General features: G+C 33.8%; 5 protein-coding genes and 1 long non-coding RNA gene across 8 annotated transcripts; 5 read left to right on the forward strand and 1 right to left on the reverse strand.

Annotated features, from left to right (window-relative positions):
- The first annotated feature begins 10,823 nt into the window (after positions 1 to 10,823).
- On the forward strand, positions 10,824 to 11,360 carry LOC137829047 (uncharacterized). The gene has a single exon (XM_068635842.1). It carries the CDS (start codon positions 10,824 to 10,826, stop codon positions 11,358 to 11,360), a length of 537 nt encoding a protein of 178 aa, XP_068491943.1.
- Positions 11,361 to 20,202: 8,842 nt separating this feature from the next.
- LOC137828210 (uncharacterized) lies at positions 20,203 to 22,956 on the forward strand. The gene is made up of 3 exons (XR_011083837.1): positions 20,203 to 21,108; positions 21,499 to 21,558; positions 22,728 to 22,956. It is a non-coding gene; the product is annotated as an uncharacterized lncRNA (long non-coding RNA).
- Positions 22,957 to 27,811: 4,855 nt separating this feature from the next.
- LOC137827926 (pleiotropic drug resistance protein 2-like) lies at positions 27,812 to 43,460 on the forward strand. 3 transcript variants are annotated; one of them, XM_068634301.1, is made up of 20 exons: positions 27,812 to 28,415; positions 28,580 to 28,700; positions 35,044 to 35,132; positions 35,695 to 35,779; positions 36,557 to 36,847; positions 36,934 to 37,024; positions 37,134 to 38,034; positions 38,422 to 38,582; positions 38,723 to 38,826; positions 38,904 to 39,069; positions 39,144 to 39,224; positions 39,669 to 39,811; positions 39,982 to 40,314; positions 40,431 to 40,721; positions 40,811 to 40,894; positions 40,968 to 41,101; positions 41,212 to 41,439; positions 41,833 to 42,004; positions 42,327 to 42,581; positions 42,940 to 43,460. In XM_068634301.1, the coding sequence occupies exons 1-20, from the start codon at positions 28,006 to 28,008 to the stop codon at positions 43,207 to 43,209; spliced, it is 4,410 nt and encodes a 1,469-aa protein (XP_068490402.1). In that variant the 5' UTR covers positions 27,812 to 28,005; the 3' UTR covers positions 43,210 to 43,460. The 3 variants fall into 3 exon arrangements, with proteins under 3 accessions (XP_068490402.1, XP_068490401.1, XP_068490404.1); XM_068634300.1 differs by having other exon boundaries at positions 27,820 to 28,415; positions 39,663 to 39,811; XM_068634303.1 differs by having other exon boundaries at positions 27,820 to 28,415; positions 39,684 to 39,811.
- A 2,995-nt stretch (positions 43,461 to 46,455) lies between these two features.
- Positions 46,456 to 47,712, forward strand: LOC137829048 (uncharacterized). Its single transcript, XM_068635843.1, has one exon. It carries the CDS (start codon positions 46,456 to 46,458, stop codon positions 47,710 to 47,712), a length of 1,257 nt encoding a protein of 418 aa, XP_068491944.1.
- A 716-nt stretch (positions 47,713 to 48,428) lies between these two features.
- Positions 48,429 to 48,842, forward strand: LOC137829050 (uncharacterized). Its single transcript, XM_068635844.1, has one exon. It carries the CDS (start codon positions 48,429 to 48,431, stop codon positions 48,840 to 48,842), a length of 414 nt encoding a protein of 137 aa, XP_068491945.1.
- A 7,439-nt stretch (positions 48,843 to 56,281) lies between these two features.
- LOC137827759 (uncharacterized) lies at positions 56,282 to 61,757 on the reverse strand. The gene is made up of 3 exons (XM_068634065.1): positions 59,039 to 61,757; positions 57,447 to 57,757; positions 56,282 to 56,899 (listed from the first exon to the last, which is right to left on the reverse strand). The coding sequence occupies exons 1-3, from the start codon at positions 61,291 to 61,293 to the stop codon at positions 56,532 to 56,534; spliced, it is 2,934 nt and encodes a 977-aa protein (XP_068490166.1). The 5' UTR covers positions 61,294 to 61,757; the 3' UTR covers positions 56,282 to 56,531.
- Between the last annotated feature and the right edge of the window lie 10,332 nt (positions 61,758 to 72,089).

The raw sequence follows: 72,089 nt of genomic DNA on the forward strand, positions 1-72,089 counted from the left end.
GGCCTATTTCACTTTTTAACCAAGTTGAGCAGTGGTGTCGAAATTTTATTTGGACTGGTGGTATTTTGAAAAAGGCATAGTCACCGTGAATTGGGACACGATTTGTTCTCCTCTTGAGAATGGAGGTTTGACGATTATTAATCTTCGTCATGAAAATAATGCATATTTTCTTTAAGCTTGCTTGAAACTTTGCTTATAGCAATAGGCGTTGGTCTTTTCTACTGAAAGTCAGGGTTCTGAAATCAAAATATGAGTTTAGAATGGTTTATATATCTTCATCTTTTTGGCCTGGAATTAAGTAGTTTTATTCTACTATACTTGATTATACTTCTTGGAATATTGGTACATGTACTTTTATTAATTTCTGGAATGATAAATGGTATTCTACTACTTCTTTAGCAAATATTGTAGGGTTATCTGATGGTGCTAGCATTCTGGATACAATCTCTCAATTTTGGGCAAGTTGTGATTGGAATATTCCCTTGTCTTTACCGTAGATGCCTCATTTTTTTAATCATATCATGGTTAGGGAGGAGCAGGATATTCCTAATTGGATTCTAGATGAGTCTGGTCGTTTCACTCTTAAATCGGCTAGGAATTTTTTCTTGGAACCAGGAGTTCCCTGTGGTTGGGGTAAATTCATTTGGTCTTCATCTATTCCGCCTTCCAAAACTCTAGTACTTTGGAAAGATTTTCATGAGCGTCTTCCTACAGATCAACATATTCAAAATAAAGGTTTGCATATATGTTCTATGTGTACGCTTTGTGAAAAGCATGAAGAATCTATTCAACATTTATTTTTTGAATGTTCTAATGCTTTGCATATTTGGAGTTGTGTTCGGCAAATTTTTCTTACTTCTCAGTTCCCTAATAAGGATGATCCTCTTTCTTTTATTAAGAGTGATGGTAGTCCGTTGGTTAAATTGATTAAGCTTGTTGTGATAACTTTTTCTATTTGGATGATATGGCGTATGGGGAATTATGCTAGATTTCAGGATAAGATTGAGGTTTCTAGGGATACTTCGTTAATTAAATATTTAACTTGTCTAGGGGGGAATTTGTCTAAAGCTTCAATGAAGAATGCTCTGTTGGATTTCAACGTGATTCAGTTTTTTGGTATTAATACTCGTAGTGGTAAATTTCTTTGTCATATTCCAGTTAGATGGGAGTTTCCTTCACCAGACTAAGTTAAAATTAACACTGATGGGGTGCTAGGGGGTATTCTGGTCTTGCTACTTGTGGAGGTATTTTCCATGGGAATATGGGGGAGTTTATTGGTGCTTTCTCTGTGTTTCTTGAAGTTTTATGGAGTTATACATGTTGTGGAGGAAGCTCAAAAGATGTGGCTTACTAATGTTTGGCTTGAATGTGATTCTGCATTGGTTTGTCTTGCCTTGGTCTGTGGATGCTTCGTAATTGATGGAATACTTGTCTTAATTACTGTTCAAAATCAGGTTTAGGGTTACTAATGTTTTTCGTGAAGGAAATATGTGTGCTAATAAGTTGGCTAATTTAGGATTTATTCATAGAGAATCATTTCATTTGTATAATAGGTTTTCATCTAGTCCGTCCTTAGAATTCTTTATGAATATGTATAGTCTACCTATGTATTGTTTTTGTTAACATATGAGTTTTGGTCTAGTCTTTCCATATTTTTGTTTGTATTTTTTTAATAATATTTTTTTAATGATATTTTTTTCATATGATGACAAATGATTGTTGTTACTTGAGATGTTAGCCTAACTAAGATGACAAGTTTCATAATGATGTCTAACATGAAAGTTTTTATAGAAAATAAAAAAATATGATTTCTTTGAATATTTCTTTTTATTTACATCAAGGATTCTTTTCCCTTACTGGTAGCAAGAGGTAAATTTCCTTTGAGACATATAAATATCGAAATAAATTATTTCTTACAATCTGTGAATAATTTTTTGACAACGAATCATTTAAGTTTCAAAACTTCAAATATTTTATATACTCTTTTTTTTTTCCAAATAAACTTAAATGTGAATGTTTGATTTTAGTTTCTTAAAAGAAAATGTTTTCACTTTTTAAAAAGTTGAAGTTGAAGTTTTTGTCTTTATTATGTAGGATGTGACATTGGCTAACTACTTATGTTTAATAATAGATACAATAAACATCTCATATAATACTTGCTATTATTTCTGGTATAATATCAAACATATGATATCTCCAAAGAAAAATATATCTTTAAAATAAATGCTACATTTTATCTTAAAAATAAATTTAAAAACTCAAATTAATTAATCCATTTTACTTAGTTGTTAATACAGTTATTTTCATACAAATTAATTTAAATAAGACGATAGTATACTGCATTGAAAAATAATTAGGTTTATTATCAACAGGGTAATCAAAATCAATCAATGATATAATTATTCAACATTCTAAGATTTGTTTGGGTGAACGACGTAAAGTAGAATAAATATGTATTTGGATTGAGGAGGGAATATGTGGAGATTTGAGAGAAAGGATGTGTGAGAATTTGAGATGAAAGTTTAAAGATAGTAGAAGTGTTTGAATTGTGGTATGCTAGAGGAGATGTGTAAGGAAAGTTTATGAGAATTTGTGAGTGATGGATGATTGTGAGAGAATTTTAATTTTTTTTGAAATATGTAAAATGTTACTTTACAAATTTATACTTACCTATTAAAAAAAATAATGAAATGATTTATTTTTGTTTAAAAATAAACATCTTTAACATATTTAGTAAATTTAAAAATTAAATTTAGAAAATAAATATATATTAAATATAAATATATAATTTAAAAATTATAATTAGAAAAAAAATGTATTCAACACATTACATCAAAACAGAACTTCAAGTAATTTCTTAAAATATTAAACATATACTATAAAATTAAAAAATAAATTATAAAATAAATGAGATCTCCTATAAATAAAAAATATTTTTTTTATTATTAAAAACCATATAAAAATGAAAATAAAAAATATTACAACAACAAAAATAAACCATAATTAACAATAGAAAATAAAACATTCTTATTAAATAAATTATAACTCATAAACATAATAACTATACACAAAAATATATTAATATAAACACAACAATAAATTAAATAAAAACAAAAATTCAATTAATTTCTTAAAATTTTAAACATATACTATAAAATTGAAAAAAAAAATCACACAGCAGCCTAAATGCAAATCACTTTTTTATTGTAAATAGTACATTCACACAAAATAAAACAGACCCTAAAAGTAATAAAAAAAAGTGAAAAGTGAGATTAAAATTGAGGGACGAAAATTAAGAAAAACGTTAGTAGTTAATTTGATTTATGTGAATAAATTTGGTTGTATATTAATATATTTAGTTAATAATTTATAAAATAAGTTTTTAAAATTAATTTAATGTAAAGAAATTTAAAAATGTAAATTAGAGTTAAAATAAATTTCAAATTAAGATAAAATATTATTATAAAACCTTAATAAATAAATAAAATTCTATTTCAGAATAAAATTATATTAAAATAAATCACAAAAATGTTAATTAATTTTATTTTATTTATTATTTTAAAATATATTTTAGTTATTAATTATTTAATATAAAATTTATATCTATATATAAGAAGATTCTCCTCGTAGCCCATTTTTTTTGGTGTACACATTTATTTTTTCATTTTATCCTTATATCAATATTTTATTTTATTGTTTTTAGAAATATATAATAAGAGGTTTTTTGTCATTTTAGTGTTATCTTGGACATTCCTATCATTTTCTTTTTTTTGGTATTCACTCTCAATTTTTCAATTCTATAATTTGAATACCAAATGTAACTTTCTTAACAACTTTTCACTTTTCTCTCTATCAAAAACTTCTCACTTCTCTCCTTCTCTTAATTGCCCTTAATCAGATACAATATTAATATGTCTGAAACCTCACCCCTTCTCTCACGTCCTTTTCTCTTAGAGACACATGCATTCTCACTTTTTTTCTTTTCTATTTTATGTAGATACTTACGTAATCTCATCCTCATTTTTTTTTTCTATTTTTTCTTGTTTTGTTCCAATTGTTTCATCTTCTTTACATGCATTGCATTTTTGTATATAGGATGTTTTTGTAGATAGGATTTTGTATATAGTTTTTTTTATTGGTTTGCAGTTGTCGTCATCAAAAGCATGAAGTTTGATCCGTTGGTTGAATTAAGATCTCTTCGTCTAACGCACTCTCTTCTGCACCTCACCTCACTCACTCTATTTCCCCCACTCTTAAATGAGTAAGTTTCTCTATTCACATGGTGTCTATAGCTTATTTCTTCACTATTTTTCCCCTAAATCTTTTTTCTTTTCTTGTTTTATTAAAGATTCAAATGTTTTTTTTTTATCAAGAGCATTAAAATAATTTATTTTTTTTTGTAAACATTAACTACTTTTTTATCTTCCAAGATAATTTTTTTAAGTCTTCAAAGATAATTTTTTAAGCCTTTAAAACTAAAAAGGGATAAATGTTTTATTAAGCTTATTTCCATGTTTCTGTTTTGTTCTCAAGCTACTTAGATATGAAGGTGTAGAAATCATTAATCCAGATGGTAAATAAGATCCAGAGGAGGAAGCATAAAGATGAAGATGGAAACAAGAGTATTTATTTATTTATTTATTTCCATTGACTCTTTTATGTAAAGGAAAAAGATAGTTATTCGAAGATGATGCAATCATATATTTGTATATGTTCATATGTAATATTATTAGTGACACTAAAATGAATTTAGTTTTAATAAATCTTATTAAATATATAATAGATACATATAACCTCTTTTATTCAACTTTTAATATTAAACATAATTATATATAAATAATAAAATAAAAAATACGGATACACAAGCGTAAGAGAATCTATATTTTCGCAAGTATATATATAAACTAAGTTAGTATTTCGAATACGTCAAGTTAAAAAGTAAAAGATTTCGTAGATTTCAAAGGATTTATTGAATTTTGTTTACTCAAATTTTCTATTTCACACACTTTCTTTTAAGAGAACACGAATTAGTTTGATTTAGATTCAGAATCAAACATAAAAACCGATTATTTAATTTAATTTAATTTTAATTAAATAATATTTTATAATTCATTTTTGGATTCGATCTTTTAATTTTATAACCATAAAATTATTATTTTATAAAAATTTTAAAATAAAAGCATAGTATGTTTTTTTCTATTATTTTCCATATAAGAAATGTTTTAACTTTTTTCTCTTCCCCTCATAAAACATGAAACTTTATTATTTTTTACTTTTTGCACATATTTTAATTTTTAGTCGCTAGCAATAAAATATTGACTATTACGTAAAATATAATAAAAATATTATTATTATTATTATTATTATTATTAGCAAAATTATATTTACATACTTTTATATTATGTAACTTATTTTAACTTTTATATTATTTATAATAGTTATTACACTATGTGGATATATACTTCAATAACCATTACAAAAAAATCATTAAATAGTAACTAATTTTAGACACAAAAAATAATTAGTTCTTATATTGACTAAATTAGATAATATTTTAGAGACAAAAATTTATTGATTTCTAAATTAGTTTCTATTATTGATAAATAGTTTCTAATTAGCTACCAAGATTTTTGTTACCAAATCTAGAATCTAAATAGTAATTTATAGCGTGAGAAATCATTAACAATAGTTAAAAAAATATCTAAAACCTTGCATAGAAATGATAGAACATGGTCCCTAAATGTCCATATGAAGCAATTCAAAAATTTAGTAGCAAAAGTACTTAAAGCAAAAGGAAGTTTCTTTTGTCTTGCACGATGGCAAGTATCACAGACATGCAATTTTTCAGCAGTAATGTGGGGATATTGAGTTCTCAAAACATTTAGTCTTTCATCAGATATATGTCTCATTCTATAGTGCCATAGATTCATGTCCTTAACAATACAAATGAAAAAGGAACACTATGAGGTGTGGTATTATTTCTAAAACTAGAATATTCAAAAATGTATAATCCAACTTTAATATCAACTAAACCAATCCTCTTTTTGGTTTGACTGTCTTGTATAGGATAACGAGCATAGGAAAAAAAAATCAAATTGCAGTTCAGAGTAAGAATCAATTTTGAAGCAGATACGAGATTGAAAGCAAATTGTGGGACATATAAGACATTAGTAAGATGCAGTTTGTTATTGAAGATAATGGTTCCAGGAATATTAGAAAAGGCATGTATGCCATTTGGTAGGATAAGCCGAATAGGTTTAATGATTTTTTATGAGGTAAATTCAGATAAGGAGTTGCAGACATGATCAATGACCCATGTGTCTATAAGCCAACAGTTTTTAGCATTATGTAATTTATTTAAAGCATAAATGTTACCAATGGGAGGCTGGGCAACTGTTTTGTGTGAGGGATCCACAGTGAAGGTTCCCACTTGATTCACTTGCGCTTGGTTGGCAACAGAACCATTGTTGTTTTTCTTGAGAATTTCAGACAGGGCCTGATATTGCTACATAGTGAGGCAAAAATCACCAGTTTCCTATTCTTTCTTGCCATGCTCAGAAAAAAACATCATCAGATATCACAACATTGGTAACACTAGTTTTACCACTGTAAAATTTGTATCTAGGGGGTAACCATGCTTTTTGTAGCAGGTATCAACAATGTGACATGTTCTGTTACAGTGGGTGCATAGTTTCTTTCCAAATTTATGAGTTTTCTTTTCTTCATTAGGAAAACAATTTTTTTGCGAAAGTAAGCATTTTCAGTATGACCATTCTTACCACAAAAAGAGCAAACAATAGGGATATTGCGATTAGAACTAACATTATTCACACTGGTAATCAAAAAATTACTAGACAGTTGGCTCTACTGTTGAGCCACAAGGGAAAAGATCTTTGTTATGGGAGGTATGGGTTTCCATAAGAAAAACATGGGACCTTATATTGTGATATTGATCATCCAAACCATGTAAGAACTGCATAGTCTGATCCTCATATTTTCTTTGATTAATAATAGAGGAAACAAAAGACGAACACTTAGTCGCATAGACACATACAATATTAGGTTAAAGTTTTCCAATTCATCCCAAATGATTATGAGTTCAGTGAAACGTTCAGTAACATATAAATCCCCTTGTTTCAAAGAGGCAACTTCCAATTGAAGGTCATAAATTCTAGATAAATCCCCTTGTGAAAACCTAATTTTCAAATCATTCCATATACCCAAAGCAATGTCCATCCAGATAATACTCTATCTAATATGAGTAGATACAGAATGAACTAACCACAATGCCACTATATTGTTGCATCTTTTCTAAGCAGAGTGTATTGGATGATCCTCGTCTAGACAGGGATGCGAACCCAGGATGAATTCCACCTTGTTCTTCGCACTCAAGGTTGTCATCACATACCTACTCCAAGAGTGATAGTTGGTGGAGTCCAATACTAACGAGACTAAAGGCGCGACTAGGTTTTCGTTGGGGTGTTGATAAAGAAAGCTAGCTTGTTGATTTGATTGACTAGATAGAACATGTTGCGTCGCGCATTCTTCGACTGTGACTGAAAAGGAGAGGAATAAACACAAGATTAATATCAAGAACATAAGAGATCAAAGAGAAACATACCAAGATTCAGAGTGCGCAACAGATCACTCACTATGTTTCCCCCACTCTCAAATGAGTAAGTTTCTCAATTTCTTTTTCATAAGTCACTAACTGTAAACCTAACACATTTTGTTTTCTACTTTTCAGATATCCACATGACATCATTGCTTATTTCTTCACTATTTTTCCCCTAAATCCTTTTTTTTATTAAAGACTCAAATGTTCCTTTTTTTTTCTTATCAAGAACACTAAAATGATAGTTTTATAAACATAAACCATTCAACACATATTTTCTATCTTCAAAGTTAATTCTTTTAAGCCTTTAAAACTTTAAAGAGATAAATGTTTTATTAAACTTATTTACATGTTTCTATTTTGTTCCCAGAATTTTTGGATACGAAGGTGTAGAAGTAATTAATCTAAAGGGGTAAAGAAGGGCAAGAGAATGAAGCACAAGAGAAAGATGGAGACAAGAGTGTTTATTTATTTATTCCCTTTAACTCTTTTATGTGAAGGAAATAGATGGTTACTAAAGATGATGCTACAATCATATATTTGTATAGTATTTGTTGGGATGTTATATTAATCGAGGCACTAAAGTTATTAAAATATTCTTTCTCATTTATATATTTAATTTATGAATTTAGTTTTAATAAAATATATTATTTATTTATAAATCTTATTAAATATATAATAAATACATATAACTTCTTTTATTTCATTTTTAATATTAAATATAATTATATAAATAATAAAATAAAAATACGAATACAGAAACATTCTTACATAGGTGTTTCTCCTAGTATATATTAAAAGACATTACATTTATTTTATTTTGTTAATTATTTTAATATTTTTATTTTAATTAATCCTTTTATTATAATATAATATAATTGTAAGTATCTAATTATTATTTGTTTATATTTTTTGAATTCTTTATTATGTTATAATTAAAGTTAAATATGTTATTATATTTTATTTAAAATTAATCTATTTAGTAGTTTTGTTATTCTAATATTGGTATTTGGTATGTGTAAACAAATTTCTTTGTTATTTACAGTGAAAATATTTTAATCTCATTTTTTGTATTTTGTTTGCACCATGGGATATGAAACTTATTTAAGTCAATAATATTTGAATATTTTATATTTTATTTTTATTTTTATGTTGTAATTAAAATTTTGTATTTTCGATATGTATTTTAATGTAATAAAAGAATTTTAATTTCTATAGCAATAATTGTATTTTTACTTTTTAAAATATAAGGTATTTGACCATTGTTGAATAAGTATATATTTATAGCATTAAGTTTGGTCTGCATTAAATATAGTTTGAACAGTTTTGACGTTAACCGAATTCGATGATAGTTATTGGACTTTTGTACTGATTTTTTTTTTATTCGCAATAAATTTTGACATTATCTCCAGACCTGCCTACCAAATAAATGCACACAGTGACATGACACTTTAAAATACAAAAATAAATAAAGTTGTTGCAACTATAAACAACTATTAGTCAACGTTTATTATTTACTTTCAGTGATAAGGATTTTTATTTCTTTTCAAAGAAATATTAACTTTGACCTACATAAATGAAAATGTTTTCTAGGATAATTTAGTCTCCTTCTAATAAATTATTACTCAGCTTAATTCAAACTATTTAATATTAAATATTAAGATTTCAAGTTTCATTCGATAATATTTTTCAAATTCAAATTCATTACATATATAGGTTGAGAGCTAACCAAGATATAGAAGTATTAAATGTTTTGCATTTAATGAGTTACGTATGAATTTAGAACTTCATAATATATTTAATGTTTTATACTTGCATAGTTGAAAACATATGTAATTATGTATATAGATAAAATATTATCATTAAAAAAAATGAAATTTATGTGTTGAAAATAAAATATTAACAAAAAAATATGTTAGAAAAACTCGTCTCATTTTTAACCCCGTCTTAAGAATTATTTTAAAATTATTTAAAACATGTATAATTTAGTTACTAACTATTTTAAGTAAATTAACAGTGTTGAATAATAGTATAGTTGTGAAAAGGTTGGCATGGTAAATCGGAAAAAAAATAAAAAAAAAGGAAAATTAGAGAGTTATTAATGCAAAGGGGAAGGGTTGGTGAAGGTTATTTTTTAAAACAGAAAGTTTGAAGTGTCAGTCATAAACAATGAATGCAGTGGACAATAAATCTGGTGTAGTTCTATTCTTCTAGCGAAGGCCATTTTGTTTCTGATGTTTTCATTTCTCATTTAATTTGTATTGACGTCTCAACATGTCTCTTTCTCAATTTCGTCACCTTTCTCCAACTTCCCTTTTTTTTTTCTTTTTCTTTTGATAAAACATCATATAAATTAATATGTGTAACGTGCGGCGTTATTTAATATAATTATCTAAGCATGCATGTAAATATATATACACACATTTATTTTAGTGTAATATTATCGATCAACAAAATCAAATATAAATTTTAAAAAATAAAAGAAAACCTCTAAGATGTCCATAAGTGTTATTAGGACTTATTATGTAATCATAAGATCTCTAAACATGGGTTGTATAAGGTATTGGTATAGTCCGAAAGGTCAAATCCATGTCTTGGTTCATGTGATTGGACGACCGATAAAGTCCACATTCAGGTGGGTTGACCGACACTCTCTGTCCATTAACATTCAAATCAAGGTCAGTAAAACTAAATCATGATTATGAATTAGGTAATACACCTCTAAATACGATCAACTTCACTAATTCGGCCAAATAAGGTAAGTCCATTAAAATAATATAAATAGCACATATTCCAATAAACAAAGTATGTCATTAATTACTGTATACCTCCGAGTGCTGAACGCCCTTTGCTGACTTGAGCGTCAGAGTGCCTTCTGTAGATACCCCCCCCCCTTCGGTATTCTCCTCAGAAACTGAGCGATCATGCGACCGAGACCTAAAGAAAGAGCTATAGGAAGACTGAAGGAGTAGGCTGCAGTGCGAGCTAACCAATCGATAGGAGGAAGGAAGACGAAGTCATTCAATAGTTCTCTAGGTCCCATCTCCCTAGCAGGAACAATTGGTGTCCACCATGGGGCCGAGAGAAACTAGCTGAAGAATGAAAGTAGATGGTATCAACCTAAAGCATGGGAAGGATGAGTGAAGCTGATCAGAACGCGCTGTTGCTATCTCTGCAAAGAGAGAGATGGCTGAAATGAAGAGAAGGAATGAAGAGTCTCTACACCTCGGACGATGCAGTGATGTGCCGAGTATTTCCTACATCTCTGAAGGGAGGGCCCCTCAGTTGGTTCACCAAGCTCCCACCCAACTCCATAGATAGCTTTGCCACACTTATGTCAAAGTTCGAAACTCAGTTTGCCACAAACAGACCGCATCACCTGACCTTCATCGCCTTGGTGGGCATCCGCCAAGAGAAGGGAGAATCGCTAAGAACCTTCGTTGATAGGTTCAGCAAAGTGGCAATGAGCATCCAGAATCTCAGCCCAAACGTTGTCATGCATCATATGCTGACGCTCCTGCGATCGGGACAGTTTGCTGATAATTTATGTATGCAGTCGGCTGCTAGCCTTGACAAACTTAGGAAGAGAGCAGCTAAGTTCATGCAGCTGGAAGAGCTCAGGGAGTTTCGCAACCAGGCTCGAGCCGGGGCTAGTGGTGAGAAAGGCAAGGACAAGAAGGATCGCCAAGGCCGATCGGCCAGCATGGCGATAGATGCAGAGATAACCAGGGAAGCCGGTTCTTAAGGTATACCCCCCTGACGGTCGAAAGGGGAAGAATCTTGGATGAGACACTCAGTGCCGAGATGATTCCTCCTCCCAGGAAGGCAGCCAACTCAAGCAACGCCGACCAAAGAAAGCAGTGTCGGTATCACTAGAACAATGAGCATTCCACTGAGGAATGCCAAGCTTTGAAAGTTGGGTAAATGTCGATTCGTCAAGGGTGGCCGAGATACGAGGCATTCCCCTCGCAGGGACAAGCTCCAAGAACCAGGGACGACCGAGATCGCCGGGACGACCGAGATCGCCGGGACGAGCAACGATCCAGGAGAGACGACCCTCCACGAAGGTACGATCCCCCTCTAGAGACCGAGAGAAGGGGAAACCGAGAGGTTATTAACACAATACCCTGTGGGTTCGCCGACAGAGGAAGTAAAAACAACGCCCAGAAGAAGCACCTTCGGGTAGTGCACCAGGTGAATGCGGTGACATTCCGACTGAGGATGCCACCCATCACCTTTACAAATGATGATTTCAAGGGCGTGGATTATCAGCAAGACGACTCGATGGTGATATCTGTCGATATAGACAAATTCACCATCAGGAAGACGTTGGTGGATCAAGGAAGCTTAGTAGACATCCTCTACTGGAAAACCTTCAAGGCCATGAGGATACTTGAGACCGAGATGGTGTCGTATGAAGACCATGTGGTCGGCTTCTCGGGCGAGAGGGTGGGAACCAAGGGCTACATCAAGCTCTACACCACCTTTGGTGAGGAGAAGAGCTGCAAGACGATCATGATTTGGTATTTGGTGATCGGCGCAAATAACTCTTACAACATCCTCCTCGGACGACCGTCCATCAATCGGTTGATGACGATCGTATCAACACCCCACTTGGCGATGAAGTTCCCTTCGCCATCAGGGGACATCCTCACTGTCCACGTCGACCAAAAATAAGCAAGGGAATGCTATGCTAAAAGCTTCAGAGTGGAGCCTCTAAGGAACGACCACTCTTCGAAGCGAAAGTCCTCTCGAAGAAACTGCTCGCCCCGAGAGGCCCAGCCGATGCCGGTGGAACCCACGGTCTCTTTCGTAGACCTCGACCCCTGAACGACCAAGGATAGGTTGGAGACCAGAGAAAAGTTACGACGAGTACCCCTCCTAGATGAGGAGCACAGTACTTGTGCTCGCCCCCTACTTAAGTGCATCACTAGAGAGCAGGCCGAGTATGTGATAACTGTCTAATTTCAGTAATATTTCATATTAAAATGTAGGCACTTATGAGGATTTATTGCTAATTTACATATAAAATAATCCCTAATTTATGAATTTATACATTTTTACATTTTTTATGAGCTTTATTTGAATAAGAGCATTTTATTCCCAAATTTGGTGTTAATTGCAGATTTTTAGGGAGGATTGAAGTTTTGGAGTAAAGGAGAATAATTTGAGCTAAAAAGAGAAAGTTGGAAGGTCCCAGAATGAAAAAAGATGCAAAGAAAGATTGGACTTTTTTTATGTTTTATCACTTAGCCCATTAGCGCGACACAGGAAGCGACCTAACCCTAGAAACTAGGATAAATAGGGGGTTAGAGGCTCAACCTTAGAGTGTCAGAGGAAAACACCATAGAGTGAATTGTAACCCAATTAGAAGAATGAAAGGTGCTAGAAGTATGCATGGCTAATTCTACCTTTTGGGATTAGGAGTAATCTGCTCAAACTCTTATGTATTGTGGCGATATCTTATATATTAATATTCAGTTCTTGATTGATTATTGGTATTGTTGTTTTACTTTTAACTTTCCGTGACAAATTGAGAATCTTCAATCTGACCGGGAGGTATTTTTAGGGTTCAGACCTAAACAACAATACTTAACATATTTGAGTGCTAAGGATAAACTTGAAATGTTAATTGCCATTAACGTCTGAGTGTGATTCTAAGTTGTTTTTTATAAATATGCGAGGGATTGATATAAATGAATTTTCTACGGGCATCAAATTCAATCAAAGAACTCAATATTAACATGATAATCAAAATACATGAGAGTGGGAAAGATGAAACTTAATCCCTATTTTTTCAATTGAAGCAACTAATTCTTTGTTTGTTTTTGTATTGATCAGTGCCAACACAATCACTTCAAAACTCTTTTTATTGTTTTGTTGTTATATTTAGAAAATATTGTACTCGATAATTCATTGTTCCTTGTGGGATCGATATCCGTCCTTAGGGACAATTATTACTTTTGACAAACTCGGTGCACTTGCCGTAAAAATTTATCAAGTTTTTGGCGCCATTGTCGGGGAACAAGTTTGATTTGTTGAGTATAGTTTCCTAAATATTGTGAATATTTTAATTTTGTGTTTATATTTGTTACTGTTTTTATTTTGTTTTAAACAGATTTTTTTTTATTTGATTTGATTTGATTTTAATTTGTAGATTTACTGTTATTATTTTAATTCTTATTTTGAACGTGATTCTGAACAACATTTCATGTGAGAAGAGTCTCTCTTTATATAGAAAATAGCTTCTAATAACTTTTCAAAAATCAGTTAAAAAGTTGTTATAAAAAGAAAAGGTTAAATCAAAACTAAACAGATTGTCTTTCTGAAAATACTTCCAGCTCATCTTAACAGAAGAAACGGTCTGCAACAAACTGTTTGGTGCCCTAACAGAATTTTGAAAACATTTCAACGGTTTAGAAATAAATCTATTGTTTTACAAATCAACAGATTTATTTTTGTGCAGTAACTTGATTTTGAGAAAACTCAAAGTACTTTTTAGGAAAACATTGAATCACTTCTTGTGCTTGATTTTACCACTTTGATTAGGCATATAGGGTAGGTCATGAAGCAAAAGACAACTTTAAAATCACTTTAACCTATATACAAGATTACCTAATTACACATTACAACCTTCAAAGAAAACTTGCTATTTTCTACATCAAAACACACACTAAGGCTTGGCAGAGAAGAAACTTCATCCATCTACAACAAGATGCACCCCCGCAAACAACCACGAGAGAGACACCATACAGTCTGACGTATGGAACCGAGGCAATGATCCTGATCGAGGTAGGTGAACCTACCATCCGAAGGCAAATGTTCGACCTTACCCTTAATGAAGAAAGCTTGTCGGTCAACCTCGATTTGGTAAACAAACTTCGTGACAAGAGCAAAATTCGGGAGGCAGCATGCAAGCTTTGAGCAACAAGACGCTACAATACCAAAGTCCGACCGAGGAGCTTCCTGAAGGGAGACCTCGTCTGGAGGATGTAAAGCGATGCGAGAAGAAGTGAAGGGAAGTTCTCGTCCAACTGGAAAGGACCCTTTCGAGTCCGAGAAGTTGCAGCTGGGGGAGGATACCACTTAAAGTGACTTTCGAACAAAATTATACCGAGGACTTGGAATGCCACGCACCTCAAATTTTATTATAGCTAACGAAATAAAAGTTACACACTCTTTCCTCACCTAACTGTTTTTTCCTAAGAAGAATTTTCAGTCAGAAAGATTTTAATGAGACAGTTTCCTATTGACATTGACTTTTGGTACTTTATGGTCCAAAAGGTAAATTTCTTTTCACTAAGAAATTTAAAATAAAACTAAAGCTCACAAAATTGTTGATGTTAATAAGAACACTACAAATCATGACTTCTTTTTCCTGAAAGAGACTTGCAAGAAATAATGAACCTAGTAATACATTTATTTATTTTTTAATTTATTTGGTATTTTTGGTTATTGATACCATTATTTGTTTAAAGTATGTACTCGAGCAAGGACATATTTCTTACTGTACTGTTGATGATACATTTATAACATGATAAATTTAGAAAGCGGCACTTTCTTTTTATAACTAAGGTATCGTGTGTACTTCTGTAATGTCTAAAATATACAACTAATTATTCTAGTTGATAATACAATATGTATATAATCATGTGCTTCTATATATTTATATATATAAAGGTAAGCTAATATAATAATCAACAATTTTAATGGAAATACTAATTTATACTTACATAAAATATATTAATATAATTAAGAGTAAATAATGGGTTCTAACATAATAAATATTGACATATTATGTAGTATTAAACATATAGTTCATTACAGAAAGCAAATATCACATTATATAGAATAATCTTTATAAACATAACTCCTACTTTATACATAAATCACCACAAATTACGCAATTTGAGCAAAAATCATCTAAAAAAAAGTCTCTCTCAAAGTTTAGAGAAAAACGTAAAATCTTTAAAATAAATTACTAAATAACTAAAATTTAATTTTGTATTCATTAAACACAACTTAGAATTTTGACCTTTGTTTTATATTAAAATCATTCATAAACTACTAGAAAATTATTAAATAGAAAGAAATTTTAGAGACAAAAAATAATTAGTTGTTATATTGACTAAATTATATATTATTTCATAGACTAAAAAAAATATTGCTCTCTAAATTAATTTTTATTATTGATAAATAGTTTTTAAATTACTATATAATTAACTACCAAGGTTTTAACTACCAACTTTAAAATTTCAATCGGTAGTTAATTAAATATCAATTTAAAAACTATTTAAATACCAATAATTTTTTTCTCTAAAAAAAATATCTAATTTAATTAATATAGTAACTAATTGTTTTTTTATCTAAAATATTTTATATTGTTTTTTTTAGTAGTGATATTAATCATAAACATGAGTCTTAGAGTTTTCAAAATTTTGACCTTTGACTTTATTAAAATCATCCACATTAAACATAAACATTGACTCTTAGAGTTTTCACTTTTGTGTGTACACATTTTTATTTGAAAAAAAATATAAATTTGAAAATTAAAATGTAGTTTTAAGAATAAAAATGGAGTATAAATATACACTGATATGATGGTTTCAACTTCTTTTTCATTAAAAAATAATTAGGACATTATTAAACCGGATGTAATTCAAGCTGTCAAATACTTTCAAATACATTCCTATATCCCTACAGGGTATAAATACTTTCAAATACATTCCTATATCCCTACAGGGTATAATGCATCCTTTGTAACCCTTGTGCCAAAGAAAAATCATGTGGAGTTGAATGACTTTAGGCTAATATCCTTGGTTGGTAGAATCTATAAGATAATTTCTAAGATTTTGGCTAATAGGATGAAAAAAAATTATTACCAAAGCTTATTGACCATACATAATATGTGTTATTAAGTGTTAGTGGCATGATGGATAGTATTGTGGTAGTTAATGAAGTGGTAGAGGGGTTGAAGAGATCTAAGAAAAGAGGGATTATAGTGAAAGTAGATTTTGAAAAAAGTCTATGTGATGCAATCCTAGCTTGCATTACTATGAGTCTTTTGTTTTGTATTTTTGGGGTGCGAAATTTGGTGGGATTGGGTGGCTAAAATAAGTGAAAGAAACCATGAAGTATTGGTGTATGGAGAATGATAATGAAGTTTAAGAGAGGTGAGATCAACTCCTAAGAAGTTCTAAGCTAGACACAAAACTAGTGCTAACAAAGAGTGAGCAAAGAAGACAAGATGTGCACAAATTTGGGCAACAATTATTTAATCAATTATAAGCTCATTTACAAGGGGGCTAGCACTTGTATTTATAGTGTTATAGGCAGCCAATGTGCAAGCTTTAACCCTAAAAATTGTCTACTCATAGAAGAACAAACGATTCTCTTTAATTGGAGCAAATCCTCTTCGTTTCCATGAAGACAAATGGCCTTTTGGAATTGGTGGTAATCCTCTCCATTAAGGGGATGACATGTGGACCTTCATGCCTTCCTTGCCACTCCATGCTTTCTATTAACACTCTAGTAATTTATTTGTGCACCCTAGTGATGACTATTTTACAGCAAGTGTACCGTGTTAGAAGTAATAATTTGTCCCTAAGGAAGGATATTGAACCCACAAGAATAGGTTGAATTATCAATTACATGATTCACTAAATAGAAAACAAAATAATAAAGTTTTGTTGGGAGTTTGTTAAGATTGCAAGAATTGTAAAGAAAACAAGTCTAAGAGTTTGTTGGTTTAATTGGGAAAATTGGGGTTGGGGATCATCCTTCTTACTTTTTTTTTTTGTATTTTGAAAAGCATAGTAATATTCTATCATTTGATTGATGTTGATGCCCATATAAAATTCATTTATATCGATTCCTCGCATATAAAATTATTAAGAGAGTCTCCTAAATATCGATTCCTCGTATATTTATAAAATCTCTTTAGCATTACGATTAGATAATTATAGCAATTAACATTTCAAATATATTCCTAGCATTCAAATATGTTAAGCATTATTGGGTCAAAAACTTAGATATACTTTTCGGTCAAATCTAAGATCATGATAAACAAGCATTACAAATAAAATGACAATATCAATCATCAATCAAAAACATGATATTATATTTAAATATCACCTCGATGCATAAGATTTTGAACATATTATTCTCAATGCCAAAGGATAGAATTAGTCATTCATGTTGGCCATTACAAGCATAGAAAGCAAGAAAAGAAGATTCAGGGTGTTTCTCCTTGACAGCTGCCTCCTCTAGGGTTTTCTATCACCTCCTATTCTCCCAATGAATGTCTAAGGTTGTGCCTCATGCCTCATATTTAACCTAGTTAAGCTTGGGCTAAGTGACTTCCCGCTTGGGCATGAGTGTTCCAACTTTCCTTTTTTATCTTGTATATTCTTCTTTTCCCTTTTCATCTCCATCTTTCCCTAAAATTCTGAAATTAACACAAATTTATGAATAAATCATTCTTATTCATATTATAACCACAAAATATGTAAAAAAAGTTTAAATAATAAATTAGGGGTTATATTATAGTTATTTTATTAATTAATATTCATAAGTGTATGTATTTTAATATGAAATATTACTTAAATATGACATTTATGACCTAAATGGTCTAAAATTGCATTGGGTCCAAGGATGTCCAATATTGTAACTCTAGCTAGACTCTTTCTTTTTCTATTTACACCCTACTCTAATTGGCCTATGAAAATTGGCCCAGAACATGGTCCAAGAAAATGGCCCAAATACAAGCCCAAAGTAAAGCATATACTACTCTATACAATGTTTATAAAACTAGAGAAAAAATGTAAGAGCAGACAAAAATTAAAAATGAGACTCAATATGCAAGCCCGAGGACGAAGAATGGCTAGATATAAAGGACATGGAAAGGTTCAATAGGGCGCTTCTAGCAAAATGGATGTGGAAACTAGTGGTGGAAAAGTCGAGAGTCTGGAAAGATGTGATCCTTTCTAAATATGTTAAAAGGGATAACAATGGGAGAACATTAAAGAGTAATGCACAATCACGGTGGTGGAGGGATCTGTGTATTTTGTGCGAAGAAGGAAGTATGCAAAGTTGGTTTCATAATCAAATGATATGGAAAGTTGGGAAGTGAAATGCTACTCTGTTTTGGGAAGATAAATGATTAGGTAATACTCCCTTGTACCAAAAGTATCCAAGGCGGTTGTATTCAATCTCAAATTATAAGAAGAGATCTATACAATAGGTGAGTAGAAGGATTGACTCAAAGTGGGCCTGAAACTTATTGTGGAGAAGGAACTTTTAAAAGTGGGAATGTGAACAGCTTACACAGCTACATCTAGCCCTGGAAGAGGTTATAATACAACAGGAGGTCCAGGATAAGGTTGCCACTACAAAAAAGCTTGTAAGTTGTGGCGGTTTTAATATGGCAGTTATTAAAAACCGCCACAATTATCCGTATAATACGACATTTTAATAACTGTCACAATTATCCTTCAAAATATGTCATTTAGAAACGCCACAAATTTCCTTTTATTCCCTCCATCATATTTACTTTATTTCCCTCTCATAAAATTTCATTTCCCACACTTACTCAAAATTTTAATTTTCCAAAATCCTATTCTCTCGTTCCATCCTCCAAAAGTTTCCAACCCTCTCTTCTTCTCCTAGCTCTGTTAAACCTCGCCTCTCTCGCAAGTACACACCCTCCAAAGAGAATGACCCTCCCTCCTCCGATCCCAATCTCGTCGTCCCTTCCCCCGCTAAGTTCAAGAGCCCCTTGCCCCCGAGACCACCCTCTTCCAACACTCTGAAGCGCAAGCTCGCCACCGCCGCCGATGCCCTAACCGAAAATTCACTTCATGCGCCCTCCGATTCCGTTAAGGTTGGTTTCTCCTATTAGGGTTTTCGATTTATCAGTTTCCAAAGCCTTCTATCTAACTCTGATTTCTCTCTTCTTGCCTTTGTCGCAGGTTATTGTGAGGATGAGGCCGCTCTTCCTCGACAAGGACGAAGGAGATCCCACTGTTCAGAAGGTTTCCAATGATTTATTGTCCATCAATGGCCACAAATTCACCTTCGATTTCGTTGCTTACCAGCGGCGTGTGGACTGCGTGTTACGTGAGATACCATTGGAGCCATACGACGTTGTTGTTTCTTCAGTAGGTGAGTTTCTTGAGAGAAAGATGAAAAGAAGGGAGATGGTTATGCACATTGCCACGCACACCAGGTGTTTGGTCTTGTTTGTGGTTGCGGTTGTGCTGCACGCATGTACCAAAGTGCTTGCTGCAGTTTATGGACCCAAAGCTGGAACCAAGAAGAATGAAAATCCTGAAAAAGCATTCGTTGAAATTATTTGGAAGCCGAAGACTGGACAAATTGGTTGGAACAATGCTAAACTCTGCTCTTTCTTTTCATTTTAAAATAAAAAAAAATAATATATGTTTTCCATGGTTTAGGAAAAGTGGAGGAGTATGAGATGATATTGAAGAAGACTTTGGAAAGCATTTGCATTCAACCGATATATCCCAACACCACAACTATAGTTTTGTTCAGGCAAGTTTTGTTACATGTTTTGGATTCAAATAACTATGTTTTTTATTCTTATTTGGTAAGAACTATGTTGTTCTGCAGTTCTTTTGTGTGAATGTTCTCAGTTAAAATTGGAATTTTATTTTCTTGCCTTCTCATATTTATTGTCGTTGGTGATTTCTTTGTAAGTATATTATGACATATGTTATTTGTAGTTTACTGATAACTTAACTCTTTACTCATTGATTCTACTACAGGTTGTTCAGGATGATGATGTTGTATCCTACTTAAATGTTCAGTTTTTATATGATTGATATGGTAATTGTTTCTTTATGGTATGTTTGGGTGGAGGGGGAGGAGTTAAAATAGGGGTGACGAATTTGAATGGGTTGTTTTGTATGAGATAGAAATAGGCAGGAGAAAATTAAAAGGTGAATCTGTCTCACAAATACTTCTTCGCTCTATTTTTTTTTTTACCTTAGTGTGTATCTCTCTCCTGGTTTCTTCTTCGTTTCTCTTCAACCAAATAATTTTTTTTTTCTTTATTTCTCAACTTTTTTTTTTCAATTATCGTTTTTATTTTTATTCACTTTATTTCTACACCAAACAAACCCTTAAGGTTATGATGTTGGGTACTCTTACTGCAACCTCCCTTTTAAATTGGGGCATTTTTCACTTTATAATTTGATTCACTGTGACATGTATTCCCTTAGGATTTTAGTCTGATGGTGAAAGTACAATGCAACTTGTGTTTCAATTTTAACCTTGTTAAATGGGTAATGTTGGTCTATTATTTTACTTGACCTTGTTATAGTCTCTTCAAAATTGGTGGAAAATACTATAATAGGTTTTCTAAATAATTGGTTTGTGTGTGGTCCAATGCCTTATCATTTTCTTCCCTTTTCAGACTATTTCAGATTTGTGTTGGAAGCTAGCTCAACTCCAAGATACATACATTTTACAAGGTATTTTCTCAACTCTCAACTATTTGGAAGAAATTCAATTTTATAAATATGTCATAATGTGTTGGGATATGCTGGTTAGAATTTTGTGTATATTTTCCAATTTTAGATTGGTTCTCCAAGTTTCTGTTCTTAGTCATAGCTAACTTTTAAATTGGGTTGCAGTTTATTGTCTTCTCTTCTGATAATGTTTATAATATAAGGATAATCGGTTGTTATTTTCTCAATGATGCTTCTAGGCATGAATGATCCACAACAGAATATCAATTTGTTAAACTTTTCTTTCATATATTTGATAAAAATACTTTATATATTTTATCGTCCTAAGACAACTTGTTCTCACATGGAATTCGGTGTCCATATTGTGTGGTTTTGGATGATCTTTCTTTGCAGGAAGAATTTCAATTGGCAATCTTCAAAAACAAGAAAAAGGATAACATTTTTGCAACTCGGGTACTATACACATCCTACTTATACTGCTTTTGCTCTCTTGATAGTAATAAGTATGCAAGCATTTGTGAATGACTATAGATTGTCCAAAAGAAATTTTCATTGTAATCTTTGGATCAACAATTTGCAATAAAAGTAGGGTATTGAAGAAATTTTCTATTTTGGTGAACCATTTGTTGTCCACTATAAAGTTGTCCACTATCCTCGTGAATGATATGATGTGTGCCCGGCAGTTTTTTTGCTTTTAAAACATTGGAACATTCTTTACGTGAGTTGTCTTGCTAAATACATTTTATTCCCTATTTGCTTAATGCAGTTATGAGATGAATGATCACATGGTTATTGATTTAAAACTTTTTCTCGGTTACACGAGTATTATCTTTTAATACATATGATGTGAAGGGATGAGTTGCTATTGAAGTATGAAATAGTTGTGAACTAGGATAAGGATAGTTAGTTCAGTGGCCATTTTCTTAAATAGCATATGAATTTAGATTGGGTTATAAAATAAAATTTACGAAGCACAAGTGCAATATTAGGAACTTTTCTCCTTGAACAGTTAAAGGTATCAACTAATATTTTGTGAATTCATTATGGTCGATTGCAATTCAAGTGTTGGTTTATCCTTTACAATATAAAATTTCTATGCTGTTATGTTTTTCATTATCTATATAATTAACATTCATTTTGGTCCTCTAAAAATATGAGGTTAGATTGGTTCTCCAAAGATTGTTGCTTTGATGATAATTAATGGCATTGGTTTTCCTTCAAAAAAACAATTTGATGATAAAATGTGAAATTTTAAAACCAATTTGATCATGTTACTGATTTGATGTATTTATAAATTGAGGACCAGTGTTGTGTTGGTATCACCTTTGAAAGACCAATATTGTCATTTAAATTAAATTTACACGTATCATGCAACTTAGTCTACGGGTGATGGTGGGACCAGTCTGATTTCTTGTCTGTCTCATAACACAAACTGTTTCTTGAATGACACATTTTATGGCATGCATTGGTTTTTTATTTAGTCTGGAAATAAGATGCACACCTCTCTTGCGACTAGTTTTATTTGAAATTTTTTTGGTTGTTGAATGCCAACCCTAGTTAGTATCTATCCCATTTTTTCGTGTGTATTGCCGCTAAGTTGACAACCCTTATGGTATCTGCAGGAGTTGATAATCACCATTTCATCGGCAGTCATACTCCATCACGAAACCAGAATATATCACCAAGCTCAAGTGGAGGTAGTAAGACAAATTAGGATTGGAAATTTACTTGTAATATATTTAGAAAGTTAAACAATTTATATTTTGACAATTTAATTTACTAGTTGTTTGGATTAGTTTAACATTATAAATTTTGTTTTCTCAATCAATGAATGAAGTCATCTTTTGATTATTATATTTATCAATTTTAATTATATTATGAAACATAAATGTGTAGTGAAATTTAATTATAATATCAAATTAATTAATATTATAAAATCAAATTATAAAATAGAATTAAATAAATTATTATAAATGTTAAAAATAAAATTAAAGTTTAATTATAATATGAAATTAAATAATATTATGAAATCAAATTATAAAATAGAATTAAATAAATTATTATAAATATTAAAAATAAAATTAAATATTTAATATTCGAATTATGACAATTATAAAGTGTATTATAAATGCCATACTATATTGTATTAAGTGGCGGTTAAAACTGCCATTATTTACGTTAGAATTGGTTTACCCAGTTTTAAAATTATGACATTTATAACTGACGCCAATTACACGTTTAAAATCGCCACTTTATACAATGCATAATATGGCGTCTGCTACAACGGTTCTCAATTGACCGTCACATTAAACTTTGTGGCGGCAAGAATTCTGGCGGTACGCGGTACCGCCACAGACGTATAATGCAGCGGTTAAAAACGCCAGTTTTTGCGAAAATAACCGCCGCTTTATACACGTTTTTTTGTAGTGTACCTGGTTAGCTGAAGTGGGAGGAATTTACTCTGTGAAATCAACTTATGATATTTTACAAAAAGTGAATCCTTAAGTGTGTTGTCTAGCTATGGAAACCTTATGGGCAATAAAAGCCCCAACAAATGCCCTAACCTTAGCTTGGAAAATCAATAAAGGGAAAGCACCAATAAGAATGAATCTTTTGAGAAGAGGTATTATTCTCACATTATATTTGTGTTCGTTGTGTTATCAGGTCAAGGAATCAAATCTTCACCTTTTTCTAGAATGTGAGGTAACTTACCATATGTGGCAATTGTGTCTAAATGGGCGGGGATACAATTTGTATATCATAAGGACCTTAAACAACATTTGATGCAGTTTAATACTGTCAGTAATAAAGTGTGGAAAGGCGTCTGGGTTGCGGTATTATGGAGTATCTAGAGTCAAAGGAATAATGCAGTGTTCAGGGAGGGGGAGGTGGATTCTGAAGAAATATTTAATTTAGCACAACAGGCTTAGTCTTGGATGAGGAGGAAAATTAAATCCTTTAATTTTTTTATTCTGATTGGATATTATACTCTCTAAGTGATGATATTAAGGTAGTGGTATTAACTTGGTTATTTAGTGGAGTCATCTGTAGTATTTTCTCAAAATCAATTATCCTTTATTGCAACTATATTAGTTTTAGTAACTTAAGAATATATATTTTATTGCAAGAGTCAGATTTTTCATGAACATTCTTCACAACTTTATTGCAGTAGTATTTTCTTACACAGCAAACAATACAGGTGTAAGGTGTTTTTAAACAATCATTAAGAAAAGTAAAAATATAAGACAGAAAAGTAGAGTATTTCTCTAACATCACGTGATTAGTGTAATTTATCATCTTACTTTTTAATTTGAGAAAAAAAAAACTTAACTTTAATTAGAAGATACTTTGGTGTCACGTGAGTAGGAGTTATTCATCTTATTTACCTAACAGGATTGAACAGATTGTACGTGGGACATGCATAATAATAAAAGCCAGTAAGAATCACTTTCTCTAGAAGTAGCGTGAGAGCTCAACCCTTAACCTTAATTTCTTTATACTAATTAATACTAAGAAACGTGACAATTGTTGGATTACAACCGTAACCAGTTTTTTCAGAACGAAATCACGGTACATCACTTTTCACTCATTTTTGTTTATTATCATAAATTTGTTTAACACATTTTAGTTAAGGATACTTTCTTAAAATGTAGAAACTAGTCACGTATAAGATTTCAGGACCACTTGTTTTAGCTTTGTATGGACAAACTGGGGAAGTTTCGTTGAAAAGTCTTCCCAAAAATTATCAGACAGGTGAGGATTATATTTATATGACATCATTTTAATTAAAAATATATTATTTAAAGCTATCTAATAATTACTCGCATAAAAACAAGAGAAGGGTGTTGTACCTTGAAAAGGATCATTTTTATTAGTTAGCAACGTCTTTATTAGTTAGCAACGTCTCTCAAACCTAATTTTGAAGGAGTTGGTTTTACTTTTAATATCATTTTATAAAGTTTATAAAGAAGGGAAAAAAAATATAAATTGTCAAATCTAATTTATAATTATTTAAATTTATATTATTTTTAATCCATTTAATTGGATATGAATTTGATATATATTGGATATATTTTTGGATTATTTTTAACCCATTTAAGTCCATGTCCATCCAGGTCCGCTCGGGTTTATGTTGATCCGAGTCGGTCACGGTCGATGTCAAGTCAAGTTGGCTCGGACTAATATTGAGCTGAGTCGGTCCAGGTTGATGTCAAGCCAAGTCGACCCAAGCCCATATCAAGCCCATTTGACCCAGGTCCCTCTCGATTTGAGTCGACCCGGCCCAATGTCGATCACAGTCGGTCCGATCCATGACGATCCGAGTCAGCCTGGGACCATGTCAAGAAAAGTCATCCCGGGGCGATGTTAAGTTCAGTCAGCCCACGCCCATGTCGAACTAAGTCGACCCAAACCCATGCCTATCCAAGTCATCCCAATCCATGTCGATCCAAGTCGGCCTAGGCCGTTGTCGAGCAGAGTCAGTCCAGGCCAATGTCGAACCGAGTCGGTTTGGGCTGATGTCAAGTCGATGTTGGTTCGAACTAATGTCAAACCGAGTCGGTCCAGGCCAACGTAAGTGATGTCGAGTGGAGTCGGTCCAGGTCGATTCTGAGTTGAGTAGGCCCGAGAGAGAATGACTAGCCAAGTCATCCCAAGCCGATGATGAGCCGAGTCGGATCAGGCCGATGTCGAGTTGTGTCGGCGGAAGCCCACATCAATTTGAGTCCACCTGGGGTCATGTTCGAGACGAGTCAGCCCGAAACGATATCTAGCCGAGTCGGTCTGGGCCGATGTCAAGCAGAGTCAGTCTAGGCCGATATCAAGTTGAGTCGATTCGAGCCAATGTCAAGTAATGTCGATCCAGGCCAATGTTGAGCGAGTTGCCCTGGGTCGATGTTAAGCTGAGACGACTCAGGTCGATGTCGATCCAATCAACCGAGTCAATGTTGAGTCGAGTCGGTCCGGGACAGTATCGAGCCGAGTTGTTATGGGTCGATGTCGAGTTGATGTCAAATCAAGTCAGCCGAGCCAGCCCAGGCCCATCTCGATCTGAGTCGACCCGACCCAATGTTGGTGAGATTCGCCCGAGCCATGACGACCCGAGTGGGTCTGGGACCATGTCGATCAAAGCCATCCCAGGCCGATGTTGATCAAAGTCAGTCTGGCCAATGTCGAGCCGAGTCGATCCGGGTCAATGTCAAGTCGAATTCCAATCAGGTGGATGTAAAGCCGAGTCGGTCTGGGCTAATGTAAGCTATGTCAAGTAGAGTCTATTTGTGCTGATTCTAACCCGAGTAGGCCCAAGCCAATGACTGCCCGAGTTGGCCCAGACCAATGCTGAGCCGAGTCGACCAATTTCGATATGAGTCTACTCGGGTCAATGTCGAGTCGGTCTGGGCTGATATCGAGTAAAGTCGATCCGAGTCGATATCGAGCTGAGTCGGTCTGGGCTGATGTTGAGTAAAGTCAATCCTGGCCAATGTTGAGAGAGTCGGTCCAGGCCGATGTCGAGCTGAGTTGACCCAAACCGATGTTGATTTGAGTCAATCGACCCATTGTTGAGCCGAGTAGACCCAAGTCGATGTCAAGCCGATTCAGTCTAGGCCAATGTCGAGTAGGGTGGGTCTGAGCCGATGTCAAGTTGAGTCAGTCTGGGTCGATGTCGAGTAGGGTGGGTCCGAGCTGATGTCAAGTCTAGTCAGTCTGGACCAATGTTGAGCTGCGTCAGCCCAGGTCGACGTCAGGAAGAGTCATTCCGGGCCAATGTCGAGCCGAGTCGGTTTGGGTCGATGTCTTGTAGAGTTGGTCTGGGTCAATATCTAACGAGTCAGTTCGGGTCAATATTGAGGTTGGTGGATGTCGAGTTGATGAGTGTCGAAGTCTAGTCGAGTCGGCAGATTCGATGTTGAGTTGAGTCGATCCGGGCCGATGTCGAGTTGAGTCTGTCGGGACCGATGTCGAGTCGAGTCGGCCGGGACCGATGTTGAGTCGAGTCGGCCGGGACCGATGTCAAGTAGATTTGGTTTGGGCCAATCTCGAGCGAGTCGGTTCGAACCGATGTCAAACCGAGTCGGTGCGGGCTTGAGTCTAGTCGAGTCATTTTGAGCTGACGTGGAGCCGAGTCAGTCTGGATCGATGTTGAGCCGTGTGGACCCTTACTAATGTCGAACCGAGTCGGTCCAGACTAATATCGAATCGAGTCGGTCCAGACTAATGTCGAATTGAGTCGATTCGGGTTGATGTTGAGCCGAGTCAATCTGGACCGATATTGAGGAGAGTCGATATGGACCAAAGTCCATGTCAAATCAAGTGTGTCCCCATCCATATCGAATTGAGTCGATCATAATTCAAATCGGGATGTATTTAATATAATTGATAAAATAAATTTAATCTAATCAACAAAGTGAATTTAATCTAAATTTAATTTATTTTAAATAAATTAAAAATTTTAAATAAATTTAATCTAATTAAAAGTAATATAAATTTTAAATTCAATGCATTTTATTGGATTAGATCGGTTGTACCATGACCACCCCTATCATTTTATCCTTATCTATTGAAATCTTCTTGAAAATAAGAAGTAAATTTAAAGCAAAATAGAAAATATATTTTGCGAGGAAACTTCCCATGGCAAAGTAAAGAAAAAAAAAACAAGTGAAGGCCCACACACACCTTCATTTTGAAAATAAGTAGAGATTAAAAAAATGTTGATGTAAATTGAAGTGAAGAGAGGCATTTATAACAACTGAGCCATCAAAACGGTTGGTTTGAAGCAATCCAGTGGAAGCTTTCAAAATTGTCTCACAAATAAATGATTTGGGACTTCACACAATTTCTCATAATTTTGGGTTCCCCGACAGAAGAAATATTGAGTGTATCTATCATTGAAAGCAGGGAGGGATGGAGGAAGGGGTGGATGCAGGTGGTGAGGTGGTGAGGTCGATGAGCAGCTTGAGGATGAGCATAGGATCTTTGAGCAGAAGGAGTTGGGTCTCAGCTGGTGTTTCTGAGGTGTGGGGTGCTGGACATGGTGGGGATGTCTTTGACAGGAGCACAAGAGTGGATTGTGGTGATGATGATGATGAAGAGGAGCTGAAGTGGGCAGCCATAGAGAGGCTTCCAACATTCGAAAGGCTAAGGAAAAGCCTAGTGAAAAGGGTGTTAGAAGAAAGTGGAAGGTTCAATTATGAAGAGGTTGATGTATCCAACCTCGGTTTTCAGGACAAGAAGAAACTCCTTCACGCCATTCTAACCACTGTTCAACAAGACAACGAGAGGTTTCTCCGTAGCATGAGGGAGAGGATTGATAGGTCAGCTTCTTCTTTTCTTTTCTGTTCTGTTCTGTTCTGTTCATCATGTCACCGACATAACTAGCTGGTGTTTGCTTATTCACTTTGTTTTGGTTTTTTCATGTTTTAATTTGTTGTGTGATTTAAAAGGATGTTGATTGTGAAGTATCTGTTGTGTTGATTAGGGTTGCCATAGAGATTCCAAAAGTTGAAGTCCGATTTGAAAATTTGTTTGTGGAAGGAGATGCATTTAATGGAAGCAGAGCACTGCCAACCTTAGTGAACTCCACCATGAATGCGATGGAGGTATTGCTTTATTCCTGCATGTGTGTGGTTGAGTATGTTACTTCCCTTCTTCTCTACTTTCTCACATTTTCTACTTTTCATACGAACTAAAAGCCATCCACGTGTGCTACATTAAAAAACAATACTACATGTTAACCAGTAATAACGAGTAGTGTTTTATTGGCTTGTCCCTCCAGTTTTGCTTCTACACTCTTCATTTTCAAAAAAAAATATTGGTTAACCGATTAATATAAACTTGCTTTAAAGGTGGGTTGATGGATTCACACAGATAAATCTGTTGAAAATTAATTTTCTTTTTTAACAAAACTAGGGTTCTTAAAAATGAATTTCACATAATTAATAGATTAATCAATATTCAATCAGTACAACAAAAATTATGAAATAGAAAAACAATTTTAGAGAAAAAAAATAATTAGTTACTCTAATAACTAAATTATAGACAATTTTAAAAATTAAAAATATTTTTTATTTTTAAATTAATTTGTATTGTATTTAAATAGTTTTTAAATTGGTATCTAATTAGTTATTAAGGTTTTAACTACCAATTATTTAGATTTTAAATTTAGTAACTAATTATTAGATATCAATTTAAAAATTATTTAATAATAATAAAAATTAATTTAAAAATCAATTTTTTTTTAGTTTTTAAAATAATTTTTAATTTAGTCACTATAAATTATAGTTATTATATAAAAATTTGACCTAAAAAGAATTCAACTAATTTAAACAAATTCAACCTACTCTAACCAAACTTAAAAAGCATCCACCTTATTTTACCCCACATTGTGATTTAATTTATTACTTTTCAAAATTACTAAATATAGAGTAAAAATAAATGAGCTAGCATATGAAGCAAGTTGAATCATAAATATATAATTGGGAAAAAAACTCAAATTAGGTTCCACCTTTTTCTATTCCAGTTTAGCTAATCCATTACATAATTCGGTATAAAATTAACTCAAATGGACTAATTTAATTAAATGATTTAAAATATATTATTAACTTACTCAAAAATTAATTTTAATATTTTTTTTCTATTATTATCAAAGAAATTAAGTTTATAAAATTAAAAAAAAATTACTAATAATAAATATGTATATTTATATTTTAAGAACACTTAAAACTGTAAAGATAAATAGTGAAACCCTAAACCTAAGTACACCAGTTCATTAACTTATGTATATATGTTGTCTAGCTAATATTAACCATAAAAATTACTATAATAATATTTTAACTCAATTTTTTTTATTAAAAGAGCTAGAATATAGTTACAAATTAATTAAATATTTATATTATTTAAATCATTTAAATAAATAAACAGGCATATTAGTAAAAAAAATAATGAATTTTTTTGTTTTATTTTGTGATAAATATTTTAAATAAATTAAAATTCTTAAAGTGATAAAGAATATGGGACCAAGAGTAATTATATCATTTAATAATATGCACTCCATGTTTCTCAACTAATGACATCAAAGTAAACAGAAATTATAATCAGTGTTCTTAGTATTACAAATAGGGTTATAAAATTAAAAAAAAAATATTGAGATACATGAAAATTTATTCTTTGTATTTTTGGTTTGATTATACATTTTATTACTAAATGATTATCAATTTGAAAATTGTCCTAACCAGGCTTTTCAATTTTACTATGATTTTTCAATACATTTTATTACAAAAATTTCAATTTTTACAATCATATAATTTTTTTAACACATTTTATCATCATACTATTTTAATTTATACGAATTTTACCATTATTAGTTATATATACAATGACATTATTTTAAAAAAAAAGTGATAAAGCAAAGTCGTCTTTTAGAAATGTGTAATACACTTTATTATATTTTTTAATATATAAGTAAAATGTGTAAAAATTTAAAAAAATATAATAATAAAATGTACAAAGAAACATTTGAATAATATATATTTTTAAATAATATAGTAAAGTGGTAAAATGAATTTAACTATATATTTTTTTTAAAACCCTCCTATATGATTTCCAATCCTTTATTGTGTTGTCGAAATAGTTAATAAGATTTTAAGATAAAAAACATTAGATTAAACAAAAATTTTAAATAATAACTGATAATATTTTATTAAGTATCTTCAAGACGTTGGGTAATACTATCATAAATATTTTTCTGAGGAATGATTTTACTCACTGTCAAATTTGAAATCACACAAAAAAAAAAAACTAATTGAAATGATTTTTCTTTTTCGTGCTGATATATTGATAATACATTTTATACTATAATAAATTAATATTTTATTATTTTTATTTTATTTTTTAATTTAAAAATATTATTATAAACAGTATAAAATATATATGTTGTTTAGTGTCAATATAACTTTTCTATTCCTGAAAGTTCCTGAAAGTTGTATTACAAAAACATCACATCACAAGGGAGCATTAATTTCTTTTTTCCTTCTCAATAAATATCAAATAACTGGAATTCCAAAGAATTTAATACGGAAAGATGGAATTGAACTTATTATATCTACTCTATAATATGAAAGTACATATGATATCCGATGGAATAAAAGTGAAAAGGTTTCATTAAAAAGATTTTAATAATAACTTTACGTTTAAATACTTTTTACAGTAAAATATATATATTTTTTATCTTCTTAATATAAGCCATTAAGACTGATTTAATAAAACCATTTAACATTTTAAAAATCTCCATAAAACTGTTGAAGGGAATAAAATGCTAATTTTCAAGATTTGATAAAATAAAAACATTTATTTTGAAGACAGCAAAGAATTATTCTGAGAGCATGCATTCATTACCAACTACCAAGATATATAGGGTACTGCTATTAATAAATTCGGATTCAACAGATAGGAGTGTGATCATAATTATACCTTCTTCTATTGGAATTTAGTGTCTAAGAACAAAAAGTTTTGTTCAGTTCTTCTAATTTATCTGTTGATAACGAAGAGCAGAAGCAAAAACAAAAATATGTTCTTAATAATATCTAGAGCAAGCATTTTGTCGTGAACGACCATGATTATAGTTTGTAACACTTTATGTTACTAGAGTGATATTATTAGAAGATAATGTTCCAATTTTACATAGCAAAACAAATCTTATATTTCTCTTCAAGGGGACATCAGAATCCCTTGCTGCTGTTCACTTCTCAATAAGCTGAAGATCATTTTTGTAACACATATAAACTACTTATTAACTAAAGATAAAGTTTCATTTAATAATTAGATTAAATATATTTTTTAATGAAATTAGTTTTTTTTTAATTTAAACTTTAAACATCCTCACTTGTAGTAAAAAAATTATTAAAATAAATTCTTATCAGTATTTTTTTATATTATAATTTTTAATATTTATTATAATGTTATCACTTAAAAAAACAATAACTTATTCCAATATTCCTTATTACAATATTCATATTCAAGAGTTTTAAAATTCGAAGAATAAAAATTAATTTTACATGAAAATACATAACAAAAATTAATTTTACGTAAAGGAAAAATATATTTAACTCTTAATAATTTAAATAAGTTATCTCTGACAAAAATTAGGATCATAATTTAAGCTTTTTAAAATAATGTTTTAAATTAAAACTAGAATTTCATCAGAACAAATGTTAGTATTAAAGATCAGTACTTAAGTTTTGTCTCTCTCAGTGTATTCACATGCATTTGTCTGGGTACGGAGAAATGAATAAATGGGTGAAAATAAAAATAAATAGGAATAATTGATGGAGGTAAGGTTGAAAAAAAAATTTTTTTAAAAGTGGTGTGACTTATTAGTACTTTTTTATTCTATTTTTTAATTTTTTTTATTATCTCTATTTTTTCTTTATTTTTAAATACTTTTTAATTTCACTTATTTTCATCAATCTTTTCTATATATGTATTTATTGATTGATTTCTCTTCTCTCTATCAAACAAAAAGTTAGTGTCATGGCAATAAATATAATCGATTGAACATTTTAAATTACTTTAAAAATTATATATGTAATTGATTTTTTTATCGTTTTGGTGTCGCATAACAAATATTTTTTCCAATAAAGACTTTTTTTTAACAACTCATAAGAGCTTTACACAAATTTAATCTAATAAAAAATAATGGGTATTAAATTACAAAAGTTCCAATAATTTTTCTAATTAAGAACACTGAAATAAAACATTAAATTTTCTATCATCTAAAGATATCAATAATATAGTGCTTAAAGCTTACTAGATATTCTGAGTGGTGTATTTGTTTGGACGTTTTAAACTGTATATGTTGGCAACATTTATTTAAATTAATAATATTTTTAAGACGAGCCAAACTATTTTCTAAAAAATACGATCTTTAATTTTTAAACAAATAAAAATGATTATATTTTACAAATTTAAGGAACTTGTTTCTTTTTATATATACATATTTGAATGAGTAAGAATGTTTATAGCAAAATATCATTTTAAATGAGACTAAACTTAGGTGTTAAGTGTTATTACCAATAATCTAATATTTTTTAAATAATACATATTTAATATAATATAACACACAATAAACAAGTTGGATTCATAATTTACCAATCCAAACCAATTAGATTATTTTTTATAAAAGGTGTGTAGGTAATTCATACCCTTGAACATCTTTATTAAATCATCACATGTTTCTCTATTGGTTAAATAATAATAGTGCATATGATATTTTGTTTTAATTTCTAAGTAAAAATATTATTTTTCCACTTTTCTTTTTTCCTTTTACAGATTTTTTTTTCTTGAGAAAGAAAAGAAGAAGCTAAGAAAAAGTAGTTGAGGAATAACCTTGTTCGTTGTTGGGTGTGAATAGTTTTAAATATTTGAACATTACATGTTCCTAACTTTGAGAAAATCTCCCCCAATGGGACCCAGGCCCATATAACAGCTACCTGCATTCAAAAAAATATGGGCATCAGAAAGAAAAAGTAGTTCCAGAAAAAAAAAGTTAATTTTGTCCAAAATATTTTTTGTTAAAATTTGTTTGTTATATCCAGTGAAGGATTTTAACTGCTAATAAGAAAGTAAGAAAATAAATTTAAGAAAATTTTTTCCTGACACATATTTTTCCAATATGATTTTTTCATCCAATTACATTTACTATGGATAACAGTTTATATTATTTTTTATATTAAAATTCATGTCTAGAAAAAGTTCTGATAGATTGACAATAAAAAATTTATGCGCATGTTTATTAAACTCTAGATTTAAATCAATTTTATATTCATAATGTGAATATTTTTATATTTGAGCAAATTTTTCTAAAAATTTAGATTTAGTTATATTATAAGAGACATAATTACGTATTTTAAGAAAAAAAAATTTGATGTTACTTCTATATTATCAAAAACAAATTAAAAAATATTTTGAAATCGTGGAAGAGAATATAAAATACATTATTTAAAAAAGATATATCATTTCATATCTATTGATTTTTTTTTTTACATTACATCAATTAATTTGATATTGTAAGTTAAAATTTAAATTTAAATTGGAATTGTGTAATTTAACTATTTGGGAAGGAAAAAAATATTCCTAATCATTAAACACTCAAGAAACTATAATGTATCGCATTATGCGACAATTAACTGTTTAAGTAATGAAATATTATTTTTTATATTAAAATTATTAAAATTCATGTCTAGAAAAGTTCTGATAGATTGACAATAAAAATTTTATGCGCATGGTTATTAAACTCTAGATTTAAATCAATTTTATATTCATAATGTGAATATTTTTATATTTGAGCAATTTTTTCTAAAAAAACTAGATTTAGTTATATTATAAGATACATAATTACGTATTTTAAGAAAAAAAAATATTTGATGTTACTTCTATATTATCAAAAACAAATTAAAAAATATTTTGAAATCGTGGAAGAGAATATAAAATACATTATTTAAAAAAGATATATAATTTCATATCTATTGATTTTTTTTTTTACATTACATCAATTAATTTGATATTGTACGTTAAAATTTAAATTTAAATTGGAATTGTGTAATTTAACTATTTGGGAAGGAAAAAAATATTCATAATCATTAAACACTCAAGAAACTATAATGTATCGCATTATGCGACAATTAACTGTTTAAGTAATGAAATAACAGTGTGATCTCTTAAGAAGAATTAAAGATTTTTAAGGAAAACAAAATTAGAAGCAAATTAAATTAATTTAAAAAATTAAAATTAATATGTGTAAGAACTTTAAGATAATTTCTTTAAATTTTTTTATCACCAGCCATCAACCTCAACATTCTTCTTTGAAGCCCATTAAACGTAGTTATTTGAACTCTTTTAGAGCATTTGTCTAATGATACTTTCTTCTTTTTGGTTTGTGGCAAACAGAGAATTCTTGGATCAGTTAATCTTCTTCCATCAAAGAAAAGTGTTATCAAGATACTCCAAGGTGTTAGTGGAATTGTCAAGCCTGCAAGGTGCTTGATACAAGTCTTTCTAGTTAAAGTGGTGTTGCACAGTACATTTTCTAACTTAAAAAGGAGTATAAATTGGAAATGAGGCCTTAAGATTGTTTTGTAGTAGGAGGATCTGAGAGTCTCAATTGAACCTTACCTTATGTCAAATAAGAAAAACAAAAGAGAAAGGGTTTTTGATAGAGATGCTATCACAGTTCAATAACAAAGTTTCTGATGTTGACCCGGTTGAACTTTTCACAATATTATTTTCTATTGGGAAATATGTCTTTTCTGTTTCAAATCAAGGAAATGTCTTTTATATTATAATTTTTTAAGCTATGTTGTTAGGAAAAAAGGTGTTGATATGTTGAGAATTCTTTATCAGATTACAAGTGAAAAGATAAACTTTTTGATGAATTACCAATACAATTTTAAAATTATTTCAGTTCAGAAAAAAGTTATTTCTATTTCTCATTCGAGTTATAATACGATGCAGATTCTCAATGATGATAATGATGTTGCTAACTTTTTATTGGTATTTTTATTCCTTATCTGTATCTAAACTTTCTCAAACACTCTCCAGATTGACCTTGCTTTTGGGGCCCCCGAGATCAGGAAAAACTACACTGTTGCAAGCACTTGCTGGGAAACTGGACAAGGATTTAAGGGTTGGCCATCCTCTCCATCAATAAGAAAGAATGCAATGATATCTTTTTTTATAACATATATATATATATATATATCATTTTATCAAAATGATAATTTTGCAGGATTGAATATTTGCTTCTAAGTTCTAACAAACAAAAGAAAAGAAAGGACCCCCCCTAACATTTACCCTTATTTGGAATATAAGTACACATAGAATAGTGATACTTCATTCGTTAAGTGAATTGAAGAAAGTGTTTTATAAGTTTATCATCATGTCAGACAGTATAACTTTATTTCGTATCTATCATATGCTAATGCTTAGTACTCACTCATTGCTTTATGTGTTCCACTCCTTCCAATCATGATCATGTTAGGAATATGGTGAGCCAGTTTCTTACAGTTGATGACCCTAATTCTTGACCTGATATATAAGCTCGTAGTGTGACCAATTTCGGAAGAAATTGAGATTTTTTTTGAGGTCTAACGTGGTTGCAGAGGTCTTGGGCTAATATGCCCGAGATCCGAGCCCATCATCAATATAAGTGTTAGACACTACAGTCACTCTCTTCTACCAATTTTCAATATAGTGCATGTTTTTCTTTTCTTTAAGAATTGTTAAATTTGTGTGCTCATTCTTCTATATTTATCTCAGTTGTCCATTATTTCTAACACGATGAATATGATTGATTTCCCAGAATTGACTTCTCACCTTAGGATCATAGATAAAGAAGTCAAGTAAAATAAACAATAAAAAATCTAAGTTTGGACAATGAATCATCAAATTATTTCATCAACAGGTTTCCGGAAGAGTCACTTACTGTGGTCATGAATTATCAGAATTTGTTCCTCAAAGAACATGTGCTTATATTAGTCAGCATAATCTTCACCATGGAGAGATGACAGTCAGAGAAACGCTGGACTTTTCTGGACGTTGCTTGGGAGTTGGAACGCGGCATGAGCTTCTAGTAGAATTGATAAAGCGAGAAAAGCAAGTTGGACTCAAACCAGATCCAGAGATAGATGCCTTCATGAAAGCCACAGCAGTGGAAGGTCAAGAAACAAGTCTCAATACAGATTATGTTCTGAAGGTTTGATTCCTCTACTTCTATTAGATCACACTGTGCTTTCAGTCGCTATATCTTGCCATTTGACATATCAAGGAAAATGAACTCAGGTTCTTGGATTGGAAATATGTGCTGATACTTTGGTGGGAGATGAGATGAGAAGGGGAATATCTGGTGGAGAAAAAAAGAGGTTAACTACTGGTATGGGAAAAAATTATCTTAATCAAGAGATGTTAGTCTCCTTGAATTACTGCTTTCCATTTCCTGCTAGTTCAATGCTCAAGCACTGGCTTTCATATCATGGATGCAGGTGAGATGTTGGTAGGACCTGCAAAAGTGTTCTTAATGGATGAGATTTCAACTGGTTTGGATAGTTCCACAACCTTCCAAATTGCCAAGTTCTTGAGGCAGCTAGTGCATGTCATGGATGTTACAATGATAATCTCTCTTTTACAGCCTGCACCAGAAACATTTAACCTTTTTGATGACATAATCTTGCTTTCAGAAGGCCACATTGTCTACCAAGGTCCACGTGAGAGTATTCTCAACTTTTTTGAGAGTGTAGGCTTCAAATGCCCCGAAAGAAAAGGAATTGCAGACTTCTTACAGGAGGTTACTTCTAGAAAGGACCAAGAGCAATACTGGTTCGCAAGGGACAAGCCTTACCAGTATGTCAGCGTTCCTGAATTTGTATCTCACTTCAACAATTTTGGCATTGGCCAACAACTTTCCCAAGAACTTCAGGTTCCTTATGACCGTGCCAAAACTCATCCTGCTGCTTTGGTCAAAGATAAATATGGGATCTCAAAACTAGAACTCTTGAAGGCATGCTTTTCAAGAGAGTGGCTACTGATGAAGCGCAGTGCTTTTATATACATATTTAAAACTACTCAGATTACGATAATGTCTTTGATTACTATGACAGTGTTTTTTAGGACAGAAATGAAAAGTGGTCACCTTGAGGATGGGGGAAAATATTATGGTGCACTGTTCTTTAGCCTCACAAACATAATGTTCAATGGAATGGCTGAGCTTGCAATGACTATTTTTAGACTTCCCGTTTTCTTCAAGCAAAGAGATTCATTGTTTTATCCAGCATGGGCTTTTGCACTTCCCATATGGATCTTTCGAATTCCTCTCTCTTTTGTAGAGTCCGGTTTATGGGTTGTCCTTACTTATTACACCGTAGGTTATGCTCCAGCTGCAAGTAGGTATGAAACTATGCTAATTAATTTATATAAAAGAATCAACCATTCCAGAACTTTATACTGCTACAAGTAGATCTACTATGATTTGTTTTCATTCCATGGATGAAAACTGTTAATTGAATCATTGTGTGTTTATGATTTGTTATCTATGTATGCGTGTGTTTTAGAAAAATCTACCCCACATCAATGAGTATTAAGTAACCCCACCACCTTTCATGGTACTATTTGGTGCATGCTAAAGAATGGTTTTTTTCAAACAGTTTTGTATTGGGTGAGTATTCTTTTGAAAGTGTAATTAATTGACACACTTTCCATGTTCATTTGTTTTATTGACTTGCAAGTAGCAAGAAATTAAGTGTCTTCAATAATAAATTTAATCAATTATTGCAGATTTTTTGGTCAGTTATTAGCATTTGTCTGCGTCCATCAAATGGGTATCTCACTGTTCCGATTCATTGCTGCTCTTGGGAGAACACAGGTTGTGGCAAACACGTTTGGTTTCTTTGTACTGCTACTTTTTTATGTTCTTGGTGGGTTCATTATTGCCAGAGGTGAGCCTCATTATTCCTTTGCATTCTCTACTCAACTGGTAAAATAAAAATGGAATGCATGACGGAAAGCATTATATCATTCACTCAAGCAACTGTGTGAAGAAGAATGATTCATGCAACTTGAATAATTTCCTTTACAGATAACCTTGAACCCTGGATGAAATGGGGTTATTATGTTTCTCCTATGATGTATGGTCAGAACGCCATTGCTATCAATGAATTCCTTGACCCGAGATGGAGTGCTGTAAGATCATTAACATGCGGATAATTTTTCTCTTTTACATTTTCTTTGAAAACTGCATTCATTTATCTACTTTGCAGCCCAACAAGGACAGAAGAATTCCTGGCCGTACAGTTGGGGAGGCTCTTCTCATGGTTAGAAGCATGTATACTGAAGAATATTGGTACTGGATTTGTATTGGTGCTCTCCTAGGCTTTTCTCTGCTTTTCAACATTTGTTTTATAATTGCTTTGACGTTTCTGAATCGTAAGTTCCCATACTGCAGCTTCTTTCTCATACTGCCACCATAAAACTATCTCTAACAACATCTTAAATGGCAGCATACGGAGAGTCTAAATCTATTATTCTAGAGGAGCAAACCGAGAAAAAGGGAACTACAGAAAAGAGTTCTATTTCAGCTGGTAAATCATTTGAAACTACCAACCTTACCTTTTTCTTTCTTATCATGATATATTGTAGAATTTGAGAGAATGTTTTCTGGTTTCTGTTTCGTTTCCTGTTTATCAGAATTTGTACAGGAAATAATGAAAATAACATTTTATTGTTTTCCTTTTTATTTTCTGTTTTCAATTTTTCCTGTATAAACTTTAAAATTAGGAAACAAATTGTAAATAAAAAAATGTTTTCTGAAACCAATTTCTTGCTCACCAAGTTACTTGGTTGGTTTCATCACTTTGATCACAATTTGGACTTTGCCCTGCATGGTTTGAAATGAATTTTCTGTTGGTGCTCTGCTAGGATTTTGCTTGTTTTCAACTTTAATTTCTTAAGTGTTATTTACACGAAATGTCTTTCGGCTATTATAATGTATTTCTTTCCAATACAAACTAAATGATTAGATGCAGATATTGATATGGCAGAAAAAAACAGCCGAGAGAATTCAACTCCTGAAGAAGACACTTTAACAACCAAGAGGGGAGTGGTGTTACCCTTTAGGCCTCTATCACTTGCCTTTGATCACGTGAATTACTACATCAATATGCCAACCGTAAATTCTACATACTCAGTCAAAATTTATCATCTCCGACTGTCATTCGCTTCAGCATTGTTCTCACCACTTTCTTTTCCTACTTGTGACAAATATCTGTGCTGATTAACTACTTTTACATCTGTATTAATCTTCCAATGTACAATATTTTAACAGTGTTTTCATATCAGGAAATGGAAAAACATGGAATTGAAGGGAGTCGACTTCAACTACTAAGAGATGTCAGTGGTGCTTTCAGGCCTGGTGTACTAACAGCATTAGTAGGTGTAACTGGTGCTGGCAAAACCACATTGATGGATGTTCTAGCTGGAAGAAAAACTGGTGGTTATATTGAAGGAAGTATCAACATATCTGGTTACCCAAAAAAACAGGCAACTTTTGCTAGGATTAGTGGATATTGTGAACAAAATGATATCCATTCTCCAAATATCACAGTGCACGAATCTCTTACGTTTTCAGCTTGGTTGCGTCTTGGTAAGGAGGTCAACAGTAAAATAAGGAAGGTGTGTTTTGTTTAAATCAAATCTCACACCACTCCCCCCTCTAGATTTCTCTCTCTATATAAAACGTTATACCTTCTAATCTCCATACTCAAACTAGACAGTATCTCATATCGCAGATGTTTGTCGAGGAAGTTATGAACCTCGTTGAGCTAAATCAAGTAAGAAATTTTCTAGTAGGTCTTCCAGGGGTAGATGGTTTATCAACTGAACAAAGAAAGAGACTAACCATTGCTGTAGAATTGGTTGCCAATCCTTCCATCATCTTTATGGACGAGCCCACCTCCGGTCTTGATGCTAGAGCTGCAGCAATTGTCATGCGTACTGTCAGAAATACAGCAGATACAGGTAGAACTATCGTCTGTACAATTCATCAACCAAGCATTGACTTATTCGAAGCTTTCGATGAGGTACCACTTCCCAATATTTGGAAGATGAAATTATTATTTGTATGTTAATTATAAGACTCAATTCTATCTCAACTTAATCTTCCCTTCAGCTGCTTTTGATGAAGAGAGGAGGACAACTCATATATAATGGTCCCTTAGGTCAACAATCTCAGAAGCTTATAGAGTACTTTGAGGTGAGTATGAGTTCTGCACTGCAAAATGTATACATTACATTCTCAAAGTAATAATCTTATATACTATTTGTAGGCTATTCCTGGAGTTCCTAAAATCAAAGATGGTTATAATCCTGCCACTTGGGCTTTGGAGATCAGTTCTCCAGAAGTTGAGAGTCAGCTTTGTGTAGACTTTGCAGAACTGTACACTAAGTCAGAATTGTATCAGTTAAGTATTAATTGAAGTTGTATTCCCATAGTACTGTCACTGTTTCCCTCTTCTAATCTGAAATTATACATGGCCTTCTCTTTTCATTTCTGACATCAACTCTTTTCAGGAGGAATCAAGAACTTATTAAAGAGCTAAGCACACCTTCAGAGGGAACAAAGGAGCTTGATTTCCCTAATAAATACTCCCAGTCCTTTATTACTCAATGTATAGCTTGCTTCTGGAAACAGAACTTGTCCTACTGGAGGAATCCACAGTATAATGCCATCCGCCTCTTCTTATCAATAACTATAGGTGTTATTTTTGGACTCGTTTTCTGGAAAAAAGGAAAGAAAATGTAAGTCCATATGTTCTGCTATCTCTTGTGCTTACAGAAAAAATGGATTAACTTTTGATAGGACAACCCATGAATCAAGTGAGATCAAATTTATCATACATTCTTGGTTGGAGACTAACAGAACAATTTAAAGCTTTGTTCATACTGGATGATACTTCCTATCGTAGGTCGAGTTGAAATATTTGTAGGAATCATCAATATCTTGTCAATTGTTAATGTAACAGAGGTCATAGAAGTGCACAACCATCTACAAGAACTCTTTTTATCTAGTTTTTTTTTTTTAAAAGAAGTCATAGCAATGTATTTTATCAACATAATCAAAAAGAAAATACCATGGCTAAGTTCACGATCATGAAAGGTGACTAAGGTGAGGATAAAATACATTGTCTGCAGAGATACGGAGCAAGATCTAATGAATTTAATGGGAGCTGTCTTTACTGCTGTTTTCTTTGTTGGAGGCTCCAACACTACTAGCGTTCAACCCATAGTTGCAATAGAAAGAACAGTCCTATACCGTGAAAAGGCAGCTGGATTGTACTCAGCTCTACCTTATACAATTGGTCAGGTAAATGCAGTTATCCTTTCACAGAAAACAAGACAAAGATAATTAATAGTTTATCTGCGTGTTTTGATGCCAACCAAAATTGATTCTGGTCTGGTCCCTATAATTATATCCAAGAATTCGAAAACTGGAAGCAACTATTTCAATTCTTCCATAATTGATTTCAATTCAACTTTAAAAGTTAAAGCAACAAATAGTTGCTTCCACTTTTCCAATTTTTGGATATGATTTTAGGGGTCAAAATCAAATTATGGTAGTTATCCAAACACGCACTAATTGTCAATGACTGAGCAAATTTATGATATCTATAAACACTGTTCTGCAGGTGGCAGTGGAATGTATTTATGTTGCAATACAGACATTTACCTTTAGTCTTATCCTTTTCTCAATGATGGGGTTCCCTTGGCAAGTTGATAAGTTCTTGTGGTTTTACTTCTTTATGTTCATTTCGTTTGTCTACTTCACTCTTTATGGAATGATGACTGCAGCTCTAACACCAAACCCCCAAATTGCTGCAATTGTTATGGCCTTCTTTCTAGTGTTTTGGAACGTATTCTCAGGCTTCATTATCCCAAAATCGGTAAGTATACCAAACAATAATTAAATATAGTTATAGCCAGGGAGTAACAAAACAAACTGTTCACTGGCCTGCATTAAATATACTTCAAACATTGAGTGCACTTTTTGAAATCCTTTTGCAATCTATTCTTTAAAACCAGCTTGGATAAACTTTTCAATAATCACTTACTGGAAAGAAGATAAAAAAAAATGCATTAACTTATGCACCCAATTTATGTTGAAATTGAATGAGACTTTTGATATTGGTGATTGGTCCTAATTTTAGAAACTTGATTGATATTTTATTTGTACTGAATCACAAGTGCTTCAATAACAGCTTACAGAAACTAAAACTATCAGCTGCTTCACATGTTTTGCAGAAAATTCCAATATGGTGGAGGTGGTATTACTGGGTATGTCCAACTGCATGGAGTTTATATGGCCTAGTGACTTCCCAGGTGGGAGACAAAACTAATACAATTCTGGTACCTGGATCAATATCCTTGTCAGTAAAAGCATACCTTCGGGAAGAGTTCGACTATGAATATGGCTTCCTTGGAGTTGTTGTTGTGGCTCTTGTTGCTTTTGTCACATTGTTTCTTTTTGTTTTTGCATATGGTATCAAGGTTCTTAATTTCCAGAAGAGATAAGTAACACAGATACTATAAATGAACAGAATAAACACAAATAAAAAGAAAAGAAAGAGTAAGGAAAGACATTTGAAGGTTTTTGTAGACTGATAAGTAGCATTATGCTTTTCCATACTGTCTGAAATTTTCACTTGTATCTAGTTATTGGTCATTGTTCAACATCTGAACCAACATACCCTTCCAAAGTGTACAAAAGAAAATGACTGCTGTGCATATTAGCAGTGTGAATAAATGGACTACTTTTTAGTAAACTCTTGTATTAGTTTTTGAACTTATAGGCCAGACATGACAAAGACACTTATATGACACGGACACAGAGATGCATATAGTCTCTAAAATATAAGATGTGGGAACACGGATCTATATATTATATAATTATAAATTATATAATAAAAATAAAGATTTATGTGCACTAAGTATGTTTCAATTTTTGTTTGGAACAAAAAGATATTTTTCATGACTGGTTCAAAAATAGTTGTTCTTTATTTTTATAATCATAATAAAAATTTATACAATAAATTTGAGCGTTTTTAGAAAATAAATTTGAGCGTTTTTAGAAAATTAATGTATTTTCTCTTACTTAAAATTTTGTTAGATTCGTGTTAGAATTATCAGAAATTCAATAAATATTTTTTGAATTGGACATTCACTGATATGTATAAGTGTCGTACGAGCGTTGATGTCTAATACGTCACAATTTGAAAGAAGTATTTGAGTTTCATAATAAGTACCAATCATGTTAACTTTTGACATAGTAAATTTCACCCTCTATTTTATGAATCTACAAAAATGGTATTTATTTTAATTTTTAATCTATGCCAGTGACAAACAATAGTGTAAATGAATAATTTGTTCAAAATAAATAAATTCTATTAGCAAGATAATGTAGTTACTTATCTTTTATCCGGTTTGTCAGAAGAATTTTTATTAAGGAAATAATAATTATCAAAAAATTATATGCAACTATTGTATGCAATATTGTACGATATTGTACCCAATTATATGCAATTAATTTAATAATGATATAATCTCATGATTAGTATCCTACCTAATTAGATTGTAATTTGGAGAGAGAAACTCCCTATATATTGTCTATACATGGTGATGTAACAATACAACAATACACATAAGAGAATAAGAAACATCTCTTCTTCTTACCATTTTTCATCTTTTTTTTATATGGTATCAGAGCACCGATCTTGGTGCCCTGACAGCCTCTCCATTTTTATCCCCTAAATAAAAAATCATGTCTGGCAAAGAAGGCATCACTAATGAGTCCGATAGAAACCTTGTACAAGGTTTCAGTGCCGAACAAATTCAGCAATTGGCAAAGGCTATTTACTCGTTCAACAATACCTGTAAAAGTGACATGTTTGTTAGCTCTGCAGGTCTACTTGCCCACAACTCCTCCTCTAATTCTGCTTTTACGAAACCATGGATTTTGGATAGCGGAGCAACCGATCACATTGCATCTGATTCACAATTTTTCACACACACTTCATCATCATTTATTTCAAATGTTAATCTGCCCACAGGATCAACTACGCCCATCACATCTACAGTCACAATTAAATTTAATGACAAAATCACTCTCAAAGATGTTCTTTGTGTTCATTCTTTTAATTTAAATCTCATGTCCATTAGTAAGATAACTAGTTCACTAAATTGTTGTGTCGTTTTTACTCCACATGGTTGCGTTTTACAGGACTTGGCTACGGGGAGGATGATTGGCTCGGGTAAACAACACGCAGGCTTATACTACATGTCCCATCTTCCAAACCAAGCCCACGCATCTCAAATACCGACCGACCCTGATTTATGGCACAAGCGCCTCGGACATCCTTCTCCGGCGTGTCTACAACTTGTATCTTCCTTACTACCTATCCCTATCAGTAAAAATCTCATTCTCATTCATAATTGTACCGGTAGACACCGGACGGACGTGGCCGACCGACCGAATGTATAATAAATGCAAGGGCATTTATGTAACAAGCCAAAGTAGTTAAGATACACCCCCGAAAAATAAGGAGAACGCACTTAGAGAAGATATGTTCCCCGGATATTCCGGAGCACGACTGGCAAGACCTATCCATAACCACCCTGAGCCCAAGGGATAGAAAGCCCATTAGGCAATCCTATAAATATTGTGCTCAAGCCAGAGAAAGGTACGTTTTCATTCACTGACTAAATCACACTTAGAATCTCATACTTACTTGAGCGTCGGAGTGCCTTCGCAGGTACCCTCCCCCGCCCGACCGAAGGAGACACCAAGAAGGAACGACCGACCGAAGGAGAAGAAGATCGACACGTCAGCAATTATACTACGTCAACCGACCGTGCCTGGGCCCCATCTCTCCATTCAGGTACAATTGGCGCCCACCGTGGGGCTGAGGCAAAATTTCAATTTTTAAAGCTATAATGGTTGCGACAAGGAACAACAACGACGTTATGGCAGAACAGATGACTATGATTCAAACCCTCCAAACTCAGATGGAGGAACTGCGGCAAAAGGGGATGGAAGACCGTCGTCATCACGAAGAGAATAGACGCCGCCAAGAGGAAGAAATCGCCTTATTGAGAGAGCATAACGCACGACTCCAGCGACAGGTCGATAATCCCGAATGAGAAGGCCAATCCCATATGGCCGACCGAACCGCCTCTCGCATACCTACACCGGCCGACACCAATCCTGCTTCCAGAGCTGAAACAGTTGAAAGAAAGTCAAGTAAAAGGGGTCATCCTTTTACAGAAGAAATCATCACCACACCACTTCCTGACAAATGGAAAGGCCTCGCCATTAAACTCTATGACGGCTCGACCGACCCGGACGAGCATTTAAATGTTTACAAGACGCAAATGACTTTGTATACCACAGATAATAATGTGTGGTGTAAAGTATTCCCCACGTCGCTTAAGGGAGAACCTCTTACCTGGTTTACAGAGCTGCCTCCGAACTCCCTTGACGACTTTGACATCCTAGCCGCGAAATTCTCCACTCAATATGCCACCAGCCGATCGCATCACATGTCGTCCATGTCTCTCCTAGCGGTACAACAAGAAAAAGGTGAATCTCTCAGAACCATTTTAGATAGGTTCAACAAAGCATGTATGAACATCCGAGGGCTCAAACAGGAAGTTGCGTTACACCATTTGGTCTTGGCCATCCGGTCGAGCCGTTTTACTGAAAGTCTCATCAAGAAGCCGCCTCAAGACATGGAAGACCTTTGAACTCGAGCAACCAAATTCATGAAAATCGAGGAACACATTGATTACCACCAACGGTTCAAAGCCGTCGGATCCGGAGTCCTCAAAGACCAAATACCGAGCAAAGAAAGAGAAATCGAGATCGAACGTACCGACCGAGCCACTCCAAGATCTGACCGGAACAGAGGAGGCCGAATTCCCATGTTTAACAGTTACACCCCTTTAACTGTTCCGTGGGGACGAGCCCTAGATGAAGCACTACAAACGGACTTAATCCCGACACTGAAACGATATCAAACGCCACCAAATGCAGATACCGCTAAGCATTGTCAGTACCATCGAAACTTCGGCCACCCGACCGAAGGATGTCAGGCATTGAAGGACAAAATCGAAGAGCTCATCCAGGCTGGCCATTTGCGGCAGTTCGTCAAGAGGACAAGGAATTCAAGATCCCCACCACGGAGTACCGACCGTCCATCCTGTGGTGTCGACCGGTTATACCGTAACGATTACAAACGTCGGACTGACCATAGCCAGGCTTCGCGGAAACGCAGTGAAAACCCCGTTCGGCGTACACGCGCCCGCAGCACAAGTCCCGACCGAAACGCCCGCCCTCGCCAACGAGTCCGCGAAGTCATCAACATGATTGCTGGACCCGTTACCTTGGGCGAACCGAACCACGAAGCAAATTATATAGCCGGGGGCTTTGTCGGTGGCGGGTGCTCAAATTCTGCCCGAAAGAAACATCTCCGGGACATCCAGTCCGCTCATGCTACCACGAGGAGGCGTCCACACATACCTCTGATCACTTTCACCGACGACGACTTCACAGCCATAGATCCAGCCCAGGACGACCCTATGGTAATCACCGTGGAAATTGACAAGTTCGCAATTGCCAAGACTTTGGTAGACCAAGGTAGCTCGGTCGACATATTATACTGGGAAATCTTCAAGAAAATGCGCATCCCAGAAGCAGATATTCAACCCTATAACGAACAAATTGTAGGTTTCTCAGGTGAACGGGTCGACACTAAGGGGTATATCGACTTATATACAACCTTCGGTGAGGAAGACAGTCTCCACAAAACAATAAACGTACGATATCTTCTGGTTAACGCCCAAACTTCCTACAACATCCTGCTCGGTCGTCCGTCCATCAACAGATTAAAAGCCATTGTTTCCACCCCACACTTAGCCATGAAATTCCCTTCGGCAAATAACGACATTGCAACAATCCATGTCGATCAAAAAACCGCTAGAGAATGTTATGTCGCAAGTTTGAAAAGTGAGCCAACTTGACGACTCTACACGACCAATCCGGACGACCGACTCCCGCAAAAAAGAGGACGATACCCGACCACTCCTTAAATGTTTGACACCCGACCAAGCTTCCTATGTCGTCCGAGAATTGCACGAGGGAATTTGCGGACAATGGCTACCAAAGTATTCCGGGCGGGATACTACTGGCCGACCGTCCAAGGCGACTGCACCAATTTCGTCCAAAAATGCCTTAAATGCCAAGAGTTTGGCACTTTGTCCCACCAAAAACCTGAAGAACTCCATTTTATGTTATCACCGTGGCCGTTCGTCCAATGGGGTATGGACATCATTGGCCCTTTCGCCCCCGGTAAAGGCCAATGTAAATTCTTGCTGGTCGACATTGACTACTTTACCAAGTGGATTGAAGCCGAACCTCTAACCGCGATCACCGCTCGCAATGTCCAAAATTTCGTATGGAAAAATATTGTTTGTCGTTTCGGCCTCCCACAGATCATCATCACCGATAACGGTCGGCAGTTTACCGACCGAACGTTAGCTGAATTTTACGAGAAACTCCACATCAAACACATCGCCAGTTCCGTCGAACACCCACAACCGGCCAAGCAGAAGCCGCCAACAAGGTCATTCTGAACGAGCTGAAGAAACGTCTTGGCCCAGCCAAAGATAACTGGACTGAAGAACTCCTAGAAGTCTTCTGGGTATATCGTTGTACCCCTCAGACGACCACACAAAAAATGTCGTACAGCCTAACATATGGCACTGAAGCCATGATCCCCGTCGAAATTGGAGAACCTTCCCTCCGCCGACAAACCCTTGATCTTGACCTAAACAAGGAAAGTCTCTTTATTGCTCTAGATCTTATTAACGAACTTCGAGACAAATGTAGAATTCGTGAGGAAGCATGCAAAATCAGAGCAGCCAGGCTATACAACTCCAAAGTTAAACCAAGACAGTTCCACAAAGGTGACTTAGTGTGGCGAATGCGAGGTGACGCCCGGAAGGAAGGCGACAAGTTTTCTAGCAATTGGGAAGGACCATTCCGCATAGCAGACACGGCAGGCGGCGGAGCCTATTATTTAGAACGTTTATCTGGAAAGAACATACCGAGAACGTGGAATGCCACGCATCTCAAATTTTATTACAGTTGAATTAATACAAGTGCACTCTTTCCTCGCTCGGTCGGTTTTTCCCTAAGGGTTTACGACCGAGAAGTTTTTAACGAGACACTATAAACCACCTATTTTTTTCTCACTCCCAAACTATGCCTCGTTCGGCACCAGAATTATCACATTATTACTAACGTAATCAGAATTAATTATGCCTCGTTCGGCATCCGAATTAGATTATTTCAACATAACCAGAATTCCTTATGCCTCGTTCGGCATCCAAATTATTATTCAACGTAATTAATTATGCCTCGTTCGGCACCAGAATCATCACATTATTACTAACGTAATCAGAATTAATTATGCCTCGTTCGGCACCTGAAATATCACATTTACTTATGCCTCGATCGGCATCCGAACTATCACATTCTAACGTAATCAGAATTAATTACGCCTCATTCGACATCTGAACTATCACATTCTAACGCAATCAGAATTAATTACGCCTCATTCGGCATCCGACTTATCATTATTCAATGTAATTAATTATGCCTCGTTCGGCATTCGAATTACCATTATTACTTTAACGTAATTATGCCTTTTTTCGGCGTCCGAATCATCATATTGCTTTAACATTATAGATCGCCATGCCAACCAAACATTGTTCAGATATCATCACTCGTTCGTCCTACGAACTATACATACATACCCATAAATATTACAAATATCCAAGATACAAGATTATATAGTCCACATGCCGGGTCCAACAAACATATCATTGAATATTATTCATCAATTCTTCAAACGAGGCGTCCGGTTGTGGCCCAGCAGTCTCCGCCTCGGCTTCTTCTTTCGGATTGTCAATGGGGTTGGTCGGCACCAGCTCTCCGTCAACCACCATTTTCTCTATATCGTACCGGTCGTCGTCCACCGGTATTCCATGTAAACAAGCCGCCTGTTGAAGACTCAGCCGGAAGTACTCCTCACTTATGCGGAGCATAAAGTCTTGGCATTTTGTCACTTCAACTTTGAAGGCCTCCTCCCGGTCAGCCCCATCCTTCAATTGCACCTCAAGACCCCTTTTCTGCTCTTCACACGTGTTTACGGCCGCCCGCTCCTCCTCCAGTTGGCCTTTCAGCTTCTCGACCATCCTGGTCGAGGCCTTTGAAGCTTGATTTGCTTCAGTCACTTCCTTCTTTCAAGCGAGGAACGGTGACGGTCGTAACTCTCTCGAGTTCCTCGATCACCGTTCGGCTCGCCACGAGCGCCCGACTTTGCAGTTCTAAAGTCTCCACCATTAACTTTGTTGTAGGGATGGTGGAGAGCACTTCATTCTTCTCGGTCGTCAACTCTGTTTGAAGGTGGGAAGCAATCTCCAAACCAGCCGTCAATAAAGAAGGCTCACCAACCATTCGGGATGGCCCCGGTCGGCCTTCTTGATTCTCCTTAGGGGGTCGCCCCCTTTTCTTTGTTGCGGCCGCAGCTGTGGTCCCCGCAACAGGCACCATGGTAGTCGGTCGGGCAGCCAACGCCCCACTTGTCTCAAGCGAACCCCCCTGTCGGTTCCTCTGTTGGCACAAATTGTTCATGTACTCGTTCAAGGATGCGTCCGTCCGTGTCATGATTTCTGCAAAACACACAAGAATTAAACACTATTAATGAAGTTATTCAATCACAAAAAATTTGCAATCACATACCAATAAAATCCGCCCAGGGATCAGACGACGCATATAAGGCAATTATTTCCCTTGTTGGCAGTTTATGCGGGAGCTGGTCGAATATTGCCATTACAGCCTTACCCAGCACCGACACGGCCATACGGAAATTAGAGTTAAGGGCAACGGGATTCTGCATCCAATGAAATGGGAACCTCGTTCCACCCTCAGCAGTATAAAAATACTCCCGGCCGTCCGGTTCCACAAATATCTTAAAATACCTCTCTTTGAAATTCTTGTAAGAGGTGGTAAACGCCGCGAATCGCACACTCCCCGGGCGGCTCACCAAGGAAACCCAACTTACCGGACTAACCGGATATGTACTATAATAAAACAAAAACACTTCCGCCATGGGTGTCAACTCAAAAAGTTGACACACCATTCGGAAGGCTTGTAAACACGCCCATGAATTCGGGTGAAGTTGCGTCGGAGCTATGTTAAGGATTCGTAGAACGTCCATGGTAAAATCATCGAACGGCAAGGTCACTCTCAAATCAGTAAATAAAGTTGTATACACATAGAAGAAATCTACCGGTGCATTCTCCCTCCCATGGCAAACCCGGTCGGTATACCCACATATTTTAGCTATTAAAACATCCGAGGGTAAACCAAACCGCACAACCGACGCCCTCGCTATCACCTTATCTAGGTCGTCCGGTTTTCTAAAAATCGTAGGAAAGTTCCTAACGCTAATGTCCACCCAGTCATATGTTGGACCCCTCGACCCACTTGTACTCTCACCACTCCCGGACGAAGAGTCCTCACTCCCAGATGCCTCTATATTCACTATCCTATTTGAGGAATGTTGAGACGACATAACTAACCTCAACGCGCAGAAACACACAGCCGGTCGGCAACTTTAGCTCGTTCGGCAACACACGTTCACAATATGGACTCGGCACTCGGAGCGACTCGGATGCCGGATTCACAAAAACACACAATTCACCCAAATGCAAACACTATTTATAGCATTCCTCCTCTTCCCTCAACCGTCAGATGCACATTCATCCTACGGCCTCAGCCAGTCGGAAGTCGAACTGTCACTCGATCTCCACCGTCGGATCGATCTCTGTCCCATCCGACCAAAAGCGAACGTCCCGTCATTCCGTTACATTTAATGCCTGACACCTCGAAATGCACAACAATCATTACGACTCTTCGACTTTTATTCACCTCGAGCCTGGGGGGCAAGTGTACCGGTAGACACCGGACGGACGTGGCCGACTGACCAAATGTATAATAAATGCAAGGGCATTTATGTAACAAGCCAAAGTAGTTAAGATACACCCTCGAAAAATAAGGAGAACGCGCTTAGAGAAGATATGTTCCCCGGGTATTCCGGAGCACGACTGGCAAGACCTATCCATAACCACCCTGAGCCCAAGGGATAGAAAGCCCATTAGGCAATCCTATAAATACTGTGCTCAAGCCAGAGAAAGGTACGTTTTCATTCACTGACTAAATCACACTTAGAATCTCATACTTACTTGAGCGTCGGAGTGCCTTCGCAGGTACCCTCCCCCGCCCGACCGAAGGAGACACCAAGAAAGAACGACCGATCGAAGGAGAAGAAGATCGACACGTCAACAATTATACTATGTCAACCGACCGTGCCTGGGCCCCATCTCTCCATTCAGGTACAATAATAATTGTAGTATTTGTCCCAAAGCTAAACAGACAAGGCTACCCTTTCCTTTAAGCACAATAAAATCTCATTCTCCATTTAATCTATTGCATTGTAACATTTGGGGTCCTCATAAAACCCGAACTCATTTTGGAAAACGTTTTTTTTCTCACTATAGTCGATGACTATACTAGATGTACTTGGCTATTTCTTATGAATCACAAATCTGAAACCCAACATCTCTTAGAGTCATTCATTACATTTGCACAAAATCAATTTCAGGCATCTATTAAAACCATTCGCGTTGACAACGGACTGGAATTTATTTCGATGTATGATTTTTTTCTCAAAAAAGGTATTGAATGTCAACGCACTTGCGTTTACACTCCTCAACAAAATGGAGTAGTAGAACGCAAACATAGACATGTTTTAAACACAGCACGGGCCCTCCTATTTCAGTCCAATTTACCATTAGAATTTTGGGAAGAATGTGTTTTAACCGCCACATATATCATTAATCGTTTGCCATCACCTTTACTAAAAAATAAATTACCTTTTGAGCTACTATATAATCAACCACCTTCACTTTCTCACCTAAAAGCTTTTAGTTACCTCTGTTACGCAACTGTTGTTTCACCTAAGCAAAAATTTGATCCGCGCGCCTGACAATGCTCCTTCGTTGGTTATCCTCACAGTCAAAAAGCATACAAATCATTTGATATAGATGCAGGCACTTTTTTTACAAGTCGAGATGTCATCTTCCATGAAAGTCTTTTCCCATTCTGCCAACAGTCACAGACACAATCCTCTTCTCCATCAAACCAACCTACTTCTCCTACTCGTCACAATACACATGAACCTCCATCAAACCAACCCTCTTCTCCTTCTCATCACAATGCACCTGAACCTCCATCAAACCAACCTTCATCTCCTACTCTTCATAATACACCTAAACCTCCAGTAGACCAACCTTTTTCTCCCATGCCAAGAAGTCTAGCACCCATTACCAAACCTTCTCCAACCGACATTCCTGTTCGACGATCTAGTCGCACATCAACCCCACCTTCCTGGCTTCAAGACTACGTAACAGGATCCCAAGCCAATCATTCGACCATTGCCCAAGACCGGTCAAATAGGACCAGGTATCTTATGCATCATTTTCTTTCTAATTCACGATTTTCTTCTACACATAGTGCATATCTTGCTAACATCACAGCCACCAAAGAAACTCACACTTATGCTCAAGCAATCCTTGATCCAAATTGGCAAAAAGCAATGGACGAAGAGCTTTCCGCCTTGCAGCTAAATCAAACGTGGACCTTGACACCGTTACCCGCTGGGCAGAAACCCATCGGATGCAAAAGGGTCTATAAAATAAAGTACAACTCAGATGGTAGCGTCGACAGATATAAGGCGGGCCTTGTCGCAAAGGGGTACACTCAGATTGAAGGTGTCGACTATTCTGAAACTTTTTCACCAACAGCAAAATTAACAACTTTGAGGTGTCTCCTCACCATTGCAGCAGCCAGAAATTGGTTTACTCACCAGCTAGATGTGCAAAATGCCTTCTTACATGGCACATTGCATGAAATTTTTTACATGTACTTGCCACCCGGGCATCATCGACAGGGGGAGAACATTGTATGTCGACTCAACAAATCCCTTTATGGTCTCAAACAAGCATCTCGAACATGGTTTTCAACATTTTCTCATGTGATTAAATCTGTAGGATTTCAACAGTCCAAGACAGATTACTCTCTATTCACAAGACAGAATAACTCATCATTTACTGTCCTTTTGATTTATGTGGATGATATTCTTTTGACAGGAAATGATTTGGCAGAAATTCAGCGTGTTAAAGATTGTCTATTACAACAATTTCGCATTAAAGATCTTGGAGACCTAAAATATTTTCTAGGGATTGAATTTTCCCGTTCCAAAGATGGTATTTACATGTCTCAAAGAAAATATGCGCTTGATATTTTGCAGGATACAGGACTCATAGGTGCTCGTTCAGAAAAATTTCCAATGGAACAATACCTAAAACACACACCAGACGATGGGGAGTTATTAAAGGATCCAATCAAATACAGGCGACTCGTGGGACGACTGATATACCTCACGGTTACTCAGCCTGACATAGCATTTTTGGTTCGGACCCTAAGTCAATATATACAGATCCACGGAAACCTTATTGCGACTCAGACTAGGGAGGTTGTCAGACAACTCGAAGATCAGTATCTGGGTATTGTTCTTGGTTCTTCTATTATCTCATGGAAGTCAAAACAACAGACAAACGTATCAAGATCATCAGCGGAAGCAGAATACCGCGCGATGGCCAATACTTGTTTGGAGATAGTTTGGTTGCGATATCTGTTGCAGGATTTAAAGGTGCCATGTAACAACTCAACTTTTCCGTGACAATCAAGCGACATTACATATAGCAGCAAACCCAGTATTTCATGAACGCACCAAACACATTGATAGACTCTCACATTGTGCGAGAAAAATTACAAGTTGGGATAATCAATCCTTCATATGTACCGACACAGTATCAGCTCGCAGATATTTTTACAAAGGCACTGGGCAAGGAACGGTTTTTTACGCTACGACACAAGTTGGGGTTCATGATCTTCACCTACCAACTTGAGGGGAGTATTAAGAAAATAATAATTATCAAATTATATGCAATATTGTACGATATTGTACCAATTATATGCAATTAATTTAATAATGATAGAATCTCATGATTAGTATCCTACCTAATTAGATTGTAATTTGGAGGGAGAAACTCCTTATATATTGTCTATACATACATAAAGTGATGTAAAAATAAGAAACATCTCTTCTTCTTATCATTTTTAATCATTTTCTTATAATTTCTTCGGAGATAATTCTACTTAAGAATCTGTTGGTTATTGAATGTGGGCAATTTTTTCAGCGTAGATTCAAATTTTAGTTTGTCATGCCCTGATAGGCCAACTCCTTATGTTAAACTTAATCTTATTAGTTTAGTTGTTCGTTCATATTGATTCTTAAATTGCAGCAACTTTTTTTTACTGAAAAATTAAATATCTTTAAAATACCATTAGTGTAATTATAGAGTTTTTGCATAAATTATTTTAAACGAACAACTGTAGTTTTGTTTAAGCATGAAACGAACAATTTGTGAAATCAAAATGAGGATTCTTGTATGGGTGGGAAGATTAAATAGGACCGACTACTTAAATTAATTAACAAGAATTTCATAAAAAAAATAGAGATTAATGTTGCACATATAATCTTAAAAATTAAAATATTATTATTAATAATAATATTAGTGAAAATATAAGCTCATATAATAAAAAAACAATTACAAAAATAAATATTATAATCATTATTAAAATAAAATCTAATTTAAAAGAAATTATAAAATAAATATTTTATTAATTTTATAATGTTATAATTATATAATATTTGAAGTCAATTATTTTATTATATGTGACTTTTATAAATAATAATATTAATAAAATGAATTATATTGATAAGAGTAAAATTAGTAATAAATTATGTAATAAATAATTAGTAAACTTTCAATTTCTTTATTAATGGTTATAAACAATAAGAATTTCGGAGTCAAAATCCCAAATAGCGTTGTTGGATATTCTTTCCACGTAAAGTCAATAAGAGTAGAAAAAAAGAGATAATCAATTACATTCATAACATAATTACTTATGAATAGATCATGTTACTTTTTTTATACTTTTTCATGTTTCACGTTCAAAAGCAGAACATAATTCATTAGGTCACAATATAATCATTGTGATATTTCATTTTAAAACATTTCGTAAATATAATCATATATATAAATAAATAATCAAATAAAATAACATCAAAATATCTTTGTAATTTCTTTTAATCCAAACAAAATTCAGTCATTTCTTTCATTTTTTTAATCTCTCATTTTGCATTCTTCAATTCAAACAAAACCCAATCCAAAGAAAGGGTAAAAGAAGAGTAGAAGGTAGGCATTCAAAAATTGTAAGCGTTCACATAATATAGAAAGATGTAGTAGTCCCACATGGCATATCATCACATTACACTGTTTCTTTGAAGCTTGGCCTTACCCTTAGTTTGATCAAATATCAATTTCAGAACATTGATTTGGTGAAATTCAACCTGTGCAATCGTTAAATCAAAGTCCACAATGCTCAGGATGGTGTGCATAAGATTTGAGTCAAGTTCGGTGAGAGCATTCAGAAACTGAACACATATCTCTTACAAAGGAGTTTGAAATGAAATTCCAGTTCCTGAACTATATATATATATATATATATACACATATAAACTGGTAAGAGAAGCATATGGAAAAATAGATTATGTAATTGAACGCTACTGTAACTATCGCTGTAACTACCGTCTGTCATCAGTTTTAACAGGAGCTTTATCCAGGTCGTCAATCTCCTTCCTACTCTTTACCATACTCCATTTCTTACTATTGAAATCTAGTTTGTCAAAGTCCTCAGCAATTCCAACATAACCATAAAGAATATTCTCCACTTTGGCTCCCTCGTCAGTCTCTCGCATGTTACAGCTTTTAATACCTTCAGATTTTACTCTCTCATATTCAGCTCTACTGCGATTATTATCAGAAAGATATTTATGAAGCCTCTCTGCATCTCCCAGCCCACCAAACGTGCCCAGGAATTTCACCAATACAATACTTTGGTCTGCAGGCTTCCCTAAGCATAGTTTGATTCTTCCGCTCACAAAACCGTTGCCTGAGAGGTTAAAATAAATAAACAACTTCCGAATGCACAGTTTAACAGGTAACAATGAGTAAATTCCAAGGAGGAATGCAAGGTTCATGTAATATAAATTTCATATTAAATTAATCAGTAATTCCCTAAACTATATAAAAATAATAATTAGGTTCCCAACTAAAAAAATGTGATTAGACCCTTGATCTTGTAACTTATTTGTATTTGGATGCCTGATGTTAGTTTATGACGCTTGCATCCAGCTTAAAATAAACAATTCATTTCCATTTAAAAATCCTAGGACTCAATTACAAAAAAAAACGATATAAAACCCAGTTACAATTTATTTCTATGTTTAGAGAGCTAATTAAAAATTCCCAAAAAGACTCAAGGGTCTACTGATTATTTTAACCTAAATTCAATATGCAATATTTTAAACATGCATATTCCAGTGGATGATTAATGCATATAATCCAATCAAAATAGTTAACATTTGGTTCACTATAAATTATGTTTTAACTTGAATAATTAATATTGCATACTATCATAATATCCAAACACAAATTACCTCTTAGAAACGCCTCAATTGTTTCCATGCTTACAACCTTCCAATTTTGCGGATTCTGATCAGACATGGATATGTTATGGATGACAACAATTGGAGGCCAAAGGATCAAATCCTCCTTTTGAGCCAGAGCTTCTGCTGGGGGTAAGACCTGGGGAACCCAAGTTACGGTATCTTGAGGAACAGCAATGTCCCATCCCATCAGAACACAAACTGCTTTGTGAAGACCCATGTGCTTGGCTCTCAACCCAGCCTTATGGGACATAAAAGCATGAGTTACTAGACGTTGAGTGTCCATGAATTCTTTTGACGAGCTGTTACCATTAAAAGGGATAAATGGGACATATAAACTTGTTAAGAGCTGCAACAACGATAATTACACTTAAAAGACAACACTTACTGGTAACTTATACATTATAAAATCATTTCAAGCATATAAAACAGAACATACGGAATTCAGAAAGATGAAAATACATTATTTCTATTACAGCATAACAGACAAAAATCAAGTCTGAAGCCTGGGGGAAATGACAAGAATTAAAATAAAATAAAATTTGGTGGTATCCTCAAGATTAATAACTGAAGTCAGTCAGAAAAAAAAAGGTAAATGGCATACTACTAGGAAATCATAATCTCAAACAGTTAACAGAAATATGATAGCATATGACTTGACTGAGTATCCTCAGATTACGATTTTTTTTTCACTCAGAAATTCCTAAAGGATTAAGAAAATCATAAATTCCCTCATGTAATTCCTACTAGAAAAATCATTAGAACCTCATTAGATACAATTCCAAAATTCTTAATCACTACAAACATGCAGCCCAAGTCAGTGAGCATCTGAAGCTTCCATCCCCTGCTGCTAAAATCTAAACCCAAAACTCACAGCTTTTAGTTGTTCCAGGAAGATCAGTTTTAGCCAGAAGTCATCAAAGGTCTAGGCCATTTTAGCCAACCAGAATTCTATCATTACTATGCCATGACATGTCACTATGTCAGGATAATCTTTTTAGTGGCTGTAGATGTTAAGTCAATAATTCTACCATTTACCCTTTGAAGATCAGAAGCCACATAAAATTTCTTGTCCCAGATTACCATAGCTGTTGTCCTTTCCATCCTAAATATAATTAATCTGCAATCTCCAAGGCATCTAAAGGCTAAAATAAATACTCTTAACAGATTATTTGCATTTTGAAAATACAGTAAGATGCTAACAAAAATTCTAACCTAACTTCAAAACCAAGCAACAAGGCAGTAAATTTAAATCTAACTTCACCGTCATTTAAAAGCAAAGACACCAATTCAGCTAGCTTTTGTGACTAATGTTCATTCCCACAGCAGTTAACCAAATGTTTGATCCTATTGTCATGGATTGGTGCTATCAAACTCTCCAGATATCTGCCTTAGTAAAGTACAACAATTATACATACCAACATGTTTAGTTCCAAAGTTTGGGAACCTAAAACGTGATTCCTGGAATAATAGCACATGTACTTGACTCCATCTGTGAGTTAAATACTAGAGGATTCCTTATGCAATATGTGAGCAGAAATGCTCCATTTAATAAAACAGCGTCACAGAAAAAGAAAACAGACCTTCTGCCACAAGCAATGCAGTACAAACTACCCGCTTTTCCATGGTCCTGGTATCTTCTTTGCACATATAAGTTCAGATTCAACTTCTTGGAGTACATTAAGAAATTCTCATGTACCATTTGATTAAACTCCTCAGAGCCCTCAGTTGGCTCAGATTCTGCAGCACTTATCCAATCTTCAGATGATTCATCATTAGCTGCATGCTTATTCTCATCATATCCATGATACTTTTTCCAAACTTTAGGTTGCTTTTGAATTGCATTTCTCTTAGAAAAATGCTGGGATTTATACCAGTTTGAAGAACTAGACTTTGAATGATGCTTTATATTTTGATTGGAATACTTCCGAAATTGAAATGAATTCCTCATGTGTCCCATAGAACCTTGAGGTATATTCCATTCGTCAGATGGAAAATCTTCTTCATTCTCCAACTCATCATATTCGTTCTTATACTTCCTGTATATCTTGGGGTTAAATTCAACATTACCAGATGAATACAATTTATCCATATCTTCCTCATCTACCCATTCTTCATTTTCGTATGCATCATGGAATTCCTCAGTTGCACCCCATTTACTTGATTTTATGGTCCTTAAATCATGCACATCTATTTCATCATTGGCATTGTATTTTCTTTTCATAAGTCTATCTGAGTGCTCATGAATTCCAGGATCCTGTCTCATTTCCGGTGCCCTGACAGCTTGTCTGTAGGTTTCTGAACTATGTTTAGACATAGGTGAACTTTGAAACCTTTCTTGCTGGAGCCCTGGCCGAACATCTCTTCGAGATTCATATTCTGTTCTTAAAATTGGTAATCGGTCAGCCTCAGGTGCACCCATATGTGAAACCTCATACTCTTGTGGCATTCTTTTTCCGTTTTCAAGATGATATCCAGATCGAAGATAAACCTCATCTTGCATTGATGTAATTGATGTTCTTCTCACATCATGATAGTCATAATACTTTGGCTTCTGTATTGCAGGGTGATCATGTACAATAGCCCTTCTTTGATTTCCATAAGAATCTTCACTCTTACCATTTCTATCTAAATCTGGGAGTGGAATATAAGGTCTGGAAAACTCCCTATTATCGTATTCTGTTACAGCTTGCTCATAGTCCAATCGACCATGAGGCGCTATCCTTCTAGGTAAATCATCATATTGATATAAACGCTCATCCTGTGCTGCCCTTACATGTGATTTATAATTAAGATAATCCACATCCCCAGTCCTGGTAGGACTAAACTCACATCGTTGGTGACATATCATATTCCTTGACCCAATTTCAAGGGCTCTAGCAGGGTCTAAAACTGCCCTTTGCCCATGCCCATTAAACCCTGCAGGTTCTGCAAATTTAGCGCTGCTCCTTGACATATCATAAGATGCAGATAAACAGATGCCATCACCGTGTGAGCATAGAAATTCATTCCTTGACATTTCTATGGAGGAACCTCCATAATCCCTCATGTGAGAAGTGCCTGCAAAATCCTTCGTGTAAGAGGGAGACAAGGAAGAATATGAAACATCCCTAGCATGAAGAATAATTTTATCTGCCCCACTGTGGGATTCTGTGACGGGTATCTTATCCATAGGTGGTCCGTCTCTGTGCTGTAGTCTCTCGTGCTCAAATCTCCTCCCAGTTGACACACCCCTGGACGGTGGAGGCAAGTGTCCACCAGCTTCTCCGTACCTCATTGTCACACTTACACCCATATCTGGAATAGACCTATATTTATAGGATCCTCCAACTTCATTTTCACGTACCACAAACTTCTGATCCACCATACCACCCTGCCCACCACCCAACCTGCCCTCAACCAAGTCCTTCTCTCCATCAAGGTAAATGCGCTTTGCATCCAAGTTTCCATTATTAACAGAGTAATCCATGGTTTTTGACAACTCATACCTTGCTCTCAGACCTGGTGGTGGTGGTGAACAACTTCTATCATGGCCAACCCCATCATTAAAGTGTGACCTTTTCCTTACTGTTTCAATTGGAGGTGACCTTGACCGACCCCTACCACTCCTTCTACCACCACCCACACGCTGCCAATCATAATCCCTCCCTTGAAACCCATCAGAACCCCCTTTGTTCCCACCACCACCCCTTCTCGCCCCATCCACCTTCAGAGGGCTCATCTTCCTCTGCTGCACCGGATCCGACCCGTCTCTCCTATTTCTTCTACCCGGGTCGGGCCCCGATTCGAATCGGTGCGGTGCAGCGTGCCCTTCCTCGCGCCGTCTACTGTATTGCATACTCAATTCAACAAACAAACGCAAATCCTACGTATCCTTTCGGTTGAATTAGGTAATTCCCAAAGGAATCTTAGGAAAAGTGAGAAACCCTACCGATGCAGAAACCCTAACCTTAGAAATACTTTGACCGGGGATTGCAGATAGAGATGAAGCAAAATTCTAAGTAGCGATTAATGATTGAGGTGAGATTTATTGGTGTTGGCAAACCTTTTTGGGAAAAGCGCGAAGTTGAATCGACGCAGAGAGAAGTTGCAGAGTCATGGCGAGAGTTTGAGTGGGTACTATAGGGATTTCAAGGTGTAGTTATAAGAAAAGAAAATTGAGGATTAGAATCGAAAAGAGAAGAGAAGAGAGTGTGATGGATGAATGGGTTCATGCCTCAAACACTTCAACTCAAACTCTAACTTTGATATTTCAGATTCATGGCTTTTCGTTTCTGCTCGCACCACCTTGTTATGGTCAAATGCCAAATTCGATATTATTTAATTAATAAATTATAATTTTACTCTTTTACTTTATTTTTATGTTTCACTCGGTCTGTTACTATCTTTAAACTTTAATTTAATCTTTTAAGAAAAAACAAACTAACACAAAATAATATTTTTTATCGTATGCGTAAGTTATACGTCACTGTAAAAAAAATGTCATTTTGATATTTAAAATTTAAAATGTCTGTTCTTAAAAATTATTTATTAAAATAAAATATAATTATAGATTATAGATATTCTATATAATCAGTTATTAAGCTTCCATAATATAGTAGCGTATGTTGGATTTTTTACAAGATAAACAATGCATATAAATTGTAAATACAAAGTTCAATTAGTAACCAAAGTCTACACACAAAAAAAGTCATTGATTTTTTAGATACTTTTTTTAGCAATGGTTAAACTTATTTATGTAAGAGTCTTATTAATTGTTCTTAGTGTAAAAAATTGGAGCCTACAAAGTTAAATACCAATAATATAATTTTTTGAATGATGAGTTATTTTAGGAAGTATACATGAATATTTTCAAGAGTTATAAATCGAGAATAAATCTTATATGGAATGAGACAAACATCTAGTCAATGGTTTTGTAAGTTCTCTTCCACATTATTGCAACATGGTTTTACAAAGTCTACAAATCATTACTCTTTGTTTACTAATAGAAATATTATTTTACAAGTTGAATAAATCTATATATGGAACCAGAGATGCATCTAGACAATGGTTTTGCAAGTTTTTTTTCCACCTTATTGCAACATAATTTTACACAGTTTAAAAATGATTACTCTCTATCTACTCATGGTTCATGTTCTTCTCTAATAATTTTGTTGGTCTATGTGGATGACATCATCCTAGTAGACTTTGATTCTTCTTGTGTTGACAAGGTATAATTGACATTAAGTTATTTGTTCAAACTAAAGATTCTTGGTTCTTTCAAATATTTCTTAGGTTTAGAAATTATAAAATCTAGCAAGGGTGTCTCCTTTAATCAAAGAAAATATATTTTATCTTTTCTTGTAAATCAACTACATTACTTATGGATCTTAATTTAAAACTTAGTATCAGTGGTAGTGACCCTATGGAGGATTCCTTTGTGTAAAGAAGATTAATTGAATGACTTATGTATTTGACTATTTTCAGACAAGACATTATTTTTCAATTCACACACTTTGTTTGCATATGTGATGAAAATAATTTTATTCACACTTAATAACTTTAATCATAGATTATTGAATTATAATAATAAATAAATCCATTATTTTAATTAAGATTCATATAATTGGATTTATTTGGGTCTTAGCTATTATTTTTGTTAATTTTGTGTTTGTAGAGTAAACGGTCTGAAGGAAAAGTCTACTTTTGTGAATGGGTCAAGTATGCAATAGTCAAAGTTGCTTCTTTGAATCAAAACAAAAGCAAATATTTGAGAGGATTTTATGCAAAGCATGAGAGATTTTCTCCACCTTAGTAGGAAATATTTTCTTCAATATCTTCTCCAGTATCTTCCCCACCAAAAGTGGTGCATCAACCATAGAAAACACATAGAAGACCAATGTCTCTAAGTGCAAAGCCACTTCATTTGTTTATTTTTCTGCATTTTTTATCTTTGTATTTTTTGTTAGAATAGGTGGCCTAAAACAAGAGGGGAGTAAATTGTTTTCACAAGATTTTAGTAAATATTGGAGTCAAATTGAAAACTTAATAAAATCAACTAATTGATCTATTCATCAACTGATTATAAAAAGCACGTCAAGCATATATTCAAAATATAAATTAGTTGTTACGAGAATTTAACCAATTGATTTAAACATAGAAAACTGTAAAACAATTGATAAAAACATATATTAGAGCGAGAAAGAGAGAATTATACTGGTTCACTCTTACACCAAGAGTTACATTCAGTCCTCAGCAAACCACTAAGAATTCACTAAAGCAAACACACAAGGTTTACAAAAATAGTCAAGAGTGTTGATCTTGAACCTTACAATAACACACAACACTCTTAACCACATACAGAATTCAGAAACGCTATCTGAATTTGCTTACACCAAAATACCATTAAAAAAATAAGGTTTGAATGCACCTGGATTATTACGAATGAAGAACAATAGAAATGCAAACCCATAAACCTTCTTTACAGAACAAGAATGATCCAAGAAGCAAACTCAATCTCTAAGAATGATTTTAAGACTTTCTGTTTTTCTTTCTTATGAAAATCATTGTTTAAAATTATCAAATTACATCCTTATATAAAGTATAATAATTGTAAAAATAGTTTGATCATTTAATGAAAACAATTGTATCAATTAAAAACATAGTGGTTAATATAACAAAATTATGTTAAAAACATTCAATTGATTTTTGAAATAACTAATTATTTTTTTTTTAACATATGAAACAACAAATTTTAAACTAGTTCTTTTATTGAAATAATTGATTGATTTCACTTAAAAAAAAAGACAAAACAGAAAATAAATCATTTTTAAATCCTTTAAAAACCTTAAGTCTTTTCAACCGGTTGATACAATACATCAATCTGTTAAATATATTTACTATGGTCAACAGACTTGAATAAAAGTAATTTCAATTGATTAAAACATGAATCAACTGATTAAAAAATACATAGATTTAGAAAACAAAACTTTTCAAGGAGAATACCTTTCAAGTAACTTAGATCATAATGTAATGCAAAGGTATACGTTAAAATCTACCTAACTAAACACACACGCACAACTTCAAGTCTTTAAGACAAATTGAATTCATCCAAGCTTCTTTGGGCAACATTTTTAACTCTGCATGGAAGGCTAAACCTTTTGGTGATTCCTTTGTAATTCCCCATTGAGTTTTGAGGTTTTGATCAATAAAAGTTTTGTTTTTCAATTCTCTATAGCAGTTGTTTTAATATTCTAATCTCCTGGAAAACGGGTTTTTGTGTGAGGTTGTACTTGAACGCATGATTGAGAGTCTTCATTATCTTAAATTTTGGTTTCTTAGTTAGTTCGCATTATTCTAATTAATTTCATGGGTGCATGATTCAAGAGAGAGGAGATAAGCATTTCCATGGAGTATACGCATGGAATAAAGTGTGTACTGATTAAACCAGTAGACGCATGTTTTACTAGTGAGATTCAAGTTGAATTAGATTAACATATGTTCAATCTGGTTTAGCTCTATATGAGAATTGAAGGATGATAATCTTTAGATGATCTGTGAGGAATTCATTAGTGGAGGAACTTAGGAGTCAACCTGCATTCTTTACTATTTTTAATCTCTTTTATATTCTTTTGCTAAACAAACATAAACTCCTTTTTATCTTTTATTGTTATTACTAATCCAATTGTGTTGCCGATATATTAAGAGTTAATTTTCACTGGATTCACACTTGAGTTCGTTGGGAGACGACTTGGGGTCAATAGACCTTCTATACTACCTTTCCTCGCTGTTAGACAATCCATGAATGAGCATCAGACGAATCTCTTTGGATAGTTGACTGCATAAAAATATTGATTTGAATTCTAAACGATACACATATCAACATGCAAAATCTATTAACCACATATTTAGCCACAATCCATCACTTGTTACCGTACTTGAAGTCCACTCTAGATCAATGTCTTTATTTCCGAGGCAACAACAAATCTCATATTTTAGCATAGGTTGATGCAGATTGGGGTAGTTGCTTAGATACCAAAGAATCAACGACTAAATTTTGTATTTTCCTTAGTGATTCTCTAATTTCTTGGAAGTCTATCAAATAAGGTATTGTGTCCTAGTCTCTAGTAGGATTAGAATATCGTGTTTTCTTTTCAATGAGTAGTTTGGCTACAATAATTACTCAAATATTTTGAAATTTCAATTGACACAACTTTGCTCTTCTTGTGATAACAATTCTTCCATGCACTTTGCTTTTAATCCCTCTCACCATGAGAGGTCCAAACATATAGATATTGATTGTCACTTCATTGATAAACTTGTTCAAAAAACAATTATTGACTCTCATTCATGTCACAAATGTCTTTTCTACTATTGTCTTCAATTGTTTCATTGGTAAAGGAATCATCAACATTTATTCTCCAACTTAAGGAAGGATATTAAAATAAAATATAAGTAGATAGTATAGATATTCTATATAACAAGTTATTTAGTTTTTAGATATTATAGTTATTATAAATATTATATATAATCAATTATTTCGTTTCATTTTTTTTCTATTATTTTGTTACTATATTTGTTATTAAATATAACTTTCACTTTTCTATAAACGATATATTTGATTCAATAAATTATTTTATAATTTTCCACTCTTTAATAATATTATGATGACAATTTTTAAGTGCTACTTTGTCAATTATGTATATACAAATATTTCAAAACAAAAATTACTATTTTATGATAGTTTTAAAAGTAACAAAATTGCTTATAAACTAAAGAAAGAATTATTTTACATCAGTCTTAAAATTTAGAAGATTAAACTCAATTTAAAAACAAAAGTCAGTTGACCAAAAGTAAAACTCTAAGCCTATAAGACTATAAAAAATTTCAAAGTAATTACACTTATTATTTTTAAAGATTCCGAAAGACATATGTTTTCTATTTTTTTAACATTTAGAAAAAGTATAAGAAAATGTAAGACTAGTATTATTTGATTAATATATTTAAAATAAATTGATTATGATGTCTAATTTTTTAGTTTACTTTAAAATTTGAAGTTAAAAACTTTTCACAACTTCATCTTTTGAATGCTAATAGAAGAAGTTTATACTTGATAGACAATCTATCAAGCAATTTTTACAATGTTGTGTCGAATGATGTGCATACATACCCAACTTCAAGTGTAACAGATGCATTGCCTAAACATGCTTTTCAAAATACTTGTTTTCGTAAAAGTTTCGTTCTTTGATTAGTTGGAGATAAATAACATGAAATATAAAAAAGATAAGAGTTAAGAGATATTTACATAAGGTATTTTATATTGGTTCGTTTGATAATCCTGACTACATCCAGTTCTTGATCAACACAATCAAGTTCCATAACCAAACTAACGCTGTGAAGATACACGTGAGTATTGTTTGGACCTCAACCACTCTTAGATAAAACAACTTAAGTACTGTTTTTACACTCAATCACTCCTAGCTAACAATCCTAAGTATTGTTTGAAACACAACCACTCCTGGCTAAAACTAAGTATTGTTTGAAATGTAGTCACTCATGACTAAGATCGAGTAGTGTTTGGAACCCAACCACTATTAGCTAAAACTTGAGTATTTTTTGAAATGCAACCACTCATGACTAAATATTAAGTATTTTTTTCAAATTCGACAACTCTTTCCTAAAACTGTAAGGTTTACAAAGAAAGTGATCTAAAAGATCACAAGGTTGCTCGATAGAAAGAGAAGTTACATCTTACAATGGGTACAAATATCTTACACTCTTCTAAATAGATATGAACATGAACAATGTTCTTCCTCACAACTACAAGGCTAAGGATTTCTAAAGACTACATGATTTTTTCATGTTCTCATTGTAAGAGTTTTGTCAACCTTCATTCTTTACAAGCATCTTCTTTATGTATGTTAGAGCAAAAGTCCAACATCCCACAATTTTGATTAAGTGCTTAAACCAATAAAGTATGAAGTTGGATCTAATTAGACGAAGATCAAATCATACAGGTACATTGTATGGTAGACGATAAGAGCACAAAACAAAATACCCTTTCTATTTGATAGAAAAAAGATGATGATCAAAAGATAAATACACATGAAGACTATAAACTAACTTAAACTCATAATATTCTTGAAGCTTAATGTTTATCACTCAAAGAATGTCTTCAATGTCTGTCACTAAAGAGATCCACACCAAACAAAAAAAAACTCTATTCAAACATCTCTTAGGTTTTAAGCTAAAACGGAAATGAGCATCAACTCTCTAAACACAAGCTATTTTCAACTCTGGTCAAACTATTTGTCTTGTACGGTGTACACTTTTACCATTATTTGGTGTAAAAGGTTCTACTATTGGGGAATATAAGTATTGCCTACTATCAGGAAAATTGTTTGAAGAAGAGAAATTAATGCTCCTCAATGTTAAAGCTCGTTAGACTATGAAGGAAGAACAAGAAGAAGACAACAAATAAAGTGAATTCAAATATACTCAATGGATAGAAAAGGGAATGCAACAACTACTTTCTTGAAGCATGTATAAAGACATGTTTTTAAAGAGAAGATAAAATAACCATTATTTTACAAGTGTTAAACTCTACCATTTTTATCGCACCCAAAACTTTGTAATAACATTATTTGTGTTCATCCCTGCAAACTAATACAGAGAGTTTAAACCAATATTGTATATGTCGAAAGACACTACACTCTCTAGTGAGTGAAAACTGTGATCTTTTAATCACAAAGACATTGTTCATGTCTCAAGCTAGGAGTGACTTTTGGTTCAAAGAATACTTGACTTAAGTCAAGAGTGACTTGTTGAAATAATACTTTGGTTAAACCAGTAGTGGCTTGCGAAAGAATATTTGGTTAACCCTAATTGAACCTATTTTACTATTGACCCAAATACAATTCCAAAATCATATTCTACTTGGCCCAAATATTTGGTCCAATTATTTTATGCTACTAGGTCCAATGCATGGCCCATGAAATCCTAAACAACTTTATACAATTTTTTTAAGCTAAAGCTTTGCCCAAAAATAATGTTGACTAGTCAACCGAAACTCAGCCGTCTTGTGTTCTTCTGACCGAAGCTCTAGTTTATGTTTTGATGAGTTAGGGGTATTCTTGGATATGTTTGTACATTCCTTCATCCTAGAGTTTTCCTCTTGATTGGGCCTACACAAATAAACAAAAGCTCAATTAGACCAATTTTTGCAAATAATTTGATAAATAACCTTTAGGTCTTCATCCTATTTATTATGTGGTTGTGTGTGGCTGGGGGCTCTGTCATCACTATGTTTGTGAAAAACTTCCATCAGATCGTCTAATCTAAACCAAACTTATTGTTAGATAACACAAAATTAGACAATAACTATGAAAAACTATGAAACATTTTAAAATATAATTCAACCCTCCCTTATTGTGTTTTTCTTGTTTCTCACTATATAGATCTTGAGAATTAAAAAAGTCATTGCAAATCCTTTGGATTCATTGTGTTGTGAGGGTCTTATTCTATTACTACTTCTTGTTCCATTTGACCATGCTTGAAGCATTGAGACATAATGTTTTTTACTTAAGCATTAAATGTACGTGGCTTCTTTGGTAACACCTAAAAAATACAACAAAGCCTCACAGTCCTAGGTAGATAGATTTCTCCACCTTTTGAGCAAAGTGCATGGCTTGATACAGCTAGCTAACTCTATTACATTAACATCTCTCCTTTGTAGAAAAATTTATTGTGTTGGGAAACTTTCAACATTTTCTTAAAGGGATTTTGATGTTGAAAAAACATTGTGAGATCCTCTTGACAGAAAGAAGAAGTAAGCATAAAATAAGCATTTATAAATTTAACATGTACCATCAAATGCTCAAGGCTTGTGTTTGTCAGATGAAGTACACTCGTTTATGTTTTTCGAAGAACAAACTTTATGAGACGAAAGGCACACATAAAGTGTTTGCGTATATTAGACAAAACATACAACACATAACTTTTGTGTCTCGTTGGGTTCCTTGAGTGGACGTACCAGAAATAGTCGATACCTAGCATGACAAATGTGGATTTGATGAGTCTTGAGTCAACCCATATATAAGATATTTGACACCACCACCAACCAAAAACCTTAAGGCATTAGGCTTGTGGTTTTCTCTCCTTATATTGTTCATCTCACTCATCTTTACCCAATATGGGACTTTTAACTCCATACTTGAATTCCTCACAACTTTCCCCTTAAGTGAATCTCCTCCCTGCATTGCAAACTCCCCCTCCAACTCAAAATTGTTCTACCCATAAGTCTCTCTTGCTCATATAATAGTTCCCATAGACGACGCCAATTGTTGGGTTCCTCAAGTTGATATAACAAGGAGAGTTGATACCTAACCTGAGAAATGTTGATCTGATGAGTCCCAAGTCATGATCCAACCCATTACCTTCAACCTTAAATCTTAAGACAATGGGCTTGTGAGTCTTTCTCCTTATATACTGCTCACCTCACTCATCTCCATTGAATGTGGAACTCCTGACTCCATACTTGAATTCCTACCAATCTCTCCCTTAAGTGTGAGTCTCCAGACATTGCAAATTCTCCTTCCACCTCGAAAGTGTTTTACCCATGAGTCTCTCTTACTTGTATAGCACTTTCCACAAACAATGTCAATTGTTGGGTTCCTCGAGTGGACATGTACCAGGGAGAGTTAGTACCTAACATGGGATATATGGACATGACGAGTCTTGAGCCATGAGTCAACCCATATAAAAGATACCTAACATCATTTCCAACCAAAAACCTTATGGCATTAGGTTTTATGGGTCTTTCTTCTTATATACCATTCATCTCACTAATCTCCATCCAATGTGAGACTCCTAACTCCATACTTGAATTCCTCACAATCTCCCAAGTGTGAGTTGATGACTTATTTTACAACAAGTGCACCGTGTTGTCAAAAGTAATAATTTGTCATTAAGGACGGATATCGAACCCATAAGGAACAATTGAATAATCAAGTACAAGATTCACTAAAGAGAAAACAAAATAATAAAGTTTGTTGGGAGTTTGTTATGATTGCAAGAATTGTAAAGAAAGTAAATCAAAGAGTTTGTTGGTTCAATTGGGAAAATTAGGATTGGGGTTCATCCTTCTTACTTTTTTGTATTTTGAATAGCATGGTAATATTTTATCATTTGATTAATGTTGATGTCCTTATAAAATTCATTTATATCGATTCCCTGCATATAAAATTATTAAGGGAGTTTCCTAAATATCGATTCCTCGCATATTTATAAAAACTTATTATCATTACGATTAGATGTTGATAGCAATTAACATTTTAAATTTATTCATAGCATTCAAATATGTTAAGCATTATCATTTAGGTCAGAAACTTAGAAGTACTTTCTAGTCAAATCTAAGTATCTTGATCATGGTAAAAAGCATTACAAATAAAATGACAATATCAATCTTCAATCAAGAACGAAATATTATATTTAAATATCACCTCAATACATAAGAGTTTGAAAAAATTACTCCCAATCCCATAGGGTAGAATTAATCACTCATGTTGACCATTACAAGCATGGAAAGTAAGAAAAGAAGATCCAAGATGTTTCTCCTTTATGGTTGCCTCCTCTAGGGTTTATAACTTCTATTCTCCCAGTTGATTTTCCAATCCACTCAATGATGTTTATGGTTGTACCCCATGCCTTATATTTAACCTAGTTGGGCTTGGGCTAAGTGAGTTCTCGCTTGGGCGAGTTAGGCTCGCCTGAACAAGTTTGACGAAAACAGGTCCAACGTCACTGGAGTGATCTCACTTGGGTGAGATTGGGCTTGCTTGGGTGAGATCCTCTAGGAGCTTCTAGCTTGGGCGAGTGTTGGAGCGTTCCAGTTTTCCCTTTTTAGCTTTGTTTATTCTCTCCTTTTTCCCTTTCATCTCCATTCTTCCCTATAATCTTGAAATTAACACAAATTTGGGAATAAACCATTCTTATGCAAATTATAATCACAAAATATGTAAAAATGTTTAAATTCATAATTTAAGGGTTATATTATAGTTATTTTATCAATTAATATTCATAAGTGCCTGTATTTTAATATGAAATATTACTAAAATCTGTCACTTATCATGAGTCTCATCCACACATTGCAAACTTCCCCTCCACCTTGAAAATGTTTTACCTACTAGTCTCTCTTACTCGTATAAAACTTCCCACAAACAACGTCAATTGTTGGTACCTACTTGGGAGACATGGATTCGACGAGTCTCAAATCATGAGTCAACCCATATATAAGAGACCTTGACACCACCTTCAACTTTTTGGGTTGAAGGTGGTGTCAAAGTCTCTTATATATGGTTGACTCATGACTTAGGACTCATTGGATCTACATCTCCAAGGTTAGGTATTGAGCCTCTTTGGTACGTCCACTCGAGGAACCCAAAATTTTTGTTAGGTTAAACTGAACATTTTTGCTTGACATGATCTAATGCTTAAAAGGATTATGTTTTGACACTTCATTGTTTATGCACATAATCAAACTCAAACAAAGGATTTGTGAAACTTTGATCTAATAACATTCCCTCACTTAATAGAGGTATTCTAGCTTCATTATTGTATAGTTATGCATACAAGACTTTAGGTGATGAGAAGCTAAAG

This window comes from Phaseolus vulgaris, chromosome 7 (genome assembly GCF_000499845.2).
Source record: "Phaseolus vulgaris cultivar G19833 chromosome 7, P. vulgaris v2.0, whole genome shotgun sequence".
Classification (NCBI taxonomy): Eukaryota; Viridiplantae; Streptophyta; class Magnoliopsida; order Fabales; family Fabaceae; genus Phaseolus; species Phaseolus vulgaris.

What these genes read in the sequence shown, in the direction of transcription:
- LOC137829050 (XM_068635844.1), top strand. Translation starts at nt 48,429, where the DNA reads ATGTCGTACAGCCTAACATATGGCACTGAAGCCATGATCCCCGTCGAA.
- LOC137829047 (XM_068635842.1), top strand. Translation starts at nt 10,824, where the DNA reads ATGAAGAGTCTCTACACCTCGGACGATGCAGTGATGTGCCGAGTATTT.
- LOC137829048 (XM_068635843.1), top strand. Translation starts at nt 46,456, where the DNA reads ATGAAAATCGAGGAACACATTGATTACCACCAACGGTTCAAAGCCGTC.
- LOC137827759 (XM_068634065.1), bottom strand. Translation starts at nt 61,293, where the DNA reads ATGCAATACAGTAGACGGCGCGAGGAAGGGCACGCTGCACCGCACCGA. An exon ending in TGCATTGCTTGTGGCAGAAG is followed by an intron (nt 57,758 to 59,038) that starts GTCTGTTTTCTT and finishes TAATGGTAACAG; the next exon opens with CTCGTCAAAAGAATTCATGG. An exon ending in AATTGAGGCGTTTCTAAGAG is followed by an intron (nt 56,900 to 57,446) that starts GTAATTTGTGTT and finishes TTAACCTCTCAG; the next exon opens with GCAACGGTTTTGTGAGCGGA.
- LOC137827926 (XM_068634300.1), top strand. Translation starts at nt 28,006, where the DNA reads ATGGAGGAAGGGGTGGATGCAGGTGGTGAGGTGGTGAGGTCGATGAGC. An exon ending in CCACCATGAATGCGATGGAG is followed by an intron (nt 28,701 to 35,043) that starts GTATTGCTTTAT and finishes TGTGGCAAACAG; the next exon opens with AGAATTCTTGGATCAGTTAA. An exon ending in AACTGGACAAGGATTTAAGG is followed by an intron (nt 35,780 to 36,556) that starts GTTGGCCATCCT and finishes TTTCATCAACAG; the next exon opens with GTTTCCGGAAGAGTCACTTA.